The sequence below is a fragment of the Mesoplodon densirostris genome, chromosome 1 (genome assembly GCF_025265405.1).
Source record: "Mesoplodon densirostris isolate mMesDen1 chromosome 1, mMesDen1 primary haplotype, whole genome shotgun sequence".
NCBI lineage: Eukaryota > Metazoa > Chordata > Mammalia > Artiodactyla > Ziphiidae > Mesoplodon > Mesoplodon densirostris.
The window spans coordinates 12,228,020-12,299,754 of NC_082661.1; the positions used below are offsets into that span (position 1 = coordinate 12,228,020).

The window sequence follows — 71,735 nt, forward strand, 5'->3', positions numbered from 1 at the left end:
CTACAGGCACCTCCAGTGGGTAGAGGCCAGGGATGCTGCTCAACATCCTACAACACAGGACAGTCCCCTCAGCAGAGCATTAGCTGCCCCCCAATGACAATAGCACTCAGGTTGAGAAATCTTGCAAGAATATAAACTTGCCAATCAAAAACAGAGCTGATTGGAAGCTGAACTTCCATCTTTGTGAGGGTTTCTCTATTTTCACCCCACTCCTTGCTGTAGCCCTTTGGAAGTCTCAGCTGAAAGCCCAAGGTGATTACTTGGGCTCCTCCTCCTTGGGCTCCAATTTTTGTCCCCTTAGCATAAGATGCTAGAAACTTCTCTGCCTCTTGAGAATGGGAAAATATCTCAAAACGAACTTCTCTGTTAACCCTTTTCTCTAGGATCTTGGCCCTCAAATCCTCACCATCTTGGTAGCTCACCTTCAAACACATGTCTTCGATGTTTTGTTCAGCCTTTCTAGCTGTTCTCGATAGGAGGGTTGATCTGCCGATCTGCCATTATGGAACCACCGCTGTCCACAGAGGGAGGAAGTTGCTTCTGACTCTCTTCTCAAGTCTTTCAAAGGCAGGCTTTAGGCCTTACCGTGATGCTGAGTTTCTTCTCTGCCCATACCTTGCCCATGTTGCCTGGAGAGGGGCATCTCTAGTCCCAGTGGCAGGAATGATGATGGGTGCTCTGATTTCCCATAATTACTGCCACCATCAAGAGCAACGGGAGAGGGCTGTGGGGTGGTGGGGTTTCTTATTAGTCAGCTAAGAAGTAAACATGACTCATCATTAATTTTTCCATTCTCAGACAAGGATAAAATAGCTCTGTCTTGTACGAGGAAATTTTATTTTGACCCTGCTCTTTATGAAAGAATAAGCCTGGCATTAAGTGCTAAGACCATTTGCATTTTCCCCCCCAAAGTCAGGCTTACATTGCTAGGAAACCAACCAAGATATGAGTGGGCCATATCATCTCATCTCAATGGGTGTGGTCAGTTTCCATTACTGGAATAGAATTCTAATCAGATTGTGAATTGGATTATTTCTGATTCACAAATCTCCCCAATTTTAGAAAATGGGGGTGTCTCATTTATTCATGGAATGAAAGCATGAATGAATGCATGGCTGTGTTCTAATCTTAGACCAGCACCACATCCTGTACTTGCTTTTTTTACTTGGTTTTCAAGGAAAGCCTTGGTCTCTGTTAGTGTATCACTTGTATTATAAGAAATTAAAAAAATAATGAAAGAAGGAATTCATTCTGAAATGCAGCCCACAGTCACAAGAATGACTTCCTGAGAAAGCAGGAAAGGATTTCTTCGGGCTGGGGTAAAAATGGAAAGCACAGTCATGAGTCGCCCCCTACCGCTCAATGGAGTGAAATCTCTGACCTCAGATTTTAATTATTTGTGGCGTTGAGTCCTCTGTTAGCAATCATGGAACTGAAGCTGTATTTCGTGAGTCCAAGGGGAAGCGGCTTGCTAATACACACAGTGAGTTACTGGGGGTGCTGGGATGAAGAGCCAGGATCTCAGGACCCCAGGGACTAATTTAATAGCCACCCAAGCCAGCAGCTGCCAGCTTTAGTCTGTGCTCATAAATTAACTCCCCTAGAGATTTCCAACTTTCAAATAGCTTTTGGTAAAGCCTTAGATCTAAAGAAATATTTCGAGCTTCACATTCCAATGTATCACAAATAAAATCACATTTATAATAAAATAAACCGTCTCAGCCATACCTTTTGTACTAATTGATAATGTTATTCTTGGGACCCCCTCCTTCTCTCCCTCCCTCCCTTCCTCTTTTTCCTCCTCCCTCCTTCCCCCACCTCCTATTTCCTCTTTTCTCTTATCATTCGAAGAATCTTAATCCTTAAAACCTTTCATGAAATGAATGAAATGTTACTTTATTTTTAAACTATGTATTTTATAAAATCTTGATCGTTAGGGTGAACTATACTGAACAAAATGGAAGAGTTACCATATTTTTAGTATTTCTGAACCCTCAGGGTTTAAAAATATATTGGGGATAATGATCATTTTGTCTCTTTTTGTCTGAAAGAACTTTGTGACCCAATAATTCACCAAAATTATCTAAAATTTTTAAAAAATATAACTGGGCACCTATTGGGAGAAATTTATAAATTATGCCATAATTATGATTGTGTGTAGGAAGGCAGACCCAGAGTCATCTTAGAACTTTCATTATTCAGGCAAGAGTCTCCATGTAGATTCTTTTAGTTATGAAGATTTTGTGCAAGTAGGCACTCATTGCCATGAGTGGAAGGTGACGTAAACTTTTTTAAAAGGGTTGATGAAGCCCGTTTCTCCCTTAATACCTCTTGATAAGTAAATCCGGTTGCCAGGGAGAAAGAATATAAACTTGCCTAACAGTTAAGGAGTTTTGCAGGGGCAAAATCTCCAGATCCTAGGCCTTTCTCTCTGAGATTCAAAGACAGGAAAACCTGTTGGGATAGATGAAAGGTTGCTGACAGAAAAGCATACCAAAGGCCCCAAGGGAAATTCTGTGAGAGAAATCTGAACTGGAGACCAGGGGTGTGGGGTGTGAAGGTGGGGAGATTGTTGGGGGGCGGCAAGGAGCTTAGCTAAGGTTCACAGGAGGACATACCTGGAGGCCCAAAGGTGGAAGTCCATGGGTAAAAATTGGTTGACTGGGACTTCCCTGGTGGCGCAGTGGTTGAGAGTCTGCCTGCCGATGCAGGGGACACGGGCTCGTGCCCCGGTCCAGGAGGATACCACATGCCGCAGAGCAGCTGGGCCTGTGAGCCATGGCCGCTGAGCCTGCGCGTCCGGAGACTGTGCTCCGCAACGGGAGAGGCCACAACAGTGAGAGGCCCAAGCAAAAAAAAAAAAAAAAATTTGTTGACTGTTTCAGCTGCGTTCTGTTGAAGTTGGCTAAGACGATTGTTCAGGTGAAGGTGTTCAGAAGAGCCTTGTTATAGTGATAAACACCTGTTCTGCATCACACCTGGGAAGAAAGGTGAACTGTGAACCCCTCTCAGCAGCCATATTCTTTGTGTTAAGTAAACTGTTTAATCTGCTTATGCTAACAGGTGTGTGAGTTTGCGATCCAATGAGCTGGAAAGGTCCGTGTCCATTACTCCTAGGCCTCAAGCTTGCGCTGAATCTTCATGGGGACCACATGCTGGTTCCCGCACAGGGTATGGCTGAGGAGAAAGTTCTGGATCCAAATGTTGGCTGTATCAGTGTGATCCAAGAGAGCCTTGAACTTGGAGACTGGAATGTGGCCCCAAGGTGGTGGCCTTAGGGATCCAGGCCAGGTCTCTGCAAAAGGAGCAAGTGTCCACCCAACAAGGAAGGGCCTGCTTTCAATGGCAACACCGGGGTGACTTTGAGGCACTAGCTGGTGAAAAAAGCTCACCTCCTGTTCTCTCTCTTTCTGTACCTGCAGCAGGATGGAGCCCACTGACCTGAGTGCCTCCTGAGGTTCTTGGATAACTCAGGGAGGAAAGGAGAGGCCTTGTGATGAAGACACGGGGCTTTTGCCCATGAGGGCACGCAGGTGCTCCAGCAACTAATTGGAAAAATTAGAGACCTGACTGTATGTGGACCCCAAACCATTGCTTGAAGCAGATAAAACTAGTTACAAGGTCTCCTAATTTGCCTTGTTTAGAGTCCCAAGAAAAGCAATACCATTTTGTTTCTGTAGCCAGCTGCCCTCTGTATGTGGTCCTGAGATGAAGCTGGTCACATCCTCAAGCACTCTGCCTTTAGGGAATTGCATCATTCAAACGTCTTCTCCTCCCCACAGACTGTGCTAAAGGTATGGGCATTCTGCAGCCTTGCTTTGAACATGTTACACTGCTTCATCACCCTGGCCCTAGCTGAGTTGACCAAGGCTGAATATCCAACCCAAGACAGACAATCTGTGGACTAGTCAGTGAACTATATCTCCCGGTGCTAAGAAATGAGCTGTCAGCCAAATCTATACTCAAACATTTTAACTAAGATATGTGTGGAGAAATTGGAACCTTCCTACACTGCTGGTGGGAATGTAGAAATAGTGCAGCCACTTTGGAAACCAGTCTGGCAGTTCCTCAAAAAGTTACACATAAGAGTTACCATGTGACCCAGCAAGTATATTCACTTGGGTATATACTCAAGTGAGATGAAAACATATGTCCACACAAAAATTTACACACACATTTTCATAGCAGCATTATTCATAATAGCCAAAAAGTGGAAACAACCCAAATACTCATAAACTGAGGAATGGATAAATAAAGTGTGGTGTATCCACACAGTAGATGTTTTTCAGCACTAAAAGGAAGTGAAGTCCTGATTCATGCTACAATGTGGATGACCTTGAAAACGTTACATTAAGTGAAAGAAGCCAGTCACAAAAGATCAAATATTGAATGCTTCCGTTTATATGAAATTTCCAGAACAGGTAAATCTGTAGAGACAGAAAGTAGATTAATGGTTACCAAGGGCTGGGTGTGGGGAGAGGGTTACGAGGAAATGGGGAGTAAATGCTAATGGGTGTGGAGTTTTGTTTAGGGAGTGATGAAAATGTTCTAATGTTGTTGTATGTTTTTTTACATTAATTAACTTATTTATTTATTTTTGGCTGCATTGGGTCTTCGTTGCTGCGCACACGCTTTCTGTAGTTGCCATGAGCGGGGCTACTCTTCATTGTGGTGCGCGGGCTTCTTATTGCAGTGGCTTCTCTTATTGTGGAGCACAGGCTCTAGGCGTGCAGGCTCAGTAGTTGTGGCGCACAGGCTTAGCTGCTCCACGGCATGTGGGATCTTCCTGGACCAGGGCTTGAACCCGTGTCCCCCGCATTGGCAGGCGGATTCTTAACCACTGCACCACCAGGGAAGTCCCAAATGTTCTAATGTTGACTGTGGTTATGGTTGCACAACTCTGTGAATATACTAAAAAAACTGAATTGTACCTTTTAATGGGTCAATTGCATGGTATATGAATTATATCTCAATAGGGCTGAAGTTAAAAGAAAAAGACATGTAGATAATGAAACAGTGAACAGTGGGAGAGGAAGCTAAACGGTTCAGATATGAAGAAAGACCATGTGGCCATGAGGAGCCTACGTAAACTGAAGTTCTGGGTGTAGAGAAGCTATATCTCCAGGAGGGATGGAAGGAGGAGGAAGGTGATAAAGTCTCCTAAAGCTGTGTGATTTCACTGCTTTTCACATTATTCCCACACTGGCGTGGTCATTTGAAGCTAAGCAGTTCCAAGAATTTATAGGTCATAAAGAGCCACATTGTAGGTATTCCTCCTGGAGCTTGTCCACTGTGAATTTCCATGTGACTGATTCGCGACCGAGGCCTTTTTGTTGGAAGTTTGTCTATTCTGTCACACCCTTCCTGTATCAATGGGAGGATGCTAGGAAGGCACGTGGGCATGGGGGGTTTTGTGAGGCTGGGCATGTATGTCTTTAAGGATCTAGGTCACGAGCTGGCCCTCACACATGCTCTGTCTGGCTCAACACCCCACCACCTAGGATTGACTTTTCTTACATTTTGTTTAGAAATGTATTAAGGGGCATCCTTTTTGTGTCTCAGTTTTGGAATTGGACTGTCCCCTTAAACATTACCCTTCCATATACATAATGTTGAGGGGCCCTGAAGGGTGACTGCCATTGTTAGATACCAACTGCCAGGGGCATTAAGGGTCAGTGTGCTCTTACAGCCCCCATTTCTATATTCCTGTGTGTAGATTCCAAATCTGTGAGCAGATTCCAGCTCCCAGGAACCACTCTGTTTCCTGGTCTCTTTGCTGAGGCCATTCTTCCCAAAGGTTCCATCTCATGGCAATTGGAATGGCCAGTAGTTGCCAACTTGAGTGCTTCCCTGATGGCATAATGTGCCCTGATTCTTATGTCCTAATCGTTGTTGGGTAGAGAAGAGAAGAGCAATTTCAGGAAGAGCTGGCAGCTTAGTCCAATGGCAGACCCTGGGCCACTCTGGATCCCAGCCTTCCTTCAGCTCCTGATCTTCTCAAGGCCTGGCCTGGGTGTTTCCTGGGTTCTGGGGATCAAAGATCTTTGCAGTAAACCCTGTTGCTTGAGATCTTATGCGGGGAGGGGGTCTCTGTTCCCTGTTCCTTGCAACTGTAAAATCCCTGCCTGGAACGCACTGTAAAATGACATAATCCAGGCCTGAGCAGGGGCTTGCAGAGGTGGATGGTGATAGCAGGGAGAGAAGAAACCGAGGTGTGTGTGATTACGCCTCCCCTGGACACTGCCCAGATACCATCTTGAGGTTGGAGACCAGAAGGACCTGTGGAACGGTTCCTTGGCCCCTTCTCCTTGCCACTGGGTGGTGTGTAGGGAAGGATGGTGGAAACAATGTTCTCAGTTGGACCAATTGTTGTCCCCAGGATTAGATGTGTTAAGGCATGTAGAGTGAGGTGCTCTTATTGTCACCATTTAACTGAGGGAGAAACCAAGGCTCAGAAAGGTTAACGAACCTGTCCTAAGGTCACAGAGCTATTGAGTGATGAGGCTGGGATTGGGACTCAGCCTATCTGACGCCAGCACCGACTCCCAACCGCTGCCCTTAAACTGTGTGTGAAGAGTACAGGCCAGGAAAAGAGGAGGGACTTGAATGTGCTTGCACGAGGGGGCCAGGAGACAGCCCCTGACTCCTTTGGCACAGAGCGGTTGGGGCTGGAGACCTCGCAGGCAGGCCAGCTCTGAAGCAGACACCACAGGGCACTGCTGGCCGTCTTGAGGGCAGGATGAAAGCCGTGGATGCGGTGGGGAATAAAGCAGGATTTCAACAAGATGGAGAGAGGGGGAGCAGGGAGCTGAGCAGGGAGCTGTGGTTATGGTTGCACAACTCTGTGAATATACTAAAAAACACGGAATTGTACATTTTAATGGGTCTGTCACTTCTCCCGGTCACATGGTCCACCCCAGGCGGGGCACAGTGGTCCGAGAACCTGGGCCACAGGCCTTGCTCTCTCAACTCCCAGGGGCAGAGGGAAGGACGGAGGGACCGAGAGAGAATTATGTATTTATAGCACAGTTGGACTTGAGCCTTGCTAATTGGCAGCAGAAGGCCAAATCTGGCATGCAGATGGGTTTTGTTGGGCCTGCTGGGGGTTTTTAACATTTTAAAATATTTAAAAATTGAGAGACTTCACAGAAACAGATTTCTGGCCTTGCTTGAAAATTGGAAAGCTCTTACAACACTGGACCCATGTCCTCACGTGGCAACGAAGGGCTGGGACGGAGGAGGGTGGTGTCTGCCCCCAGCCACGCCCTCTGGGATGGCTGGCTCTGCTGCTCCTCCAGCTGGTGGCCTCCGTGAGCATCTGGGATTGCGCCCCATGGAAGGCTTGTGCTGTGACAGCGCTGATGGTGCCGAAGGAACCCTGGAGTTTAGATTCTAGGTTCCTGGAGGGTATCAAGTGACTGCTCACTTTCCTGTGTGCCCTGAAGGCAACTGTGCATAGACATTTGGTGCTCAGGAGAAAGTAGGTACCAGAAACACTGACCCAGAGGTGACTGGGGTCTGGGAAGTAGAAGCCAGTGACCCAGTGAGAATGTAAACAGTATGTATCATCAGTCAGGGTTCTCCAGAAAAGGTGTGTGTAGGTGTGTGTGTGTGTGTGTGTGTGTGTGTGTGTGTGTGTGTGTGTGTGTGTGTGTGTGTGTGTGTGTGTGTGTGTGTGTGTGTGTGTGTTTAAAAGAGATTTTAAGGAATTGGCGATTGTGGGGACAGGCAAGTGGGGAACCTGTGGGTCAGGTCCCCAGGCTGGAGACTCGGGCGGCAGCTGACCCTGCAGTCTTGAGGCAGGATGTCTTCTTTTCCAAGAAATCTGTTAGTGCTCTTAAGGCCTTCGACTGATTTTATGAGGCCCACCCACCTTAATGAGGGTAGTGGTCTCCTTCACTTCTACAGAATACCTGCACAGCAACACCTAGACTAGTGTCTGCTTAACAGCCGGGTACTATCACCAAGCCACGCCGACACAGAAAACTAAGTGTCATACAGTGATAGGAGCCGTGGGATGAGGATGGGAGCCTGGGAGACCTCACTGTAAGAGTGGGCAGGGGAGGGGGCGAGTCCAGGCCGCTCTGCCGGGACTGCAGCCCAGGCCACAGGCGCGGGCAGGGGGCGGACTGCAGCAGGAAGAGCAGAGCCTGGGAGGCCAGGTGGTGACTTCAGCTGCTCTTTCCAGGTATTTAATAATAAGGGGGGGGGGCTTCCCTGGTGGCACAGTGGTTGAGAGTCCACCTGCCGATGCAGGGGACATGGGTTCGTGCCCTGGTCTGGGAAGATCCCACATGCCGCGGAGCAGCTGGGCCCGTGAGCCGGGGCCGCTGAGCCTGTGCTCTGCAATGGGAGAGGCCACAACAGTGAGAAGCCCGCGTAACGCAAAAAAAAAAATATAATAATAATAATAAGGGGAGTAAACTGGGGATTGAGGGGGAAATCCCTCTTTTGGGTTTGCACTTTGTAGGCTCAGGAGAAGGAAGGAGCCAGGTGGACAGGAACAGGGAGGGGCTGATGGTGGGATTTCTCTTTGGATCAGAGGAGACCTGCTTCCTCAGCAACAGGGCTGTGGACAAGCCAGGGCATCAGGGTGGAGCGCTGGCTAGGGCAGGAAAGGACAGGAAAGGGAGTGTTCTAGAAAAAGGCCCCATCTGCCTGGAATTCTTTTTCCCTTGCCTTCCCCACCTCCTTGTACCTCCTTAAGACTGCCTTTTTAGCCACACAAATTATTGCCATGAAAATAATTATAAAAATTAAAGCAATACAAAAAACAAAAAAAAAAGACTGCCTTCCAGAGGCTCCGGGAACTCTGCCCCCCACTGCCCTGGGTGCCCGAATATGGGGACCTGAGCACATGACCCGTGGCTGCCTTCCCCCACTGCCCACAGAGAGCGGACGGCACCAGCTCTGGCCTCTCCTGCTCTCTCCGCTGCTCCTGGACCCTCCTCGCCCTGCTCAGGACTCTCCCCCCGGACTGAAGCAGCCCCTCCTGGTCTCCACTGGTTCCTAGTGGGCAGCGCTGGACAACAGGCAGCTTGAGTATCAGGAAAGTAGGGACACGCCCAACCTCACATACACACAGCTGGAGGAATTTTTTGATTTTTAAAAAAGCAACAGGAGTATAGACAGGGCAAACTCAGATCATCCTTACTCTTCTTTTGAGGCTTACGGTTGTTTTTCTTTTGAATGACACTGTGCGGAGGCACCACGATTTTTTCCACGCTTAGGGCCTCCAAGGGCTTAATCCAGCCCCGCCTCGCACCCCTCCGCATGCAAACATTTCAGTGCTCAAAGGATGTAGGGACACAGCCGAGAAACAGGGGTGCAGCCCAGGAAGGGCACAAAGACACAAAGGGCATGTGTGCCCTGCTGGGGCTTCTTTTGTGCCACCTGGAAGTTCAAAACATGCTGGAACACAGAAAGAAAGGTATTTGCCTGGGTGACTCAGACATGTTCCAGCATTTTCCCACAGGCTCCTGCACGTCCCAAAATAACTGCAACCTTGGATCCTGTCCCTTGGCATATGATTACGTTTGTATAACGTTACAGAGCTGCGGCCACCCTCACACGGGCACTGCAGGAATGCCCAGCCCACGACGGAGCTCCGTGCTACATGGCTGGAGAAAAAGGAAGCACAGAGACCACAACAGGAAGAAGTGCCAACTTGCTGGAATCACCCAGACCACCAACCAGAGCCTGGGTCAATGCCTACCTTTCACAGATGGGGAGAAAAAGGCCCAGAGAGGGAATCAATTTGCCTAAACTTACATTCTGGGGATTACAAGAGAAAGCTGGTGGGAGAGCTGGCTCTAAACTCTCCTCAACTAATATTGATGTTTATTTCTGAGTAAACGTCAATTTAGCCTTGGAATCCTAAGACCTTAAGTCAAAGGAACTTTAAGGGACCTTGGCCATCCAGGGTGCCCATGTGCCAGGTCTGGACAACAATGTGGGAATAAGGTGTCAGCATGGACCTGCCCTCAGGGGACTTACAGTCTTGCTTAGGAAGTGACTAAAGATATGAAAACAGCTGGAAGACAACTGTCCCCTGGCAAACAGACTGAAGGCTGTTGGGAATCTTAGGAAATGGAAGTTTGATAAGAAGGGTACTGTCTGAGCCAGGAAGGTCTCACAGACAGGTAGGCCTCAAGGGTGGGCGCAGACTTGGGTGGGAATGGCTGGAGGGGAGCAGAGGTAAGGTGAGAGGGGGAGGGGAGCTCCAGGAACCTCTGGAAACCAAACCCTGGGGTCTGGGCGCCCAGCGTTGAGTCTGCAGGTGACTCTAGTATAGACACCATTACTTAATAGTTCCAAGTTGGGAATTCCCTCGCAGGCTCACTGCCGAGGGGGAACTAAGATTTTGTGAGACGCGTGGCGCAGCCGAAAAAAAAAATAGTTCTAAGTGACTTGTTTTATCTGAGAGACAGGAATAACCTCATAGGATTTGGACGCAATGTGTTAAAAAAAAGAACCGATGTTCTGACCAAGGAAGAGGTGAGAGGTTATTCTCAAATCTCTGTGGTACCTCACGTGGAGTCCTTTTCTTCTCGGTGCTAAAGAAGATGGTGAGACCAGCATGCACTTCAATGTCTCCTGGGCCTGGATTCAATCCTGCCCCTGCTCCTGGCTCGGCCAGCCCAAGTCACTTCCTTCGCCCATTACACAAGGACGTTAATTACAGCTAATGTGCCAGCAGGCACTCCTTTCACTGCTTCCCGTGTCTGATTTCACTTAATCATTACCGCTCCCCTGGCCCCATTTTACAATCGAAGAAACCAGGAAAGAAAAGGCTATGTAACTTGCCCACCGTCCCAGAGCTTTTCCGTGAAGCTCTGATTTGTACCCAGGAGTTCTGAATCAAGCCTGTGTTCTTAAGTATAATGTTCTCTCTTTTTTTAATGTTCTCTTAAAGAGCACTGGGATGATTAAATAAGCCGAACTCCCCTGACACTAGGAGCCACTCAGTGGATATATGTCCCCTGTCTCCTACAGGGGAAGACAGGCACGTTAACAAGAGCCTTGCAGCTAGCACTATGCCCAGCCGGTTGCCGCCATGCAAGGCCCAGGAACCACCAACACAGGTTGGGTAACTCCTGCCTGATATCCACGTACCATCTAATTTGGATGATTGAAAACATTCTAACTACGTTAAAGGGCTACCTGTTGATGGTCTTCAGTGATAAAACATCAACCTAATTCAGTAACCACTTAAGAAGCCTTCACGTTGAGATCCGTTGAGAGTAGATGCCCAGGTCACCAAAAAGATGGTCACATTCTTTATCTTTGATTCATTTAAGAAATAGTCCAGTAAGCTTTTTTCCTATTTACAAATTTGCGTTTCTAGAATCGGTGGTGGTGTTAGCAGTCAGCTTTTACTCCTCAAATGAGTTCACCCTGTAAAGATGTTGGCGGATTCCCATGGGAATGACCTCAACCTTTCTCATGAAGCTGAGAGCAGCAAGCACACCGGCGTGTATTTTTGTGCAGCATCATCAGGCACCAATATTAAACTCAATACAGTCATGAGGAATTCAGCTCAGGGGCTCTTAAGCCAGAGGGCTCCCTTGGAGTTCCAAGATTTCAGACCCATCTTCCTCTTCCTTCTCAATTTCAGGTTTATTCGGCAAAGGACTTAAGAAAACAAGATCTTGCATATCTCCACATTCTGGGCGGTGGTCCTTCCCAAGCTCTTAAAAACCCTGAGCCCAGAACAATCTTCTTCCCCCCAGTGGCTTCGCAGTGCATCTGATCCCTAACCCCAGTGACTTCGAGGAACCCAACCTAAGATAAACCTGGTCTCGGACTGGCGTGGTGACTCAGAGGAGTGTCAGATAAAGATGACCCCAAGTCTCTCATAGAACGTGTGCCCAACCCCCAGTGAGCTGGACTCCAGGGAACGCTTGGGCCAGCCTCAGACAATACTGGGAACTATGCACTTTTTTTTTTTTTTTTTTTTTTTGCGGTACGCGGGCCTCGCACTGCTGTGGCCTCTCCTGTTGTGGAGCACAGGCTCCGGACGTGCAGGCTCAGCGGCCACGGCTCACGGGCCCAGCCGCTCCGTGGCATGTGGGATACTCCCGGACCGGGGCACAAACCTGTGTCCCCTGCATCGGCAGGCAGACTCTCAACCACTGCGCCACCAGGGAAGCCCAGAACTGTGCACTTTTGAACCCACTCAGCCCTTTAGTGAGGCCTGCGGATGGCCTGGGGCCAGGTGGGCAGAGATGCACCTCTGCTGGCGCAATCTGAAGAGGTGTGATGGGCACGTTCCCATCACCTGCGTTCACAGCTCTGAGTCTTCCCAGGTTGCAGCTGCAACCTGAGAATGAAACATGACCGAGACTCATTTTCTCATGGGTCGGGCCGGTAGAGCTGTCACAGGTCCCAGGGCAGGCCTGTCAACGTGTCTGTTTATTCTTCCTGAAGCCAGTGAAAGGCCATCTCGGTGCTGTCACTCTTCAAAATCTAGAAACCACGGAAGACATTCTGAGTTACATTATGACTTTATTTTCCTTTTTTTAAATGCAGCATTAAAGTCATCCAACATACACGTATTCCTACGGCTCCTTACACATTTTATTCTATCTAAAGTTAAGTATTTTAGCTATGAGATGACAAGGATCATCCCATTAAAATGGCAACACTTCTGAAAAATGGGTTTCATGTTTACTGATGAGAAATGGCCTCCCCATCTACCCTGCAAAAACTCCTTCAGTCCAGAGCTGTAGAAAGACAGTTCACATCCATGACTAACATGTGGGACCCATACAGAGAGGGCTCCAAAACAACAAGCTATGGGGTTAAACTTCTGTAACAAGCAACTTCTTTATTTGTACAGAATACGAATACAGAAGAAAAGCATCATTCTCCTTTTAGCCCTTTTATTAGTGTGTTTTGCCTCCACCCAAGTTACTGCGTACCAAGCGGCTATGAAGAGTAAAAACCAACTGATTTTAAGTGCCTGAGATGCATGCAACTTAAAATTCTCTAGAGCACACAATCAGTTCCCAGTCTCCGGGGCTGATTTTTTATTTAGTGGAGACTATGGTGCTGCTGGGTTAGCAGCTGTGTCTGTCGTGCTGCTGGGGTTTGGAGCTGCTGCTTCTTTGGCTTCCGGCTGCTGGGTTTCAGTATTGGGATCTTCTCCATTTCCAGCACTTTTCTTGCTCTTGTCTGCTGTCGCGGCACCCATCTCCATGATTTCCTGAAGTGGCTGATCGGTTTCAAGGGAGCAGGGCTGGAGTTCATAAACCTGGACTTGACCTGGGACATCTATTGCTTTCTGTTCAAGTTTTTCCAGGATGGTCTGAACCTTTCTGACGCCATCTCTCCTGGCCTGGCGGACATCAGCTCGTCCTTCTGGGTCTACCGAATCCAGGGCCAGTAGCTCTTTGGTCAAATACTCTTCTATCATCAGGTACTTTTTGTCCGTCTTCTTGCCTTCAAAGTTGTCCACAGCCTGCTCCAGCCCTTGCACCTTCTCCAAGATGGCTTCTACTTTCAGCACACCTGGATGTTTTGGGGGTACCTCAGCTTCTTCTGGTTTTGGAGGTGTGGCTTCTGCAGGGGCAGGGCTGGGGGCTGCTCTCTCTTCTGCAGCCACGTTCTTGGGGGGAGAGGGAACGGCAGAAGGGGCCGGGCTGGGAGGACAAGGCACCGGAGCAGAGGGAACCTTTACTTCCACTTTCTCAGAGGGAGGCGGGGGCTTCTGCGAAACAGGTTGAGAATCCACCTCTTTGCGGATCACTTGAATCGGGATGTGTCCAGGAGGGAGATCTGGTCCAGCTGGGCCTGGCTTGCTTTCTGCTTTGTTTTCAGGTTGGGGAATAGGCGAAGGTTCTCGATGGGTCATGGGTTGCTGAGAAGAGGCAAGGACACAGAGATAGTTTTAATAACTGGCTGAGAGTCACAGGCAGTCGTTTGTAGCTAGTACTGACTAGAAGAAAACAGAAGTGACTTTTTTGAAGTTTAATAGTATAAGAGGGATTTTCAAAGTCAGCCAAACCTGTTACAAAATTAAAATATGATATTCATCATGTATGTGACCAAACCATTGTTATGCTCCCATTCGTTAACCTTGGTCTCTTGGTCTGTCATCTCTCACTGAATTTTTCTGGAGATGGTATTCTTACGGCAATGAAAAGAAAACCAATATAATTTTTAAAAATGAAAATACCATAAACTCATGCTGACAGCTGAGTTACTTTACCTCAAAGCAAAGTCCTGGGTGACTCAGACTTTCAGGTGATGGAGCCAAGGAGTAATAATGGCCACTTGCCCCCCTTCATCACCCTGTGTGACAGTCTCCACTCAGGGTGTGGCCTTCCCATCTCCTGTTTCAGAAAAGTTATAATCATCTTTTTTTTTTTAAAAAAAAAAACCTATGACAGCCTTGTGGTTTCTGCCCAGACTGATGTATCTTTTGAGAATAAGCAAGATGCTGAAAATGGGTAACACAGTAAGAATTCTGCCTGGACACATTTGTGCCAGAGCTAACATTCAGCAGTGCAGAATCTCTGCACTGACTACATTGGCTACAGAGGCTGAGATACTCTTTAATATGACTATAAGCTATAGCAATATTTAAAAAAATTAACTATGCTTGAAACAGAAACATCTTGGTTCACCTAGCATTTAAGTGAACATCTAAAACCCCCTTAAAAATCTCACACACTGATTTTATCAACTGGGAAATAGGAGTTGGACTACATTATTTCTAAAGTACTCCATATTAAAAACACTAAATCCCACTATAATGTTCAGTTAGGTCAAATCTCTGCAAGCCTCTAAAACGGAATTTCCAAACAAGGTATAAAAGGGAGGCCACTACAAACAAATAAGATTAAGTGGAAATAGTATTAAATATTGTTTCACCAATTATAGAAAATATTGATAATATGGGAAAGATATGAGAGGAAACATCTCCAGCTTTGCAAATGGGCACTTCTTTCCCATTTGAAAGGATTACTGAGTCTGAGTAAGGATCTGATGGACGCTTGGCTATTTGAACACCAGTAGCCTCCTTTTCCATCAAATCTCTTCTGCCAACCAGAAATGCTTAACTTTGGCCCTTAGCACTCATGAACCAGCCACACGCCTCTTCCTGGGTTTTAAAACAATGGCTGAGTAAGCGACTTTGGAAACACTTAAGAGGGGGCGCCCTATGGCTTGTACTCTTCAAAAATGTCAAGGTCATGAAAGCAAAGAAAGACTGAGAAATTGTTTTCCAGATTAAAGGAGACTAAAGGAAAACAACATCTGCATGCAGTGCTCATGATCCTAGATTAGATCCTGGAACAGGAGGAAATTGCTATAAAGGAGATCTGAAAGTGGACTGTGTATGTGACAACGTTTTGAGGACGTTACACTTCCTGCATGTGATAATTCTACTGTGGGTGTGAATGAGAAGGTCGCTCTCTTAGGAAAATATCTGCTGACATCTTTAGGGGTACTGGGCATGATATTTACAATTAAACCTCAAACAAAAAATATAGATAATAATATATGGAGAAATGAAAAAATTATAAAGCAAATGTAGCAAAATGTTAATAGTGAATATGGGTAAATCTTTGCTTTCATGACCTTCACATATACTGGACTTCTCTTCTGTAAGGTTGAAATCATTTCCAAATAAAAAAGCAAAAAAACAAACAAAAAAAAACAATAAAAGGAGGTGTTCTGTTTGAGGGCCCGCAACAGTGTCACCATCTGTAGTAAGAAGATGCCCTGCATTTGTTTACAGGGCACTTTCCTTTTAAAAACTGTGACCAAGGGACTTCCCTGGTGGCGTAGTGGTTACGAATCCGCCTGCCAATGCAGAGGACGTGGGTTTGAGCCCTGGTTCGGGAAGATCCCACATGCCACGGAGCAACGAAGCCCGTGAGCTACAACTACTGAGCCTGCAATCTAGAGCCTGCGAGCCACAACTACTGAGCCCACACACCACAGCTACTGAAACCCGTGGGCCTAGAGCCCGTGCTCCGCAACAAGAGAAGCCACCGCAGTGAGAAGCCTGCACACCGCACGGAAGAGTAGCTCCCACTCGCCGCAACTAGAGAAAGCCCGTGCGCAGCAAGGAAGACCCAACACAGCCAAAAACAAACAAACAAACAAACAAATAAATGCAAAGGCACTTCCACAATGTTGAAAAAATAAATAAATATTTAAAAAACAATGTTGAAAAAATAAATAAATATTTGAAAAACAGTAAAAAATAAAAACCGTGGCTGAGAATTCACTCAGCAGCTGAGCGGCCCCGGCTGCCGAGTGTTCTTCAGCTAAAACTAAAAGACTTCCTCCCCCGGGAACCAGTGCCTGCACGTCTCTACTGAAGGATAAGCGGGCCCTGCCTGTAACTTTCACCAGGCAGGAAGGAAGGCTTCCCATCCGCCCAGCCAGCCGGGCATCGGCCAGGGAACGTGGTCCTCTACCGCAAAGGAGGAGAAAGGAGTTAAGACATGCTCCCTGTGGCCAAGGTCAGAGCAGAGCTGAAGGGAGCGGATGAACACTTTTGAAATAAATGCACAGGATAATCAGATGTTGAACTGTAAGGGACTCATACTAGGCACCGTGGGAAAGATGAGGAGGCTTCATGGAAGTGGCAAGACTGGCTTGTCCCTTGGAGGACGGGGACAGCTTGGATTGTGAAGGCATGTCAGGAAGTGGGTCCAGCACAAGCAAAGGCACAAAAGAGGAGACAAGAGAGTGAAGGGCCTGCAGAGTGCAGGAAGGGGTGTGAGTGAGGCCGCAGACGACGCCGAGGGTGGGGTGTGGAGGGGCCGCAGGGCACTGCAAGGGTATGGTGGGCACTGAGACACCTGGGCCCCGCCACACAGGTGTGTGACGCTGTGTTCTGCCCGCTGTTGCCCACGGTGGTGGCTGGAGTTCTGCCCCTGAGGCAGCTGCAGGGAAAAATGAGCAAAAGCTGTAGAAAGCACCGGAGGTTCACAGCCCTCGCCTGCATTTCTGCTGATGACCAGCCGTTTTCAGGATCTTGCTCTCCCCCAGTTATGTGCGTAAAGCAGGAAGGGCTGGTGGGGCGGGGTGGGGGGACCCAGGGCACCTGCACAGAGCTCCTCAGGCCCTGGAGAGATGCTGCCCCAGCTAGTCTGCCGACACCGACTCCCATACCTGAGGCCTGTCGACCACGGTTTGCACGCGGAGGGACGGCGGGGAGTGCACCGGCGCGCTGCTTCTGGCTGGAGAGCCCTCCCGGCTGGACGCACCCCGGGCGGGTGACCGGAACGGGGATGCTGCCCACATGGTCCGGGGCTCCCAGTCATCTCCCTGGATCTTGTGGTACACAGGCTGGTGGGTCTGGTATTCGCCCTGCTGAGCTGGGTAGTGGGTCTTCTGGGCTTGGTGGAAGGAGGGCTGAGCTGCCGGCCGGGTGACATTCTGCTCATGTATCACAGGGATGGAGATGTAGCCCCGGGGGAGCTGGTGACTGCCCAGGCTGCTCCTGCCAGAGGAGGAGGGCAGGCTGGCGGAGGAGGACGAGGATGAGCAGTCGGAGGCAGCCGGAGACTGGGATCGCTGCAAGATGCAAAGGGTAGATGCACAGCCCCGTGAGCCACCCGCTGTCCAGCCCTCCGACTCTGTCCCCATTGTGCGCCTGCTCTGGGCAGCAGGTTTAATATGACCTCCCGTCTGTAAGCCTTTCCATTTTCAAAATGTAGTGTTAAGACTGGGAGCTCAGGAGTCAAGAGGCCTGGGCTCAAATTCTTAACAGCTCAGTAGCTTTAGGAGCCGCGTTTAACCCCCAGCCCAGTAACTGGGCTGACTTGACTATTCGGTAAAATAATCTGTGCATGTGTCCCAGCCCCAGTGCCACACACAGGAAGCGCTCGCTACATTTTATTTATTGTTGTCACTTCATTTCCTCTTTCCGTAACTCTTTTCCTGCTTATCCACAGAGAACTCAGCTGGGCACTGGGAACTGTGTCCCCTGTGTGGACCGAGGCAGGCCAGGTCCCTTTCCCTTCCCGACCACCTACTTTCTATTCTAGAAAATCAGAAGGGTGTTTCCCCATCTGGCTTCTAAGGGCCCTGCTAGCTTAAATTTGTTCAGGTTTCTCTGACTGATGTGTCACTTTTGATTTTTACGACAAAAACATTACAAATTCAGGTACCGCTTCTCCGAGGAAGGGAAAAGAGCCTCCTGGTGTCCCACATTAACTATGATTTTTCACCCCCGGAGCAAGCATTTGTGCTCAAGAGCAGTGCAGGAGACACGACGGGATGGTGCGCAGACAGGAAAACCAAGAGGGCTTAACGGCTCAGGGTTCCTACTGGGGTCCACTGGCCTTCAAATCTCAGCTAAGAACTGGATTAAGAACTATTCTTTAGACATTAGTGCAGGAAGTGTCGGCTTCAGGCTTAAAACCTGAAAAGCAGCTGCCTTCCTGACTCCTGCTTTTACATTTCCTTTTAAACTGTGGACACCGTAAGGGCAGGTATGCGGTCTCATTTTCACGTCAGTACAGCTCCAAGCAGTTAATACTTACCTGTGAACACTGAACTGAATGAAGTAACACAGAGTATCTCTGCATTTCTGATATAGAAAGCTCGGTGGGTGTACGGGGCATCACATGAGGAGCCAGAAGGCCAGGCTTCCAGTCCCAGCGATGCCACTTCCAACTTTACGATTTTGGACCAAGCTGTTTACCCTTCTGAGCCCCAATTCCTTAACTACCAAATAAACCATGATCCCTGCCCACCTGAAAAACCAACCTGTGAAACGCTGGGGGGACGCAGGGCTGTCTTGCAAGCGATCTTTGCTGGGTGACCTCTGACGCTGCAGGCCAGGCCCAGATGCCCCGCATCTCACCAGGCGTTGCCCTGGGCACCGCATCAGGGTCTGGGGCAGCCTAGGAAGCACAAAACCCGGCACCCCCGGGTCGCACCCCACAGGCCCGCGAGCCAAGCCTCTCCTTACCTCAGGTCCATGGGAGGCTGGGGGCTGGGCTGCTGCTACCGCTACCGCCTGTCCACACTGTTTATCTGGCTGGGTGGCTTCCACCACTCCCCGCAGAGGTGACTGGGGCCTCTGTGGGGCCGCCGGGGCTACCTCGGTTTGGAAGCGCTGCGTCCCAGGCTGGGGGTAGGCGAAGACAGGATGTGGCTGCCGGCTCTGGGCACCTTCGTGGAGGACGGGGATGGGAATGTAGCCTGGCCGGAGCCGGGGGTACACGGTGTGGCCTTCTCTCGTGGGCAGCGGCCTGGAGCCCTCCCTCGAAGGCCCGTTTGCAGAGGATGCGATTTCCTAAAATAAAGAGAAACACAGACCTGTTAGAAACTGGGAAGGAGACAGCCCTGAAGAGGAGCAAGCATGGCACCGAGCACTCCGACCTTCCAGAGTGACCCTGGGTCCCACAGTGCCAGCCAGGGCAGCTGAGCACAGAATGTGTGGGCACCTCCCCTGACCCCCCACTTCTTCCAGATGCCCCATCCCCTACTGAAGCCGCTGTATGTGCAGCAGTTTAAGAATCAGAAGCATCCAGAGGAAGCAGGGGAGCTAAGGTATCTGTTGAGCACAAGAGAAGTCCCAGTTTCCCAAACTGGTAAGACAGGTTTCTTTTCTGGGTGACACAGCAGCAGTGCACATAGGTAAGTCACTGACCGCCTCCCAGATCTTCAGACCCAGATCAGAAGGCGTGAGGAGCGTTCAATTCCAACTCCCTAAGCCACAGCCAGCTTCTCTGCTTTCTAAAAGGTCCTCATGTCTCCTAGCGATACAGACTCGTGCTGGACCCCAACGCAGGCCACAGCTTGGAAATCTGCCGAGAAGGGGCGGCAGCGGGAGGCTGCCTCCTCAGGAATATTTTCAGAACAAGCTGCGAGAAAGGGAGATACACAAGGAATGCAGAAGCAGCACAGGATGAGAGAACAAAACCCGGGGATTAATTGTGCTGGTCTTGTGATGCCAACAAAGCTTGCTTGGCCAGGAGTGGCTGGGTCTCTCTTATGTCCTCTCACGAAGTTCTCCCTTCAGCGGCCTGGCTATTTTGGGACCCTTGAGAAGGCCAAGTTCCAGATGTACCACAGAGAAAGATCTTGTTTCAGACAACAAGGCTGGCCCGTCACTCACCGGGCAATGTCACTTCTCACCAAGCAGAGGCTGGGCAACTGAAACCAGGGACCCCCACGGCTTCCGGTCCTGACGATCTCCTGAGCACTAGAGGGTCCTCTTACGGAGGAGGGGGCTAAGGATTTGTGCCACTGACACACACCGAGTGGGTGAACTATTACGAAGGAGCGTGATCCTTCCTCACGAGGCATCCCTCTGAGCTGCAAAGGAACGCCAAGAGCTGAGGCTCTAGGAGCTTCAGGGTGTAATTCCCAGTGGGGCAAAACTGGTCACAAGTAGGGAGAGCGGAGGGCTGACCCTGGAACTTAGCCCTTTCGGACCCATGAACTGCTTGCCTCCTGCCGAGCCCCGCCCCGGAGGGCCTCCAGCACGAAGGAGAGGCAAGGGTGTTGCCATGTCCTTGGGGACGCCAGCAGACAGGCACTCTCAGATTAGAATACCCACGTGCTCAGGGCAGCGGCATTATCTTAGCCTGCTTAACTCAGGGCACCCAAGAGCAGGGAGTGGGTCCAGGCCTCACATTCAGAACCAAATTCCTGCCATGAGAGGGACACCAAAAGGAAGGCAGCACCAGGGACCGAAGAAACACCGTGCCGCTCGGAGCTGACTCACAACAGGCCGTCCGGGCATTTTCTCCACGCACTGGGCACCTTCCTTCCAGCCTGGAGCAGGGGCCTGGACGAGTGCCGGGGCATCGTCTCTGCGGGCTTCCTCCTGGCCACGCACAAAAGCAGAGCTGAGCGGTCAGCAGCCCTCATCCGCTGACCGGCCCCTGGTCAACATCCTCCTCCCGAGTTGCTTGGTACCATGGGATTACCAAGGCAGCGAGGCATGATCCCTGCCCACTGGGAGCTGCATGAAACAAACAGGAAGCAAAACTACCTGGAAGGCACAGGAGGCCCTGCGGATGGGGGGCCGCCTGGGCTTTTCGAGTAGGAGGGGGCTTTCCTAGAGAGGATGCAAGTCCATTCTCACCTCTGTTGGTAACAGTTCTCTCATCTGGGGTAGTTCTCTGAACCTCGGTGAGCCTTCATCCCCTTTTCTAGACAATGTGCTAGCAACACCCACTTCCCAGGGCTGTCGTGAGGTTTTATGAGAGCACGTCAAGAGGGACACCCACCCCAAAAAAGAGGGATGCCGGGAAGGCTAAAAGGCATGTGAATCCCCCGCTCAACAGGCCCATGATTATGCTCCTCAGACCCTGAAGTGTCAGAGGAATCAAAGCTGAAGGACGAAGTTAACTGGTGGTGACCGGAGTAGAACGGTGACTGCACCTGGAGAAAACGGAGTCGTCTGGGAAGGACGGGATCCCCCCCCCCCCACTTCGGAGGGGATGGAAACGTTCTCCGTCTTTCTCTGGGTGGTGGTAAACGGGTGTACGTCCGTGTCGAAGTCTCTCACACCGTCCACTTCCCTGGGACCCCAACACTGCCCCTCCCTTGCCACATTCCGCCCACACTGTCCAGACCGAACAGGTGAGGGCTGCCACCCCCAGCATCGCCACGCCGGCTGCTGGCTGGGCCTCCACCTCAGACCCTCCCGGGGCCTGGGAACCGTACAGAGGCCTGGCTGAGGCTTGACGGCTCCTGGGGGAAGCCCCCGGATCCAGAAGGTACTGGAGCGGGCCTGCCACGAGTTGTGCTTTTTATGCATCTCCCTGAGCATATTTTGTGCCTCAACTGAAAGAGAAAAGGGAAGAAAAAGGAAGGAAGAAGGGAAGGCGGGCAGGAGAGCAGTTCCGCCTGCCCCAGGGGCTGCGACAGTGGAGCCCATACCTGACCTGGTCTTGGGAGCAGTGCCACGTCCGGGTCCGTGGAAGGAGCGTGTGGTCACCGCAGGCAGGGCTGGGGGTGTCAGGGGCCCAAGCTGGAAGGCCGGGTGGCTACGGGAGGCCTGGAGGCCACTTTCCTACAGTCCTGAGGTCTGCACTCCTGGTTCCGTGTGAATTAACGACCCATTTATGCCATGTGATAAAAACCCACACATCTCTCATGATGGCCTCTGAAAGAAGGCGGGCTCCCGTGCCACTCTGGTGGGGGCTTTGTTTGGAAAACACTGCTTTAGGCAAGTTAAAAAGACCACCTCACTTGTACAGAGTAGAAAACTAACACTTCTACGTGAATAATTTAAACCGAAAATGAAACGCCCACCCATATAACAAAGTCTGCACCCGATGCTGACACCACCTCTGTTTCTACTCTCCTCCCATCAGAGCCCTGTCAACAGCAAATGCTTCAGTTTTACTAACCAAAAAGCACCGCCCCAAAGAGTTAAATTGCCCTTCCTATCTTCTGTGGTGTTTTCATCACAGTCTAGTAAAAAAAAAAAAAAAAAAAAAAAAAAAAAGACGTAATTTTTTTCAAAGGAAAAAGTTTGTTTTTTTTTTGTTTTTGGCCACGCCGCGCGGCATGTAGGATCAAACCCGCGCCCCCTGCATTGGAAGGGTGGAGTCTTAACCGCTGGACAGCCAGGGAAGTCCAAGAAAAAAGTCTTTTAAATGTTTAATGTTTATAATTCTCCTAGAATACGACTAGAACACGTCTCCTCAGTCCCACAAGAAGTGTTCTCGAGTTCAAGCCCAAGCCTACTGGTTATACCAACCAGCATCTTTCATAGAAGAAAGGCACTACCTGCCCCACCCTGACTTCGCTGGGGACTGGGGACTCCGTCTCCTGGGGGTTGCACTTCTGTGTGACCCCGTGATAGGGACGGGGTGCCATCGCGGTCACCAAGTAGATGATGGCCGGCCCTGCCTCCTCATCACCGCCTGCCTTAGCTCCCTAAGGAGCAGTGACGGCTCTACAGGAAGCGTTTTCCAAATCAGCTCAGCTCATTATCCTTACCTGTGGGCAGAGCCATCAGGAATACATACACATGAAATCCAATTAGGAGACAAGAGCCTGACTTCCACTGCTTATCTCACTGCATTGATTTATAAAATGAACTGGTTCACTTCTGCTTTGTGCATTGCATTAAAATCCTCTGCAGGTGCCAAACAACTCCATGAGAAGGCCGGGATAAAAAGGAGGGAAAACTACCTCAGGTGAGCCAAAGTCTGCCCTATCGAGTACAAGGTATATTACTAGACAAGCCTGGGGCCAGGTTCTGAGCTTGGATGAGCCCGTGGCTCACACAGGTCTTGTTTGCTTAAGAGCACAACTAAACTTCACTACTGAGTTTTAGTAACAATGTGGGTGCTTAGGGGACAGCTAGGAGACTTGGAAAGAGGCTGCGCTTGGTCCTAAAGCCGACACTGCCCTGAAATATGTGCGCTACGCAAGCAGCTCACATCCCCTCCCTGGGCCTTAGTTTCCCCAGCTGTGAAATGAAGGGGAGGCCCAGATGTTCTGTAAAGCAGTGGTTCTCAGACTCTAGGGGGCGTCCGGGGCGCCCAGGAAATGCAAAAAAGTGCAGACGCTACGCTCAAACCCCAACAAAGTCTGACTCAGAAGGTGTGTGGGCAAGTCCAGCCCCCATGGCACTGGGAGCACTGACCTAAAGGAGGTTCCTTGCAGCCCTGACGTTCTCTGTGTCCTCTGATTCCAAGATCTCTTCTAGCTCTAAACACCTACATAAAGCTCAAAAACAAGGAAAAGCTGATGTGGCGGAAATCTAAAAATGACCACTCTTGACTGTACCCAGTTAAATCACATTAGAACTCTCTGGAATTCAAGGTGCTCCAAAGTTTCATGAACCAAGTGAAGAGGAGGAAGCTGCTGACCTTGCACCTTAAAAGCAGGGCGGAACCATAAACCCTGAAAACGGCGCCCCTGTGAGCCCCGACCCCAGCTCCACGGTACGGTGCTCTTTCAAACGGGGGCTCAACACCTACAAACCACAGTCTGAATGAAGGGGAACAGCGACAAAGGCAACTCTGAGGGCTGCCCTGCAGCACCTCCGCCTCCACAGCCTGGAGTCCTAAGTAGGACACCGATTCTATCAACTGAGTTTTTAGGCCAGAAGAGTCTCACGCCTGCCAGGCAGTGACTTTTACTAAAGACACTTCAGAACTCCTAAAACAGAAAAAAAGATGGCGGGAAATAAGAATCCTGGGACTCCCCATTTAGCGAGGATGTGGATCAAAAGAAAGTGGCTTGGCTTGCCTCTTTCAGGCAGGAAGCAAAACAAAAGAAAAACTTCCTTCTAAAGCGCACAGACCTGCGCTTCAACATTCTACCAAAACTTCGTTTGGTATTACAGGCCACAGACATGAAATAAGGTATCATTGCCAATGTGATATATAAAGACATATCTATATCCCCACAGCCGAACTCAAAGTTCCCACTGGGATGTGGTAAAGGGTCTCTTCTACTGCCCCAGCCCTGTTTGGGGCACGTAATGGACTTCGGGCAAATTCTGCCTAATAAGTAAAGTCCACATCCACCAAGGTCTGTTTACAGCACTCCTAGTGAGACAAGAGTCTGAGCTGTAAGCAATCTAGTCCCAGGTGCTTGGAGGTTTTAACTGATATGCCCTGTTATTAAAGTATGTATACTTATCTACAAAGAGTTACAGATGTAGAAAATAAACTTATGGTACCAGGAGGTAAGGGGTGGGGGAGGAATAAATTGGAAGATTGGGATTGACACATACCCACTACTATATATAAAATACACAGCTAATAAGGACCTACTGTATAGCACAGGGAACTCTACTCAATACTCTGTAATGGCCTATTTGGGAAAAGAATCTAAAAAAGAGTGGATATATGTGTACGTATAACAGATTCACGTTGCTGTACACCTGAAACTAACACAACACTGTAAATCAACTATACCCCAATAAAAAAAAAAAAGTATGTACAGTTGATCCTGGGATTACTGAGATGGGTGTCCCTATGTGCTTCTGCTAGGGAAAAGCACATTTTTAAGATGTGCTTAAAACAAGAGAGATGAGTCCGTTTTCAAGTTGCCATTCGGGACTCCAATCCTGCTCTGCTGCTCGCCAGGTGTGTGCCCTCGGACAGGACTCCTTGGTACTAAGACTCAGTTCCCCCAGCTATAAAAATCCCCATGCGTTCCAGGGCTTTTTGCAAGATTTAAGTGAGATAAGGCACGAGAAAGTCTTTGTAAACTCTGAGCTGTCCCGTGCCCTATACAACTACGTTCCTCCATTCCACAAATAGTTACTGATGGACCCAGCTTTTCCCAAGCAACAGTTGGTTGGGCCTATTTACAGAGTTGTGAATTTGGGTTTAATTCTTCAGTGATCTCACCAAGTTGGTAATGAGCCTGTTAGAGTCTGAAGCCCCTTTATCTGAGAGTCTTAAGAGCACTAATTAGCAGGGATGGCACTTTCTCTGCTAAGAAGTGTATCTAAAGTTTCACAACCTGGAAGCAAACACAGCTAAAAACAACTCTAGGGGCCTGAGCGCTAAACTCCCCTCTCCCTTCAACAGGCCCCAGGCGCTGAAGGGGTCTGCCTTGCAGACAAACTCACCTGAGAATCAACACGCAACCTGCAGTGACTGTGGTTCCTGCACACATGCCCCTGAGACCCAGGGGAAAGAGCCAAGCCAGGCTGGGGCAGGAGGCGTCTGGGAGTAGAACATCTGCTGGTGTCCCCCTAATACTCTCAGTGTGTCCCCCCAGGGCGTATAAGCAGTCTCCAGGCCACAGCTGGGTATGTCCCCTGCTGGGGAGAGCGCTCGGGGCTCAGAGGCCCCCATGGGCCCCCTGGACCCCTCCTCAAGGATACCATGGAGCAGATGTGGCCCAAGGTCACATGGGAAGTGACTGCAGAACCAGGAAGAGAATCCCGGTCACTGGAGTTCAGCTCCTGAGCTCAATGGCTTCAGGGAAATTAAAGACTAACTACTTCCTCTTCAGGGAAAAAAAAAAAAAAAAAAAGGGTAGGGATCAATCTAAAGGCATAAATCACAAACGGAAAAGTACCTGAAATTTCCATATTAGGAAGTGAAATCTTGTCTGAATTTAGATAAAGAGACCGCTTCATCCCCATGGACACATTTCCATGGGTTTCTCAAGGTTCTTTCTCAGACTCAGGTAGAACACTGTTCAGTCACCGGGCTCCTCCGTCTGTGAGATGTCAACCATGCAAAGCATCTGTTGGTATCAGGGTGCTGGGCTTCACTGGACATGTATTTTGTACAAAACACAAGTTTCGCAAAAGAAAAAAATCTCCGATTCGTCAACCACAGCTCCGGCAAGGGGAGACTCTGACAGATGGTGGTAGTCTCGGGGGGACTGCTGGGAGGACCCCTCCCCCACCCTAAGCAGCTTCTCAAAGCACTCCTTCCCCAGCAACCACCCTCCCCCAAAAGGGTGGTGGCAATTAGAAACCCCCTGCCTCTCTCCTTCCACCCACGGTGACATTTCCCCCGCTTAGGGCAGGGTCCAGTACGCCTGTGCAGAGGGCCGGCCCCTCGTTTAACGTGGCTCCGTTTCCCCCCAACACCACTGGGCACGTGGTCGGTCCTCAGGCCTGTGCAGAGACTTGGAGGGAGAGCCCTGCCTCAAGCAGTCGGGATTACGGGTAAACACAGCGCCCCCTGCAGAACACAGGATACACAGTTCCCCTGGCCCATCTTGGGCAGGGTATCTGGGGTGAGTCCACAGACGGATGAAGCTGTGGGCTGCAGGTCTGGCTGAGGCTCCAGAAGGCCAACAGCCTTCATCTGCCCTCACGCTGAGTTACTGCCCAGCACCTACCACACCCACGAGGGACACAGGAACCCCCCGGGAAGGGTGCTGAGGGTGTCTGGACACTGGTGGAAGGAGAGTCAGCTAAAGTGGTCCAGGGGCGATAAGAAGAGGCCTTGCCTTGGGAAACGAGACTTCATACCCATCTAGGAACCAAGAGACCCACGTCCAGCCAGCACTGTCCAATCTGTGGGAAAGCCAAGCGCCTGTGAATCCCCTCCGACTTCTTGGCGAAGACTGGGACTGTCGCCACAGACTGCACATATGCCTCAGGTCAGGCCCTGGCTCATCACTTTCCCGATCCTCATGACCCTGCTGGACAGGTACTGGTGTATGCCCGTTTCTCAGAAGGAGAGACTGAGGCTCGGGGAAGGTGAGTGATTTACCTGAGATCACCAGAACCCAGGTCTGTCAGACGCCAAGGCCGGGGATACGTTAACCCTTTCACTATTCCTGCCACCCCTGTACACTGTGTGATAATGATTGGCTAATGTCTCCAAACCCTTCACCTTCTTGGGGTAAAACGCAGCAGGAGGGAAAGCATTTCATTTCGCCCGGTTGGAGCTGGGCTGAGGCGCAGACCTGGAACATTCAGTTCGAGTGTGGTCTCGGTCAGGGAGCCAGGGCTTGATGCTGAGTCACTGCAGCGACAGCGGGGCTCACCTCTGAGTCACACAGACCCAAGACTCCACACAAGCCCAGCATGGGGCCTCTGCAGGGAGAGAACCCAGGTCTAGCCCAGCAGGAGCGCTGGTCCCGCTCTGACACTCAGGGTCCATGGAATAATCTGGAAGATTCACAAGTGATGTGGCTGCCTTCTCTGCCACACACGTCCTCTCCTTTCTTCCTGCCGTTTCCATTTCTGAACTATTCATTCTTTCTTTCTTTGTCCAAGAAGAATTTTTTAAATAACTGAAAAGAACAACAATTCTTCTTTAAGTTAAATTAAATTAAATTTTCAAGAAACTGAGGAAGTTACTTCAAAATAGGAAATGTTTGTTCTTCAAAAGGATGCTAAGGCATTTTCAGGGGAAAGTCCCGCCTCAATCACTAGGGACACAGCTCTGTGCAGGGAGCTCTTGGGAGGCGCACTGTTTACAGGCTCCTAATGTAGGCAGCAGGCAATCTACAATCCCGGGCGCTTCAGAATTGACAGTGAATAACAGGCTTCGCTCTGCAGCGTCTGATCTTACTGCCAGCCTCATGGACAAAAAAACTGGAGAGAGACTCCTTCCGTGGCGCCGGAGCTGCTCTCTGCCGCTGTGGCTTAGAGGCATCTGGCTGTTGCCAGCAACCGGCCTCCCCGGCAGGCCTGCTCCAAGACGCTGTGTCACTGGCGGGGACAAAAAAGAGCTTCTCCAGAGCCGTAAGGATGAATTTAGGGAATCAATACCAAAGTCCCCGGTGGAGAAAAGGCCATTCAGAAATTCAATAAAAAGGAACCGGCTCCCGGGAGACATTTGGGAGCAGGAGACACCGCCGCTTAGGAACCAACAGAAGGCTTCCCGCGACACGCTCTTCAGGAAGGGACGCTTTCCCTCAACCAGCCTGTCCACTCCGGAGCCCAGGCCCATGTTTTACTCTTCTCCACGCAGAATCCTTCACACGCTGAGCCTGTAGACCCTGCCGGGCTCTGAGAGGCAGAAAGGGGAAAGAGACGCAGACTGTGCCTCTGGGACTCCCAGTCCACAGGGACGTGACCCCAAGGCAAAGCAGAAAAGTGCCGCCTTTCGGAAGAAAGATTCGAATTGAAGTAATGTGGAGTCCAGAGCAGGGATAGCCTACTTCACCGGAGAGACCGAATAAATGCTTTGTGGAAAATGGCACCGAAGGAGGCAGAACTGTCCTCTGTGTGGCCTTTAAAACCATGACTTGCAGAGAGCAGGTGCTCAAAAATGTCGGAAGAGATGAATGAGTGAAGACTGGGGTCCATCTTCTAGGTTCAGACCCAGGCTCAGGAAACGAGCCAACATTTCTGATCGGCTGTGAAGAGATGGACTCAAGGCTGTTTATGCTCCTGGCGAGCTCGGAGCATAAAGGACTGAGTATAAAGAAGCAGCCAGGTCCACTAGCGGCAAGCCTGTCTGTCACCTGGGGTGGGGGTGGGGGTGGTGGTAAACCTCTGGCCACAACAGTCTTTCTGTTTCGTCATAGCTGAGAGGCCAGGCACATCCTCTCTCTCCAAGTCTGTTTCCTCATGCATAAGGTGAGCCTGACAGCCTCCACCTTAGTGAGCTGCTTTGAGGACTTAAAGAGAGAAGGTTTGGAAAAGCACCCACCTGCGTCTGGCACGTATCTATAAATATGCTGACAGACAAAAAAATAGTTCATCCCTTCCTAAAGAAATTCTCTCTGCTTAAGCTTTTACAAGCTGCCTGGCTTGCTGAAAAGCTGCCAAGGCCCCCAAAGAAATTGTCATAGAAATATGTGAAGAGTTTAAGAACACCAGATATCTCACGCAGCTGCACAACGCCAAACAAGGGCTAGTTCCACATCTGCAAAAGGAGGGGATCTGGAGCCTAGGTTCACAAGTCCAGCTGTGAGTCTGAGGGCTGAGGCACAAAAGGGTGTGTAGACTTGATTCACGAGCAATGGGGAGCCGGGAGGGGCTGGAGGATTCCTCAGTCAGGTATGAGAGAGGTTTCCTCAGTGTCCATCAGCACTAGAGGGTCCTTGGAGGTTCCTAATAAGCAAGGCCTTTGTCATCTGCTCCCAGTTTTTCTATACAAGGTGTCTTAAATATGTAAGAGCAACATGAAAACAGCAAAACTATGAAGGAGAAAGAGGAGCTTTGGATTACGCATGGTTTCTTAATTTTTATGAAAAATACCAGATCATTTTAAAATGTCAATAGGAAGTTAACAGACATGCAGAGTGGTTTATATAAGGCAACTGTGTGTCATTCCAGAAACGAGGACAGTGCTAATCAAGCCTCATGGGTGGTATGAAGCCTTCTGACTCACAGGCAGCCCAACAGCAACAAACAACCAAGCCTTCCCGGCCCTGGCTAACGTCAAACGCTGCCACGGTTCCCAGGCACTGACTCTACCCTTGTAAAGGGTAAATATACTCCACAAAACAGGGGACAAGCTTTGCTCAGTTCTTGCATAAGCCAAACACAGACTGCTATTTAGAAGGGAAAATGAAGGTCCTGGATGAGCTGGACTCATAAGGCATCTGGCCATGTTCTTTATCCACCCCCAGCAAATCACTATTCATCAGTCATAAAGAAATTTGCTCCAGAGTAACTGCAACTGGCTGGAAATACAAAGGAGAGAATGGCCACTCATTTCCTGACTGTGTCCCGATTCTAAGAGGCACAAGAGCTTGCAGTCAATCTGCAAAGAACAAGGTGATCTCATCTTTAAGAAAATTCAGGAAGCTCCGCCGAACGTGAAGGGGAAGAAATGGGGCTCTACTTCAGTCGACACTCAAAACATTTCCGATTTCCTCTGAAAGGATGTTCCTACCTGTCTCGCACAGAGCCTGAGGATAATCTGTCAAATTACTGTGGTGAGATTCTGCCGGCAGCGGAAGACAAGAGGGAGAGACTCTGGCTTGCTTCTTTCTGGGGTCCAGGAGGGTCTCGGGACCACCTCCCCACGCCCGGCACTGGCACCCCACCAGGCTCCAGCCCTCCCCACGCCACCCCTATCTTCGTTCCCAGAAGCCACGCACCGGGCGAGTTTCACCACGAAGGAAGGGAGGCTCCGGTGACGGCTCTGCAGGTTAGATGTTGAGCAGGCCCCTTGAGGATGCCAAGGCCTACGCAGGCGCACGTGAAGTCACAGCTCCCCCGCCCCCCTAAGAAGTGGGATCATTGTCCTTCGGTGGCTCCCAAATGCCAGACTGACGGAATCAAGAACCAAGAGGGAAGCTTTTTTGACATACAGATTTCTGGGCCCTGCCCTGAGCAACTCAGATTGAAAAAGGGGGTACCCAGCTGGCAACGTGTGTTCTTAAAAGGCTTCCCTGGAGACTGCCAGGCTTGGGAATCCGTGCCGGGGACCTCCAAGACCGGCAGAGCTAGAACAGCCCTGCTCCTCCAGGGAGGAGGGTCTCACTCTGGTCGCAGGAAGGTTTGTGAGGGAGCAGCACAGCGCACGCTCCGAAATATCTGGCCTCTGTTTATTTAGCAAGAGAGCCTGGAGGAGTGGCTGCACAGAAACTGTACATCCCCTGACTCCAAAGTGGACGTCAAGCTCTCTGCCAGAGACGGGGCCTGGACTGGTATGAAACTGCCAGGAGATTAGTGGGAAGCCCACGTGTGCAGAAAATCGATATCCGGGAAGACTGCAGGTTCAGTTGCTCAGAGTGGAGCTGGATTAAGCCCAAAGCCTTTGCCTCTAGCTGTCCTGCCTCTGCAATGAAGGGCAAGACACTTGCTTTCAGTTGCCGCCTCTGTAAAAATGGGATGAAAAGTCACTCTAACCACCTCAGGGGAATGAGAGAGGATCAATCGTAAGACAACAGAGGATAAGACTAAACCAAAGTTCTGATCTTTTTCTTCTTTCGACGAAAGCCATTTCTGTAGCTACATGGTTAAACTGTAAACACCCAGAAGCTGTCTTCTCCAGAAGAGGGCTTTCTCTGTTTTTCATGTTCAATGAATAGCTCTTTATTGATTGACAGCATCTCCTCTTGAAAGTAAGGATGCTCAGGGGGTCCTCTTAGCTCAGTTCCTCTAAAATCACCCTTTGTTTTCTGCCTGAGCCCTTTTCTCCTTCCACATTAAGAAACCAAATTTCGAATATAAAGTAACAGCGAAGGATTTTCCATTGTATTTACTCTGGAGTAAGGTGTCATTCATATAAGTGAAAGTGAATTAGTCACATAGATGTTCTGTGTATATCAAAGCACAGTCTTGAAAGCAATGAAGCCCAGAGCTAATGAACTGAATGTTAGTTTTCTCCCTATGTTTTGGTACCATGCTGAGAAATCTCAAGTAATTAATTTGGTAAAGAGAGCTCTTTTCTTGAGTTGATCACATCCAGCCATCACCATCTAAGTAGTCACAGAACGGAAGTCAGCCACCCAATACTTGATGGTTGGGAGGACACAAAAATTACCAAGTATTCCAGCCTGCACGCTTCATAGTTTCATAAAAATTTAAGACACTTCTACCTTCCTCTGAACAGATACACTGCCTCTTATCGACTTTTCAGTGTAGTTCTCTCTTTGCTCTTGGTACTAGCTGAGTGGCCTTTGGAAACACACTTGAACTCTCTGGGTTGTTTTTTGTTTTTTTGTGGGCTTTTTTATAAATTTATTTATTACGTGGGCTCCGTAGTTGTGGCTCACGGGCTCTAGAGCCCAGGTTCAGCAGTTGTGGCGCACGGGCTTAGCTGCTCCAAGGCATGTGGGATCTTCCCAGACCAGGGCTCAAACCTGTGTCCCCTGCATTGGCAGGCGGATTCTTAACCACTCTGCTACCAGGGAAGCCCCTCTCTGGGTTTCTTTCTCAGAAGAATAGAGGCTGGGGTAAAAGGTCTTTAAGGACCTTTCAACTTTAAAATTCTGACTGTTAAATTTTCAAATCAACTTTTCCAGCATCAGACTTCTGGTTTAGTAGCTCGTATTTTCTACTTGTCGAGAACAATAATAGTAACTCAACCTGGTTTTTTCCCCTTTGAGAAAGTTTATAAAACCAAGCCTAACCCATCCACTGTACAGATGCACAAAGATCTCAACGTGCTGGGTGAGTTTCATGTTGAAAACAAAGTGCCAGCAAGGTGGGACTTAACACTGCACTCACAGTGGGTATGTTCACACTTGATCTTCGCTCACCACCAAGGATGCCAGCGGATTCTGACCGTCCCTGTCTCTATAGGAAGGAAGCCTCAAAATGATACTTTTGTTTTTTGTGGTTTTTTGCCTACAGTAAAGGTCTACATCCTTGCAGGCTGCAGTAACAGAGCTGGTTTGAAATGAGCATCAGTTTCACTCAATAATGGGCTGAACAGACAAGCAAAAAAGTATATATGGTTATGCCCATCCCAGCTAATTATAGCCTCTAGGTACTAATTTTCAGAAATAAATATACAATTTAAATTTCTTATAAATGTAAGCTGCTGAATCTACAATGTCTCACTGTTGGGCACCAGTCTTATAAATATTTTTAAGAAAAAACTGCATAAAAATGAAGGTGGATAACACAGATCTTTCTTCTAAAATAATGATTTATAAAGCATTTTTAATTTTGTGAATTTTTAAATCTTCAAAATAACTTATCAGCTCTTTATGACTTTTATTTTTATTTTGCCCAGACAACGTAACACTACCCTTTAAGTATTTTTCTTTTTGCCAAGCTTAATATTTTGAAAAAGCTCAAATTTATAGAAAATTACAAGAGTAGTACGATTAGTTATAATTTTTTAAGTTAACAGACTCATTCCAAGTTTCTATTTTCAAATTTTCATGCTTCTAAGGATTAAGTAGTATATATCCCTGTATATATGTAAATGAGGCATCCTTCTAATACAAAAGTATTACTACACAGTTATTTGTGTATTAGAAACAAATCCTAGGTATTTTAGTAACATAACAAGGAAGGGAATGTATTGCCATTTAAAAAAAAGTCTCTTTCTTGCCAGTGTGAGGCAATGTCTAAGGCAATAGCCAACTAGGAGACAGTCCCACATCTTTAGTTTAGAAACTGCCTGGAAGAACAGCATCTTGTTTTTAACAAGTCATACTAGAATATATTCTTAGTGAAAACAGTTTCAACCAATAACACAATTTTAATTTCAAATACAGAATGGGAAAAAAAAAAAGGAATGAATTTACATCCAGCCTCCTGAGTCACTCTGTGCCTGAGATGGGAGGGTGAAGTCAAGACACCTTCAATCGAATTCAGGAACTTTAGGGGGTAAAATTCCTAACAGACCCTAAAAGACCGCCACCCCAGCTTGCCAATGGCCCCCCGGCGTCCGCCAAAGTACGGTCAGCAGGGTGAAACCAGGATCTCGGCCCTGGAAGCCGGGCGGAGGCCGCGGCGGGGCCTGGCCTGGGCCTCCGATGCTGACCAGGCCGGCCTCCCCTCGTCTCCTGGCCCACGGCCCCTCGCATCGAGCCGGTGGACCGAACCCGGCACCACCGCGCGGGTCCCACTTCCCGCCCGACCCCCGGAAACCAAACGCGGCCCAGGGAGGACAGTCCTCTCCCGGACCTCCCCCTCGCCCCGACGCCGGCCAAGGGAGGGGGCTCGTGGGGGGGCAGCAGGCCGACCCCCATGAGAGCTGGTATCCTTCTGGGGGGCCCGTGCGTCCCAGGTGGCCTTCACTGACCTCCGGGGCACCGGCTCAGGCGGGCTACGGCCGGCGGGCACCTGGCGCCTCGCGTCCCCGCAGCCCGGCCCAGTCCAGCCGCCCCCTACGGCCCTGTCCCGACCGCTGGCCGTCGAGGGGGGGCCGCTGACCCGGCGGCCTGCGGCGCGGGCCCTGCTCACCTTGGGGACCTCGGGGGGCACGCGCGGGTCGTTCCACGTCGTGGTACGGCTATTGTGGTCCACGAAGAAGGGCCAGCCGGTCTGCGGGTCGATCTTGATTTCCCAGCCAGGGGGCAGGGGGTCGCGGTCGCCGGCGCCGCTGCCGGACGCCATCTGCACCATGGGCGAGTGGGTGGCAGCGCTCATGCTGGGTCGGGGTTGGCCCGGAGGGGCGGCCGCCGGGGTGCCGGATCAAGGGGTGCCGGGTCACGGGGTCGCGGGGTGCCGGACCTCCAGGTGCAGAGTCGCTCGCTGGCCGCGGCCGGAGCTAGAGTCGTGCGCGCCGCCGACGTGTCCGGGAAGCCGGCGCCGGGCACCTTTATGAATTAAAGGAGGGGGTGACGTGGCCGGAGAGGGCTGGAAGCGTCTGGAAATAGCCTCCTCGCTGCCAAAGGGGAAGGAGGAGATAAAGGGAGGTAGCAACTGGCCGGCTAGAAACTTCTGGTCCCATCCAGATAAGTTGGCGGCGGCGCCGCTTGGATGTGGAGCTCCGCCCTGAGTCATCAGCTATAATCGTGGCGGGGCGGGGCGTGGGCGTGGGCAGGGCGTGGGCGGGGCCTCGGCCAGGCCGCCCCTCCTCCAACCCTCCACCTCCTCCCCAGCCCCAGCTTCCCCGGCGGGGGCCCCCCGGCCGAGATGGCCTTGGGGTGGGCCCGGTGCATCCGCGGAGTGCGCGTGTCGCCGGCCGGCAGGACTAGCGAGCCCCAGGGACATCGTCTGTGTGTCCTGGGCCGGTTTCGGTTTTCAGACTCGTTCCCTCTTCTTCGAGCCGCGTGGGTGTTCCCGGGACTGGCTCCTTCGTATAAAAACAAAGTCATCGTTAGCCTTTAAAGTCGCTGGATTTAAACTCGAGTCTCTCCCACCTCCCCTTTGCATCCCCATATACTGATACTCCAGGATATTGGCCCTCAGTTAGGTTTTAATCACTTTTTTCCGTAGGCTTAAGGGCCGTCCGGAAGGAGCTCTGGAATGTTGATCCGACACCATCACCAAGCCAGGGAGAAAATGGAAGTACAAATGGAAACTCACCTGCCTTTCGAAACCTAAAGAAAGATTGCATCAGCGCATGGTTTTATGCTCCTGAACCTCAAATCTGAAATGTAGAAACTATCATTGCATTGAATAACTTTAAAGAAAAAAAAAATATTCTTTTGGGTTTGGGTCTTTTTTATGGTGGAAGTTGGTTCTTGCTATCTTAATTTGACCTTCATTTGGAAAGTAGAGGAAAATTCAAATCAGGAAAAAATTTTGTTTGGTTAATTCAGTGGTGGGTTGCACTTGTAACCTCAGCCAAGCACCTCAATTCCTCTGGGAGAGAGAGTGCGCCCCCAGAGGCAGAATGTTTGGGGGGGGGGTGTCCCATTTTAGATCCTTAGGCATGCAGACTCATTCCCTTAGCCAGAAACATTTTGAGAAGTTGCCTTGGACTAATATTGGGCCCAACTTTCCAACTCAAATGCAGAGAATACTCTGGAACCCTCAGAGACAACACCTTTTGTGTCTTCCCGCCCTCAAATTACTCCTTTTGGAGCAAATGCTAGAGAGGCCTGCCAGGCACTTCCAATGGAATGTTTCTCACTTACATAGGTCTACTTACCAGCTTTAAAGTACAAAAACTCAGTTCTGTGAAAACACAGAGATGATTAAGCCCCAGGGACTGACTTGGGTCACCAAACACACGAGAATGAGGTATAAACCCAAATGCCAGTGCAGTAATTTATCATAAGAAGTATGACTATTGAAGGAGCTGGACCCTCAAGTGCACTAGTCAGTGGCTCTCTTATTCTTCCTTATTTCTGAAACCCTGTGCACAAGGCTGGGCCCAGAGTTCATATTCAATAAATATTGATGTTTATTGAAGATTGATTCCAAAGTGATTTTTTTTTTTTTTTTTTTTGCGGTATGCGGGCCTCTCACTGTTGTGGCCTCCCCCGTTGCGGAGCACAGGCTCCGGACGCGCAGGCTCAGCGGCCATGGCTCACGGGCCCAGCCGCTCCGCGGCATATGGGATCCTCCCAGACCGGGGCACGAACCCGTATCCCCTGCATCGGTAGGCGGACTCTCAACCACTTGCGCCACCAGGGAGGCCCTCCAAAGTGAATTTTTATCTCTGTCTTCTTCCTTTGCTCAATTTGTTTTCCACTACAACTACGTTTAAACACTGAGAGTATTCTTTGCTGGTGTTTTGTTTATTTGTTTGTTTGTTAGATTTGCTAGACAGAAGCAGGGAGGAAGCAGGTTCCTCTGGGATTAGCATAGCTGCTTCTGAGAGTTATATTCCACGGGAGCTTCAAGTGGGTTTGTCTAAAATGGAGCCATAAGTCTTGGAGAACTGCCTGGAAGAAGCTCCTTTGAGCCATGCTGAATAATGAGGGGCATATCTGTCCTTGGTGACTTTTTTTCTTCTAGGTCTTAGGACACGCCTTCCCCAGGGACTATAGACTGAATGTTTGTGTCCCTCCAAAATTCATATGTTGAAACATAATCCCCAGTGTGATGCTATTTGGAGGCGGGTCCTTTCAGAGGTGATTAGGTCATGAGGATGGAGCCTTTATGAATGGGTTTAGTGCTGTTGTAAAAAACACCCCAGAGATCTCTCTCACTGCTTGCTTCCACCATGTGAAGGCCCAGTGAGAATACAGCTGTTCCTCTGGCTCCTACCAGATACCGAATCAGCTGGTGCCTTGATCTTGGAATTCCCAGCCTCCAGAACTGTAAGAAATAAATTTCTGTTGTATATAAGCCACCCAGTCTGTGTTATTCTGTTATGGCAGCCTGAATGGACTAAGACACCAGGCCTTCTGGAATTCACTTGCCCATATCAGAAGCTTAAACATGACCCTGAATTTCCCTTTCTCTATTCCTTGACTTTGGGTACCCTTCTCTTTCTTCAGTGTCACCACCCTGGTAAAGGTCATCCTTATCTCTCATCTGGACCCTGGAAACAGCTTCTAATGTTGTCCATGTTCAATCCATTGACCAAATGGTGGCCAGAGTGATTTTTTTCAAGCACAAATGGGCCATGTCCTTTCTCTGGTTAGTATGCTTTAATAGCTCCCCATGGCCCTCTTTATATCCAAGTCCAACACTCCTTGGCCTGGTGTATATCAGACCCCTCTTCCCCTCTTCCTGGCGCCCACTCCGTGCTGGCCCTGCTGGACTGCATCATGCGCACACTGCTTCCTCAACCTTCTTCCCCGCCCCCGACGCCTCCCACTCCCTTTGCCTGGCTGACTCCTTCCTCTCCACCTCCAGGTATCACCTTGGGTATCACTTTCCTTCGCCTTCCTAGTCTGGGTCATGTGTCCCTTCTGGATGCTCCCATACAAATCCTGTGACACCCTATCAAGTGCACTGCATTACAATTGCTTGCTTGATGGTCTGATTTGCTATGGATTGAGTTTCTTAAGGGCAGGAGCAGCATCTTGATCAACACTGAGTCCCCAGCCTGTAGCACAGTGCCTGGCAAATAACAGCTATAACAACAACAACAATTGTAATGGCGACCGCTTATTAAGCATTTACTGCGTGCCAGTTACTGTGTTACGAGCTTGATGTGGATAATCTCATTTAATCTTTGTGATGGAGCCTGTGATCCCCTTTCAGGCATGAAGGACCTAGATGCTGGGAACACTGCAGGAAACCCAATCTCAGGTGTCCTTTGGGGATTGGCTCAGCTGAAGAAAACTGCCTTGCACATGGTCACACCTCCTTCTAGGGGCAGCCTGGATCCAGTGACTGATCAACAGAGGGGCATCACTGCCCTGTCCTTTGGGTCCAATTCGGGGTAGGGGCTAACGCGCTTTCCCAGCTCCAGAGCGCCCTCTGGGTTTGGCTGCTGCTTTCTTGGGACTGCATCCCAGCTCTGCTGTTCCCTCTGCCCAGGACCCCTTCCTGCTCTCCCTCTTACCCCTGTTGCTCTTAAGAGAATCCCTTCATAAAATCCTGCTGGCTAACTTCTGTCTCACAATCTGCTTCCCGAGGAACCAAACCTGGAACAATCCTCTCAGCAGCCTCATGGGTAAGTGTTGCTAAGATTCTCCCTTTACAGATGAAGTAATTAAGGTTTAGTAACTTGCTCAGTGACACAAAGCTCATGGATTTAAGTTCAGGCAATTGATTCTAGAGCCTACGCTTTTAGCCAGGCACTCAATAAATACAATAAGTGAATCAATGGCTTAGTCCCACTAGTCAGCAAGGAAAACAAAATTTAAAGCTACTATTGAGAAACAAAGCTTTGTGCACATAATTTTCTCAATGCCGAGGAAACAAGGGCAGCAGCAAACGTCTGGGGACGATCACAGTCTGTCCTGCCAATGGTGTGGACGGGCCTGGCTGACTCATAACACAGGTCACAGAGAGGGGACTCAAGCCCAGCCATAAAGGAGAGTTCTAAATGAAAATGTCACCTGAAAGATCTCAGTGTCTGGATGATTTAATCCATTTCTAATGGAACACGTGCGCTGGCACAGAAGGACAGCCAGCTCTCCTCAATCTGTGCAAAATGCTGATCAGCCCAAGTTGCTTCTGTTTGCTTTGAGATGCGATCAGAGAACAACACGTGCATCCAGGGCCACCTGGATGGAAGCTCTGGCCTCTTCTGAATGTCTTGATGGTCAGGTTCATTGGGAGGGGCCACAGGCAGTAGGTGGTAGAGCAGAGAGATGAATAGGAGATGTCTGGTCTGGTTATGCTGTGTAGACCTCAGTGATGAGCTCTAGATATACACCCTGTGGAGGGGGAGGGGAAAATCAATATGGCTTAGCTCAGAGTTTCAGATTTCAGCACTAACTATGCATCTGTTTGTTATTAAAAGTTATAGGCTGTGCCTGCTCCAGCCCGGCCGCCCTGTGCTCTCTGACCTCCTGTGGCAGGTACATCCTGTTCCAGGCACATCCTGTTCCAGGCATCTGGGCCTTTAATCATAAACTACTCTGCTTTGCTATTTAACGGTCTATGTTCTTCCCTGAAAGGATGGCAGGAGCCGTGGAAATGGGGACGCTAGTGTTAAAAGCTAATTTTATTTTAAAGATTTTTTTTTTGATGTGGACCATTTTTAAAGTCCTTATTGAATTTGTTACAATATTGCTTCTATTTTATGTTTTGGTTTTTTGACCGCGAGGCAAGTGGGCCCTTAGCTCCCTGACCAGGGATCAAACCCGCATCCGCTGCATTGGAAAGCGAAGTCTTAACCACTGGACCACCAGGGAAGTCCCAAAAGCTAATTTTTAAAAAATATCAGGCACAGTGCTAAGCACACCAGGACCTGATCTTATTTATTTCACGCAGCAGTTCTAAGATGCATTAAGCCCATTGCACAGAGGAGGAAACGGGTTTAGAGATATTGAGTAACTTGCCCAAGTTCACATGGCTGATCAGCAGGTAGAATAAGGATCTGAAATTAAATCTGTCTGATTCCGTGGCCTGTGCTTAATTACAAGGTTAAACACGCCTTTGCCTTGTGCTGCTTCTCCATCCTCCCATCCTCAGTGAGTCCCAGCTGAGCAGCTGTGCTAGGTTGGATAGTGTTCCCCCCAAATTCATATCTACCCAGAACCTCAGAATGTGACCTTACTTTGCAGATGTATTCAAGTTAAGATGAGGTCATACTTGATTAAGGAGGACCCTCATCCGATGACAGGTGTCCTTATAAGAGGAGGAAGATGTGGCCACACACACAGACACACACACACACAGGGAAAACGCCATGTGATGCAGAGATTGGAGTGATGCACCGACAAGCCAAGGCTTGCCAGCAAACACCAGAAGCTGGGAGAGGCAAGGAAGGATCCTCCCCAGAGACAATAAATTTCTGTTGTTTTAAGCTACCCAGTTTGTAATACTTTGTTAAGGCAGCCCTAGGAAACCAATACAGCAGCTGTACTATCAGTCTTTATTGTCCAACCCAAATGTTGCTTCTGTAATCCATAATAAGAACCACACTTTGGAGCATGATTGACAAATTGTTTCATTTGTCCCTCATCACGCACAGCCATGCAGGGAGGTAGACTTTCTTGATTCCTCATCTCCCCACCAGGCAGAAATCAACCTGTAACCGAAAGTGGGGTCCGGCTGCTCACTACTCAAAAGCCAATAAAGAAGCCAGGTTGGTGGAAAGGAAAGTTTGCTTTATTTTGGATGCCGGCAACCAGGGGGGAGGGCGGACGCCTGTCCAAAGGCCGACTCCCCCCTCCCCCGACAACCAGTGGACAAGAGCTTCTACAGACAGAGGGAGGGGGCTGCATGCAGAAACAGCACAGCCAGCTCTGACAGTCATCTTGAAATTTGGTCATCGGTGGTCTGATCAGCGTCATCTTGATTGTTTTAGGTACAGTTAATCTTCAGTTCCAGGGCCGGTTTGTTTCCATTTCTTTGAGGCCAATTCTCAGAACTGTGGCAGCTTATGCTGTGGCTACAGTCTGGTCACCATGTAGTTCACTTCTTCCACCTGGTGAGGGTTTCAGTACCTATAAGACTGCTCGCAGGATGTGGCTCAGAATGTTATCTGTAGCCCTTAAGGAGGAACTAAAGGTCCTTGACTATGCTTAATGACTAAACTATTATTATTTGGTCTCCTTTGACTGTTTTCCTCTGTTTCTGCATTTTTTCACTTCTCTGATTAAACTTATTCTTTGGCTAAAGTTTTTCCGCAGACAAAAGGCAGGCGGAGGACATGGGGGACAAGGACCATAGGGTCCTGTTCCGTTTCAATGCCCTCTTTTCTTTGATACTCCTCAGTCTTCAAGAGGGACGGGTACAGAACAAGAGGGGAAGAAAGTTTTGGGTAGAGAGTTAGTCATCAACTTGGCAGAGGACCTCGGGTTTAGTTGCATTTCTGTTTCAATTTTCCCCAACTGTTTGAGGGAATGGGGCGACGACCGCTCTTGGCTACTTCTTGCTGAAGTGGGGCGTAGTCCTGTCTAATTTGGGGAATGGACAGAATTGGAAATAATCTCGAGCTCCATGCTTAGCATCCATATTTTGTATTATGAGAACATTACCTCTCTCCTTGATTCCTTTTCATAGTACCTGGACAAACACGTGAAAATCTGTAGACATTTTACAGTGAAGATAATAATCAAGATGCATCTATGTATTATTCTCTGAATGTATTTTTTCTTAATGGTTAAAGCAGATGTACAATGTATGTTTAATAGGCCATAAACAGGCTGTTTTGGTTTGCCTGAAGTTCAAATTAAATCATGTATAAGCCAGAATGACTTCCCCATACCTCAATATGTGAAAATTTCCTCCATCATTTCCCCCTTTTAATTGTAACTCTTTCCATAGAAAGCACTGATACGCAATATGCTTTTCCAGAGTGGCTCAGTTGCCTGCTCTGGATCCATTCATGTCCCTCGGTGCTAGGCCTCTTTTTGTTTGTATATTTGCCTAGTTGTCCACGTTGAGGGAAAACTAATCAGATATCATGAACAGACTCAGAGGTATGTTAATCGGGAAATGCTTTATAGACCATACACTTTACCATTTATATCCAATTCTCACACAAACATTGTACATGTGCTTTAAGCAGTAAACTTGGAGCCAGCAGTGATACACACCATGAGTAGTTATGCTCTGTGACAACTTCACTGGACAATTTTTTCCATCCTGAACATCAGGGTCAAAAGTATGGTTAGAAACAAAAAAATAGCATTCGGTCAGAATTTTTTTTTAAATTTCTTACTCAGTTCAACAGTATGATCTGAAAGTTATCAAATGTTTTCCATATAATTAAACATACCAAATAATCCTAATTGGTTTAGAAAAAAAAATTTCTTAACACAGAGAGAAAACCAAATTTAGTCTTGTACCAATTTACTGTTAATAAAAAATTCATTTACCTAATTAAATTCAGTCTAATCTTAATCCTGACAACATACAAAATTCTTTTCTCAAAGTTCTTTTTTCACAAACCTGTTATCACTTTTTGGATCCATACAAATTTGTCCTTTTTTTTTCCCCACCCAACCAACTGTAGGACAAAATTTTTATCATCCTTTTTCCTCAACAAAAATATCTCCATGGGCTTCCCTGGAGGCACAGTGGTTGAGAGTCCGCCTGCCGATGCAGGGGACACGGGATCTTGCCCCGGTCCAGGAAGATCCCACATGCCGCGGAGCGGCTGGGCCCGTGAGCCATGGCCCTCAGCCTGCGCGTCCGGAGCCTGTGCTCTGCAACGGGAGAGGCCACAACAGTGAGAGGCCCGCGTACCGCAAAAAAAAAAACCAAAAAACAAAAAACTCCATTCTTTATACGTTTTCTTCACTGACAACACATATCCTACTTGCTTTATACACTGAAACGTTTCCCTTATCATTTTTACATATTACAGTTTTAACCCTTAAAAACCTTAACAAAGCCAAGAAACAGGGAATTGAACTATTTGTTATATCAGTATTTTCTGATTGGCAAACTTAAGAACATATTCCATAACCTCTAAAAGCATACATTTTGAGCTTCCGTGGTGGTGCAGTGGTTAAGAAACCACCTGCCAATGCAGGGGACATGGGTCTGAGCCCTGGTCCAGGAAGATCCCACATGCCGTGGAGCAACTAAGCCTGTGTGCCACAACTACTAAGCCCACGTGCCACAATTACTGAAGCCCACGTGCCTAGAGCCTGTGCTCCACAACAAGAGAAGCCACTGCAATGAGAAGCCCACGCACCACAACGAAGAGTAGCCCCTGCTCGCCACAACTAAAGAAAAGCCCGCGTGCAGCAATGAAGACCCAACACAACCAAAAATAAATAAATAAATAAATAAATAAATAAACAAAAAAAGAGCATACATTTTTTCATAGCGCAATTTCTCTTTAATGTGGTACAAGACGTGTGTTTAAGAAACCCAAACATCTTTAGTTTCCCTCTTGGTCTGCAAGAAGACAAAAAGTAGGTAAATTTAGATTTGTTTGATATGTAACTGCTAATTTTTTTTTAAAGCCAGTTAAATAGAGCTCTTTACAAATTAACCACAGACAGACACATATTGAGACATACGTACAACCAGACAGAGATCTCATTGTTTTACCTTTTTACATTTCATGAATTAGGCATTGCAATTAAACTTATTAGTTTATGAATAACAGTCAGAATAACAGTCAAATTTAAAAACTCAATTTTAAAAGGTTTCTTTTTCTTCCCCCCTTTTTTTGGCTTGAAGTTTTACTAATTAACCCAAGGCTGAAGCCCCAGGCAAAGTGGCCTGTGTTTGTATTTCAAGGACACGATAAGAGTTAACCTCAAGCTTTTTCCTAGGCATATTTTTGTTCTCTCAGGGTCAGAATTCTGAAAACAGCATTTTATCAAGCTAGCTTTCTCTAACTGCATATACAAAAAGAATCAGTTTTGAAATTTCAAAGAGTTTTTATGTTGATCGGTTTTCTCAGGAGTCTAAAGAACACTGTTGCCATACATTGGTTTTAAAAAAATCATCTTTCTTTTTCTTTAGTCATAATTTTATAGCTAAAATTGTTTTAATGAATTGAACCTGAATTTCCCATTTTACACAAGACCACAAAGATACCGATCACACAGATGGAATACACACACCCCAAAAGACAGATCTATCACAAATCCTCTTCAGAGGATGACCTGTATGGAGGCCCAAACAAACACTTCCCCAACACAAATGGTCCTCAATGGTAGATAGATGTCAGAACCAATTGGAATTGTCTTCCCTGAAAAGTACTAAACTCTTAACTCATTTGGATATTTTTTTTTTTTTTTTTTTTTTTTTTTGTGGTACGCGGGCTTCTCACTGCTGTGGCCTCTCCCGTTGCAGAGCACAGGCTCCGGATGCGCAGGCTCAGCGGCCATGGCGCACGGGCACAGCCGCTCCGCGGCATGTGGGATCTTCCCGGACCGGGGCACGAACCCGTGTCCCCTGCATCGGTAGGCGGACTCTCAACCACTGCGCCACCTGGGAAGCCCTGGATATGTTTTTAAATGAGGTTTTTTTCCTTTCACCTATCAAAGTCCTCCAAATCTTTCAGTGATGTCACCCTGACTAATCATCAATGAATTGATAGTTTATCAAGCCAAAAATCAATGAATAGTAATAGAAATGGAGGAAGGGAGTGAAAAATGACTAGTTACCTATTTATTCATTCACGCCAGCAAACATTTGAGGGCCAGTCTCTAGGACTATAATGATGGATGAAATGTCAGCTCAGCCCCTTTTGTGGAGGTGAGAACCCCATGAACAGTTAAACCATAGCACAAAATGGTAAATGTTATTGCAGAGAATAAGATGTTCTCAGAGGTCAAAAGACAGAGAAATCAACCCAGACTGGTGGACATTTATGTTGGGGAAAAAAAATTTAATCATTAATATGCATGCATGATACAGAACTCAAAATGTACCGAAGGATACTGTATTCATTTGCCAGGGCTGCTGTAACAAAGTACCACAGACTAGTTGGTTTAAAACAATGCAAATGCATTGTCTCATAGTTTTGGAAGCTAGAAGTCCAAGATCAAGGTGTCTGCAGGGGTGGTACCTTCTAAGAACCGCAAGGGAAAAAAATCTGTTCCCATGTCTCTCTCCTGGCTTCTAGTGGTTTTCTGAGAATCACTTCAGTCTCTGCCTTCATCTTCACCATGTTCTCCCTGTGTACCTGTCTGTTTCCAAATTTCCCCTTTGTATAAGGATACATGGCTCATTGGATTAGGGGCCCACACTACTCCTGTAATGACTTCATGTTAACTAATTACCTCTGCAATGACCCTATTACCAAATAAGGTCTCATTTTGAGATACTGAGGGTAAGGACTTCAACAAATGAATTTTGTGGGTCACAATTCAACCCATAACAGTACTCGGAAAAAAATAAATCTCCTTTCCTCTAATGTTCCCAAGCCTCCCAGGTCCCTGCTCCCAGGTGCCCGCAACCAGTAATCCCAGGTTACTGGGTATTCTGCCATGCATTTCTTGGCATGTATGTGCATTCTTCCCATACACAAATACTAGCACATCACGTGCACTGGCATCCTCTTTACTCTTTTCACTTAATACCCTGTGAACTTTTCCATATCAGTCCACACAGACCTTCTTTATTCCCTTAAGTGGCAATACAATAGTCTATAATTTATTTAACTGGTCCTCTCTTAATAAACATTTAGATAGTTCCCAGCCTTCTGCTTTTACAAACAATGCCACAATGTATATTCTCTGGCACACATCATTTTGCATGAATGTACAAGTACATCTATTAATACCTGGAGGTGAAAGTGCTTGGTCATTGAACCAGTGCATTTTAAAAATTTGAGATGTTTTACCAAATTGCTCTCCAAAGAGGTCAGAAAAGGTCAGCCTTGCACGAGCCGTGTTCACAGTGCCTGATTCCCCATAATCTTACCAGACTGTGTACCTAACTTCCTGATCTTTGCCAATCTGATATATTCGCTTTGTATTTTTAATTTGCATTTCTATTATTATGAGCATAATTGAGCATCTTTTCATCTGTTTAAGAGACATTTGGTATTCCCTTTCTTTGAAAAGCCTGTAGCTATCCTTTGCCCATTTTTCTGCTGAAACTGAGGAGGAATGAAAAGGATTTTTACAGAAGCAGAAAGATGGAATTTTAAAGGGGCATCAGATAATTGTGGGGCACATGAAGATGAGGACTGGCCCTGAAGGATGGCTTGAAGAACTACCACCTCTCCAGCTGTTTGAGATTTCTTCCTTCTCCAGCCTAAGAAAGAGTCTGCTCAGGAGCCAAGGGGAAGCCTGGAAACTAGATTCTAGGTTTAGAATTGCACATTTAAGCTTGGTCTGGGAGTTGTCTGAGAAAGCACTGGGCCCCTCCTTTGAGCCTGGTTTATCTCCAGGGGGCTGATCAAAGTTGGTGGGGGCCGGGAGGGGGCATAAGAGGTGGGAGCTTGTTGCTTGGATTCGGAACAGGTTTAAGAGAAAGGTGAGGCTTGAAACAGGTACATAAGTCCGAAAAAGACAGTCAGAGACCAGGTTCAGAAATTCCTCCCTAGGCCACAGCATGCTTTTGTGTTGTTCTTTTGTTCTTTCTTCACCGGCTAGGGCTGTGCTGAGTTCAAACTCAAACGAACAACAAGTTCTGTCTCAATCTGTCATTATCTTGGAAGGTGTAACTGAGTATGTCTGAAGAGCTGTTTTCAGAACAGAGAAAGGATCCGGGTTATGCTTCTGGTTTCTCTGCAGCCGCGTGTTTTGCACTCTGGGGATTAAGCAGATGTTGGTCACACATCCCCTATTGTTTCCAGAAGGTGCATAGGGTTGCTTCCAGAGGGTCTATCAAGTCTTGCTGTTCTATTCTTCCATTGTTTGGGGATTTATGGAACACCTCCTGACAATAATCCCTGAGCTTGGCCCTGTGGGAAGATACAGACATGCAAGAGCTGACCTGTGGGGCTTCCCTGGTGGCGCAGTGGTTGAGAGTCCGCTTGCCAATGCAGGGGACACGGGTTCGTGCCCCGGTCCAGGAAGATCCCACATGCTGTGGAGTGGCTGGGCCCGTGAGCCATGGCCGCTGAGCCTGTGCGTCCGGAGCCTGTGCTCTGCAACAGGAGAGGCCACAACAGTGAGAGACCCGTGTACCGCTGAAAAAAAAAAAAAAGAGCCGACCTGTGCCTTCCAGGATGGTAGACTCTAGTTAGGGAAATAAGGCTACTGTGATGGTTGATTGTATGTGTCAACTTGGCTGGGCCATGGTGCCCAGATACTTGGTCAAACATTATTTTGGATGTTTATGTAAAGATATATTTTGGATGAGATGAAGTTTTAAAAATAGTGGACTTTGAGTTAAGCAGATTGCCCTCCATAATGTGAGTGGATCTCATCTAATCCTCGAAGGCCTTAATCAGAACAAAAACTGATGTCCTCTGAGCAAAAGGGAGTTCTGCCAGCAGACTGCCTTTGGACTTGGACTAAAACTCTTTCCTGGGTGCCCCGCCTGCTGGCCTATCCTGAAGCTTTTGGACTTGCCCTTCCGCAATTGTGTGAATCAATTCCTTAAAATAAATATTTCCTTCTCTCTCCATCTCTCCTCTGCCTTGTGATAGATAGATAGATAGATAGAATCTGTTGTTTCTCTTTCTCTGGAGAACCCTGACTAATACAACTACTAGTGAGTTGTGTGACCCTCAAGGCAGTACCTGACTTAGCACAAGCTGAGAGAGATGCTGAGGGGAGGGAGGAAGGTGGGCCTCAGCCGTCAGGGAGGCCTTGAGTAGGAACTGGAGAGTTGAGCAGGATTCTGAAGAAAGGACAAGTTTGAATAGGTGGAAGAGGGAGGAAGGGCCTTTTGGGAGGGGAAAGAGCAAGAGGAAAGCTGGGCCTAAGTAGGGGAATGATCCCGGAGACACAGGTGCTCCTGGCTCCAGGTACCTTCCACACTGCAGTTGTCAGAGTTGCAACTGGACCTTGTTAGTAGAAGTATGTGTTTAATGTCTGACTCCCTCTTAGGCCATAACCTGGTGTTTTTTAAGCATACATATTCCCCATGCCTACCTAAATTGTTACCACAAGTTGATGCTGAATAAATTTATTCATGGAGTGAATGTATTCACTTTGTCCTTGTATTGAATTATAATCTATGGAAGAATGAATTCCCAACCTTGTTCCAAAAGGGGTCAAGAAATTGGTGATGATGGTTAAGAGAATTACTTTTTCCCAATAGGGAAATAATTTTATTACTTTCTTTTCAAAAAAGATACTCATAAACAATTCAGACAATGCAGAAAAATAGAAAATAGAACATCTGTAGTCCTGCTGCCCAGAGATGAGGTGGAAATGAAATAACATTAAATCATTGTTAACTGCCGAAATAATGCCATTTGCAGCAACATGGATGGACTTGGAGATTGTCATACTGAGTGAAGTAAGTCAGACAGAGGAAGACAAATATCATATGCTATTGCTTATATGTGGAATATAAAAAATGGTACAAATGGACTTACAGAGAAATAGAATCACAGATGCAGAAAACAAACTTATGGTTACCAGGGGTGAAAGGGGGGGAGGGATAAATTGGGAGATTAGGATTGACGTATACACACTACTAGATATAAAATAAATAACTAATAAGGACCTACTTTATAGCACAGGGAACTCTACTCAATACTCTGTAATGGCCTATATGGGAAAAGAATCTAAAAAAGAGGGGATATATGTATGTGTATAACTGATTCACTTTGCTGTACACCTGAAACTGACACAACATTGTAAATCAACTATACACCAAGAAATTTTTTTTAAATCATGGTTAACTGTAGAATGTGATACGTTATTACTGCCACGTTGTCAGATCTCTCCTTGCTCTTGAACCAGGACCGTCATATTTATTAAGCACCTACTGCTGTGTGTTAGGGACTGAAATACAAAGGTAAAGTAGAGAGACAGAGGGTTTCCTTGCCTTCCTTGAGCAGATTCGAGAGAGTCTCACAGAATCAAAGCTTTTCCCAACTTGGGTGTTTCTGTACCACCTCTTGGCCGCTGGACACATGGTCTTTAGTTGTTGCTGTGCTTGAAATACACATTTTCCTTTCCCCTTCCGAGGCTGTTGAGAACAAATCTCTCAGGGCATTTCTCTGGACCCATTCCCATTTTATACAAAATAGGTTGTTAAATTTGAAGGGCCCTTTTCATTTTTTCTGTGGATCCCTCTGGCAACTCAGCTTCTTTAGTTTTATGATTTTGGGGGTTATTGTTTGTGTTTAAAGATCACATTCTTCACCCTGACAGGCCAAACTGGTTTAGTTTTTATCACTCTTCACTCACAAAAAGAAGCATTATTCTCAGTAAATAGAGAGGAATAATTAGCAGCATTTCCATTGTTTATGTTTGGATTTTTTAGTGTTATTTTTTAAGTACATAAATAATATACAAGATATACCATTGTTTGAAAATGTGTTTTAAATTTTAAACTCAAGTATAAATGAAACATTTCATCCAGTGTCTTAATCTGTTCTTTCTCTGCATTCTTTAGGGTTGTTTTCACACAGTGGAGGCTAGAGCTTAACCCACTTGTACCTGGGAAAAATCTATTATGATTTTCCAAAATGTCTCTGTTTCCCAGATTAATTTTATTCATTTTACCCACCCAGCTATCCTGTACTGTTGATCGGCCACAAGTTTTCAAGACCTACTTGGGAACTGGAGCAGGCAGTGTTTGCCTTTGTGGCATCTACGACATGGTGAGGCAGCCTGCACCCTCTGGGACAGGCCTGGTAGCACCCTAGGAGTCCATACAGCATTCCTTGCCCACAGCGCTAGGCTAGTAAATGTGCATTTGAAAGTTGGGAAAAGCATATGCTAGTTATTAACAGCTCACTGTCCGTGCCAATAGCAGGCAGGTCCCAAAGACAAGGGAGGCCAAGCTGTGCTCACTCTGGACTCAGTTACCAACCTCATGTGGGAGAGGAGGCCAGCAGTTAGGTTTCTTTCTCTTTTTCTTTCTTGTTCGTGTAAAAAGCAGAACTAGATTTTGTGATTAGAATTTAAAGATTTTTATTGTTTTCTCTGTAATTACGCAAGCAATTTATATACACCCTGTAAAAGTTGGAAAATACAGAAGTCACAGAAGAAAATGAAGGTCTCACACATGGATGGGAACTTTTTTTTTTCCTTAATATTTATTTAGGCCGCACTGGGTCTTAGTTGCAGCACGCAGGATCTTCTTCACCGCAGCGTGCGGGATCTAGTTCCCTGACCAGGTATGGAACCCGGGCCCCCTGCATTGGGAGCACAGTCTTACCCACTGGACCACCAGGGAAGTCCCTGGTTGGGAACTTTTAAGGAGACGGGATTAAGATTGAGATGGGGAGGAACGTGCTCACAATTCGGAGTGAGCTCTTGGTCACTGGCAGTGTTAACAAGGAAGGGGACTGAATGACCAGCCTCTAAAGGGCCTTCCTGCTCTGATTCTGTGACAGGAAAACCTGTCCTCAGCCTGCTGGGTTTTAAACAGTGTGTCCTTTTTCCCCACCGCTGCCCCAGAGAGCAAAAGAAGGCAAAGTGAATCAAGGCTCTGCAGAGTGGCACCTGCAGAAGAGGGTTAGTTCCCTGGGAATGCCACATCTGTCCGTTCATTCATTCACAACTCTGTAAATATTTATTGAGTGGTTACTATGGACAGGGCACCACACCAAGCTCGGGGGATTTTCCGTGAACAACACAAACTCTAGACCATGGGCATGAAAGTTGTACGGATAAGAATTTAGTCACAGTTGTTAACACCAAGAAGGAACAGCCATCCTAGCCAGAAAGTTGGGAAGGCATCTTTGAGGAAGTCACACATCAACTGGCCCTTGTTGGATGAATAGGAGTTAGCTGGACAGAGGAGCCGTTCTTCAGTATGTGTGAAGGTCTGTGTTAACCAGCAAGGCCTCTCTAGGGTGTGGGATCTTATCTCAAGGGCAATGGGAGTCATTTGCAGAATTTTAAGCCATGAGTGACATGATCAGATTTGTGTTTTTAGGAAATCATTTAGCTGCCATGTGGAGAATGCCTCGTAGGAAAGCAAGATTGGAGGTCATGGGACTACTTAAGAGGCCAACATGAACATCTAAGTGAGAGATGGTATGGCTGGGACTAGAATGGGGATAATATTAATGAAGATTAGGTTTTATTGAATGTATAACTAAGTGCCAGGCACCTGCATGATTTCATTGAATCCTCACAAACACCTATAAAGTAGGTATCATTATTTTTGTTGTTTTATAGAGAATGCCGAGGCTCAGAGAGTTTAAGAAATTTGCTCAAGGTCACACAGTTGGTGAATGGAGAGTCAGGATTTCAACCTGGGCACTCTGGGTCCAAAGCCTGTAGGCTTAATTACCATATGTACCATATGTACTAGAAAGAAATAGATAAGATTCAAAGTATACTTAGGAGTAAGAAATAACAGAACTTGGTGATTGATTGGATGGTTTCTTCCATGAATCCAACCAGATGATTGGTGCCATTTATTATGACTGGGACAGCTAACTCAAAACAAAAAAAAAATTATAGGTACAGCTTAATGGGAGAAAAGTTGCAGATCAATTAATTTATACTAGGGTAATAATGACAGCATATACTTATATGGAGCTATATGCCATATGTTCATAATCTTTCATGAGGATTAATTCATTCTGTTTGAATGTTTGTGTCCCCCCCAAAAAAAATTCTTATGTTGAAATCTTAACCCCCACAGATGATGGCAGTAGTAGGTGGGGTCTTTGGGAGGTGCTTAAGTCATGAGGGTGGAGCTCTCATGAATGGGATCAGTGCCTTATGAAAGAGATTCCAGAGAGATCCCTGACCATCTTCCACCACGTGAGGACAAAGTGAGAAGGCACCAGCTGTGAACAATGGAGAGGGCTTCCCCCAGAACGGATCATACTGGCTCCTTCATGTTGGACTCCAGCCTCCAGAACTGTGAGAAATAAATTTGTTCATGTAAGCTACCCAGTCTGTTATTTTGTTAGAGCAGCCCAAACAGACTAAGACCATTCTTATTTCACAGATGAGAAACAGAGGTGCCGAGACCTCAAGTCACTTACCCAAGGTCACAGAGTAGAAAGTGTCAGAGCCAGGACATCAGCCCAGGCAGGCTGGCTGCCGAGGCAGGCTCTTAACCATGGGCCATGCGGCTTCCAGGAGCTTCTGCAGCATAATGGTTCCCCTATGCAGGACCAGGCTTCATCAAAGCAACCACAGAGTGAAAGCCCAGACGTAAAATTGGCCCGTGGACATTTAAATAATAAAACCTGCGACTAGCATCTTTGGACTTTGCTCACTTACATAGGAAATGTGAGTCTGCTGTAAGCTGCTTATGGGTAGGGCCTGAACTGCTAAAAAGGGTTATTTTCCAAATATTATTTTCTGAATTGGTTGGGAGGTTTTTTGGTAGGAGGATGACAAGTTATTTGATGAGGAGTCCACAGGGAGACTTTTTGCAAGCTTCTGACGACATCTTTTCATTATGCAGATGTGGCCTTCTTGGTGCTGAAAAAACTTTGCTTAATTTGGATGCCTGTGGAATTATATTTGGCTGCTATTAAAGGAAACCAGTGGAGGGGCAGTCATTAGTTCCTCACAAGAACGGATGTCTCTGCGTAATGGAGACTACAGCTTTCCTCAAATCATACACAACCCCCTGTGATCTAGAACCTGAAGGAGATGGATGCGCATGTGTTTAAACAAGCCTTCGAAGGAAGCCTCAGCCCCTGGAGCCACCCACAGGAGTCCTCATTCCTGTTTCAGAACCTTCGAGAACTTCCCACCACTCTCGGGGAACAACCCAAACTCTTCACTGAGCCGCCAAACCCACCGCAGGGTCGCCCCAGCCGACCTTGCCAGCTTTCCTCCCCTCCACCCCACCTGCCGGTCCCACTACAGAGTCTCACCTCCCCACAAAATATCCTATACGGGTTCCTTCCTGACAGAAATGCCCTTCTCCCTTCTCTTCATCTGGATCCTATCCATCTCATCCTTCAAGACCCTGGCAGAAGGGTCTTCTTAGAAAACTTTCCCCACCTGACCCAGGTACTACTAGTATACTTTATTATACACAAATTATAATTATTTGGTTATGGGCGTCTTCCTCGTTAAACAGAGAGGCCAAGGATCAACTTATTAGTATTTATTTTTCTTCTTTCTCCCCATCTGTGGCCCATCTGTCCAGCACAGTGCCTGGTGAGCAATAGCCATACTGGGCAGACTATGCTTCTTGAGCTCTGACCCCACCTCCTCCCAATCTCATCTTAGCAAGACTATCCTGATCACGGACTAAACTCTATGCTAAAGTGTCTATGTTTTGGACCATGTGAACCTTAACTCCCCTAAATGTCTGGGCTAGGAGTGGGTCCCCAGAAGCCAACTCAATGTCTGGTATGTGACCTGCAATGACCTGGGGAAAAAAGATGAACCGAACCTGCAAGCTTTGCTTTTAGGAACGTGAAGTAAGAAACATAGAACTAACTGGCAGAAGACAGAGGTGTGACTGAGTCACATGAAGGGCAGAGAACAAGAGTGAAGACTTAAGGATGTCTGCTACCTAAGTGTCCAGAGCTGTCTTGGCTCCAGGATACCCTCTAGCTCTTGTCTCAGGGAGGCCTGGCTGTGGCCACTGTTCTTGATTTCTGAGCTCCAGTTTCCCTTCGTGGTAGCCAGCCTCCAAGATGGCCCCATGACCATCCCCTCCTGGTACTTGCCTTTGTATAGTCCCCTCCCACATTGAATAAGGCTGACTCATGTGACCAATAGGATATTGCAAAAGAGAGGGTGTGTGACTTCCAAGATAGAACATAAAAGACATTGATGATTCTGCCTTAGTCTCCTGAATCACTCCCTCTGGGGGAAGCCAGTCACCATGTTGAGAAGACACTCAAGCAGCTTTGTGGAGAGGTCCTTATGGAGAGGAGCTGAGGCCTCCCACCAGCAACCAGCACCAACTTGTGAGTGAGTCACCTGGGAAGTGTATCCTCCTGCCCCAGTCAAGCCCTTGGCAGACATTTTGACTGCGTGCAACACTGAGCTGAAACCTCCAGCTGAGCTGCTCCCAAATTTCTGACCCACAGACACTGTGTGAGATAATAAGTGTTTGCTGTTGTTTTAAGCCACAAAAAGTGGTAATATGTTATACAGTGATAGACAACTAATACCGCTTTTTGTTTCTTACAATAAAAATTCCTTGTAGGGACTTCCCTGGTGGTCCAGTGGTTAAGAACCTGAGTTCCAATACAGGGGACGCAGGTTGGATCCCTGGTTGGGGAACTAAGATCCCACATGCCGTGGGGCAACTAAGCCCATGTGCCACAACTAGAGAGCCCAAGTGCCACAACTACTGAGGCCACGTGTTCTGGAGCCCATGCGCCACAACTAGAGAGAAGCCCACGCGCTGCAACAAAAGATCCCGCGTGCCGCAACTAAGACCCGACACAGCGAAAAAATAGATAAATAATTTTTAAAAATCCCTTGTATTGGCTTGTGTGTAAATACTCACTATTTACTCACTGCTACCTTGTGTGGTTGGTAGGTTCTCATCCACATTCTAGGGACATTTTATGCCCTAGGATTAGCATCTGCTCCACTGAAAGCCTAGAAGAGATATAATACATCTCTCTGTATTGTTTATACCAATGACATGTTACTTAGGTTTGGTGTGTTAGTTTTCAAAGAGCATTTTATATACATCTCATCTGATCCTCTTAGCAACTGACATGGGTGTGTAATTCTGTTGAATACATTTCAGATATAACTACCACTATAGATTAACTTTACATTGAAAACTTTTGCATTACTACATGGATAAAGCACTTTTTGCGATTCTTTCACATACATTCAGGATCTATAGGTTTGTTAATTCAACAAATATTTACTGACTTCCTACTATGTGTAAGGAGTTAGAAAACATATAGAAAGGAATCAGAAATTAATCTTGCCTTCAGGGAATTTACAGTCTAGCAGGAGCATTAAAACATGTATATAAATAACTAAAATACCATGTAGAAACTTCTAAAGCCCTAACACCTGGAACTAAGCACTGGCCTTCTCCTGAGTATCACACTAAAAGCTTTAAATGGATAATCTTCCCTACTTGGATGTGATATCTATGGGGGCGGGGTGTGGGGGGGGGGATTTGTCCTTAACTCTAACACCCGTGACAGTATTTGGCACAGAGTAAATATTTCTTTAGTGAATGTCACTGAGTCCTCACAACCTTATGAAAAAGGCAGAGTAGCAGAATGGTTAGTGCATAGGTTGTAGAATCAGTCTCCAGAATTTGGATCACTCCTACTTGCAGGGGAGTGATCTTGGAGAAGTTACTGACCCTCTCCACTACTCAGTTTCCGGACAGGAAGAGTGAGGATAATCATAGGTATCTGGTTATATTACCTAATCATATTGTCTCACGGAGTTATCCTGAGGCTCACGTGAGACAATTCATGTAAAATACTTGGAACAGTGCCTGACACATGATAAGCTCTAAAATGTTAACTCCTGTTACTGTCACTGCCATGATCCCCATTTTACAGACAAAGAAATGGAGGCTTGGAGATGTTTAGCAAGCAGGGGTACATGCTTTTAACTGTATCACTCTAATAATTCCATAAAAGGTGGTAAAGGAAGGTAGTCTGAGATTAGTGTCAGAACATTTTCTTGTAAAGATAAAGGAGAGTGAGTTCACATCTCAAGACGATGATCAAATTAGCAGCGCACCTCTTCTGAAAACACCTGTTCTAAACCAAGGTCAACTGGATTCTGGCCAGAAGTTACTTTTACTACTTCCCCTCTCAGACAGTTGGTTATTTCTGGCAGAGAAGCCCCCCTGGGGATCCCGTGGCTGGAGAAGCCATTTTTGCACGACTCACCAGGCAGTTCATAGCACAGCTTAGAAACACCAAGGGAGAGCAGGACTACTAATCATGCTGTCTGCTGATGTAAACTCTATCTGGATACAGCAACATTTTAAAATAACCTCAAATACAATTACCACCCTGAGGAGAGGGGCTGGTTGAACGACTAGAGAAATATCATTCAGATGGTTCATTAGCTCATTACAGCACTCCACAAACCGTGTATGCAAGGCAGCGGCTCTGGGGCTGGGTCACAGGGCTGAGCTCAGGGGCCGGAGGGAGGCTCAGCCCTCTCTTCTGGTGCCAGCACCAGGAGGCGGCGTTCCTGATTGACAAAGAGGGACTCTTCCCTCCTTGCTGTCTCCCTAGCACTGGTGGGAAGGTGGTAGGGGAGGCCCAGAGTTACTTCCACGCCAGGCCATGGGGCTTCAAAAGGTCTATTCCTCTCCATGGCTGCTCCCTGCACTCGTAACCCAAGACAGACGCTCGCAGAGCTTGGACGGGGCAAGCAGGTGGCGGGCCACTCATTTAGTTAATGAATCTGTTGTCTCTGCTGTCTTGAGCTCTGTGTGGAAGAATCCTGGGGAGAAAAGGGCACCTGCTGCCCTACCACCTGGGGAGCACCTGCCAATCTTTCAGTCAGAACAACCTGAATTCTCACTACACGGCACAGGGGTAGCCACGCAGAAGCAGGGCCGGTTGCGTTGCTACCATAGATGGGGGATGAAAAACTTGTTTAAAGTTGTGAAAAGCGTTTGCAAAGCATGTAGGACACCTACTGCTTCGGACAGGCCACTCTTTTGAACCTTGATTTCCCTGGCTGTAATGGAGTTACTATTAGCATCTACCTCCAAGAGTTATTGGATCAAATGATGTAAGGGATGTAGAGTTTTCCGCATGATGCTTGGCAAGAAGCCAGGGCTCAGTCAATTTTTCTTGTTGTCATTTGATCCCATGCACCCTCTTACTTACTTAAGGAGAGCAGATTCAGACCTCTACTCTTTCCCCTAGGCGCACTCCTCCTTCAGCATTCAGACTCTCTTGATGTTTGGCCAGCCTTGTGATGGTGCTAAAGACTGACTACTCACAACTCTTTTTCTGAATTTTTAAAATCAGTGTCAGTTACACACTATCTCCTGAACAGCAAAGGCCCCCCAGCAGCCCCAGGTTAGAATTGGCAGGACCCCACTCCCACCCCCTGCCAGCTTTGTTTTGAAAAAACATTCCTTAAGAGGAATATAATTGAGCCTAGCTGGCTATACTACTCTATTTTTCTATTTTCCTCCAAAGTGAAGGCCAGACATTTCTGGCGCCAAAGACAGGATTAACATTGCTCAGCCTCGTAAACGCACCCATTTGGATTCAGCACAGGTAGCATTAGCACCCCAACCGTTTCCGGTAATCAGCTTGAATGATCCAGGCCACAGGCTTGGAAATTGAATTCTAGAAGTGATTTTTCCATCGTGGAAGCTGTTTTAACTGTGGCTTCTGCAGAGGAACCTCAGATAAGCCGCAAACTTACAACCCCTGCACTTAGGTAACGTTTCTACACAATGGGAACCTGTGGCAGCACAATGAGGAGGCCACTGGGAGGCTCAGAACACAACTGCTGGACAGAGCCGCCTACCTGCTCTGAGCACCCGCGCGCGCCAGACATCAGGTGACCCTGAGCAACCTCAGGGGACCTGAACCTGGGCTCCATCCTTAAATACCTGCAGTCCAAAGAGGAAGGTGTGTTTCACTGTAGGAGGCTGGCATGGCGGTAAACCCTGGTGCTGTGAAAGCATTAGCTCAGCTTGGGGGTTGAGGGTGTGACATCCGAGCTGAATCTCCAAGATTAAGTAACAGTCAGCCACGCGAAGAGAGGGCATTTCAGGCAGAGGGAAGAGCAAGCTAGGACCCAGAGGTATGAAACTTGGTGTGTGAGCGTGGCTGTGTGTGTGTGTATGCACACACGTGTGTGTGCCTGTGCCTCCAGGCAGCCCCGTGTTCAAGTGGGAGTGCTGGGAGACTAGCTTTGCCCATCACCATCATTTTTAGCCTCAGAAAATCCTTCAGGAACTGCCCCGGTATCTTATCTCCAAGACACCAGATTTCTAGAGCATGAGATTCAGAGCACAATGAACCCTTCCAAGTTCTGCAGAGGCCAAGCAGTTGCATCTCCAAGCTGGATCTCTGGAGTGCCATGGGGCCTGAGTAATTAAAATTAAGGTCCATGGGTGGCAGAGTGGCCAGTCCACGGAGGCTGAGGCACCAGAGCCCAGGCGAAAATTCCAGGACACAACAATCAGTCCAGGAAGATCTCGGCTGTAGACCACAGGACCAAGATTCAGGGCAGTTTCAGAGGTCGTTAGGCAGGTGGCCACAGGGCAATCTGGTAGCAGATGGCCACTTTGCTCAATGTTCCTCCAGCGAAGAAGACTTGAGGGCAGACAGAGCCTGGCTCAAGAGGCAGGAGCCTTGCACTTGTTCACTTTTTGTATCCTACACAATTTGGGTGAAGGATGCTTAGTAAGGGGGGGCTGAACCTATGAAATTCGTGACACCTGTCCACCATCAGGTCACCCACGGGAAGCCCACAGTGGAAGTTCACAGGGAATCAGACAGACCTGAGTTCAAGTCTGAATCTTGCAGTTTGCTGTGGGCCTTAAGTTATTGAGTTGCACAAAGTGCCAGATTCCTTGCTGTTAGAATGGGGGTAAGGAGGCTCATGGGTAATTGTGGGTGTCAAACGAATTGTTAATGTAAGGCCTGGCATCACGATGAGTGTTGAATGGTAAGGGGTTTTATCCAGGTACCACTGGATAAAAGGTTGCAGTCAGTGGGTAATCTTAAATTATGTAGGCTACTGGGGGACAGTGTTACCCTTCAGTTTTTTTTTTTTTGAGTATTTTATTTATTTATTTGTTTGTTTGTTTGTTTATTGGCTGCGTTGGGTCTTCATTGCTGTGCGCGGGCTTTCTCTAGTTGCGGAGAGCGGGGGCTACTCTTTGTTGTGCTGCATGCGGTCTTCTCATTGCGGTGGCTTTCCCTGTTGCAGGGCACGGGCTCTAGGCACGCAGGCTTCAGTAGTTGTGGCTCACGGGCTCTGGAGCTCAGGATCAGTAGTTGTAGCGCATGGGCTTAGTTGCTCTGAGGCATGTGGGATCTTCCCGGACAAGGGCTCGAACCCATGTCCCCTGCATTGGCAGGCGGATCCTTAACCACTGCGCCACCAGGGAAGCCCCTACTCTTCAGTTCTGAGGCCTCCTTAATGTCGCCCTAGTGGCAGTGGGGTCAGCTCGTCCATAATCACACGCTTAGGAAACCAGAGTCGGGGGCTCCTGAAGCACCTCACACCGGCCTCTCCTCCTTCCTGCTTCCACTGAGCTCTGCTATGACTCCAGGGGCTCCCGATCACCTTCTCCATGCAAGGCTGCCGGAAGAAAGTGCATCCAGCGAGAAGTGATGCAACCTGGATTTTCATTCACTGTCATAATAGAACCTGTTGGGACTGAATATTTCTACTGCCCCTCTCAGTTTCAAAATCCAAGAGGGAAAGATTTTATGAGAGAAGTAATGTAGATTCAAAGTTTAAAAAAAAAAGTCTAGGACACTGAAACTGAGTTACGTTACTTCTCCTGGCCTCAGTTTCCTAATCTGTAATTGAGAGATAATAGTACTATCTTCCTCTTAGGATTATTGTGGAGGTTAAATGAAGGCATTGAAAAATGCTTGGTGCAATGCCCAGCGGAGAGCAAGCACCTCACATATGTTAATGATAGTCATCATAGGCATTGTACTTCCAGAGATGATGTAGGGTCTCTTTCCAGAAATACTCCATGCTTACAACAAAATTTATCTACATACACATGCTCACAGAGAGATGTTATACTTAACGCTCTGCAACTTGCTGTTTTCACTTAACAATAGCTTGGGCATGTTTCCATATTAATGCATATTGATTTCCCACATTCTTTTTAAACAACTGGGCAGTATTTCACTGAATAGGTACCATAATTTATATGACGAAAGGATAGCACTTAAAATACATAATGAAAAACTTGTCCAGAGGTTCTATATTTGAACATACATGCAAAAAACCATTGGAATAATTCAAACATCCTTTACAACATTTACAAATCTTATAGACTTGACCGGCCCTGTGTACCAACAGTGGTGCAGAGAGACAAACTGGAACCTCAGATCAAGAGCAATGTGGACCGGACTGGACGTGCCTAATGGGGCCTGTTAAAAACAGTGTAAGTTACTACACTTATTTCAGATTAATCTGGAACAGAATCAACATTAAAGGAAGTGTAATAGCTGTTTGTTCAAGCTTTTAACTATAATGTCAAAGGACCAGTGGTTTTACTGTTATTTTTCCATTTGGCTTCCTGGCACCTGGAATTCAATCAGTGTCCCACTGTTCAGAGGTATTTTGAATTGTGCCAAGTCTTAATTGAAGTGGAAGTGCCTGAAACCAGAGTTAATACTGTGAGCAATGCGGAGGCGAATTTAGGGAGGTAAACAGTTGCTAGCTCTGCATTTCAACTCTTTTTGGCTCCTGGGGTCCACTTAAATTCTGATAGTAGACTGGATGCTCAAGAGCTGGACTGAGCCAGAGCTGCAGCTCTGGTGATTCTGCTGAGCTTTGGGTTCCCTTGGAATATAAGAAAAGAGTTCTGCTACAGGGTCCAGGACCCAGGGCAGTCCTCACCTGGCACATGAAGCCTACTGAATGCACCAGGCACTGTGCTGGGTGCTAGAGATGCAATGGACAACAGAACGAGAGAGGGTCCCTGTACTGTAGGGTTCTAGTTGGGGAGACAGACGTAAACAAGAAAACAAAATGGATAGAGCTTAGGGTTAGCACCCAGAAGGAAATAAAGTGATGAAATAGAGAGTAACTGGGAGAGTCCACTTTCCATAGGACGTTAGGGAGGGGACATGTGAACTGAGACTTGATAGATGAGAAGGGCCTGGTTCCGGGGAGAACTGAGAGAGACCTTTCTAGGCGAAAGGATGAACAAGGTCCAAGGTCCTGGGGGTGGGGAAGGGCTCGGTATGTTTGGTGAACTGAGAAAGCCCAGGTGGCTGGACCATAGTGACAAAGAGGAGAAGAAACTCTGCCAATGGGGCCTAGATCTTGCAGGGTCGTATAAACCATAGCAAGGAGCTTGGATTTTATTCTCAGTGCCATGGGAAGCCGTAGAAGATGTTAAGCAAAACAGTGATGTAGTCTGATTCCTATTTTTTCACAAAGACCACGTGACTGCTATGTGGAGAATTCATTGAAGGGAAGGAACGCCATGGAGAAGGTGGTGCCCATATTCCAGGCAAGAGTGGTGGAGACAGTTGTTACAGCAGCAGATGCACAGCTAAGTTATAAATTCCTCCAACAGGTCAGAACCCCTGCAGGCTCCAGGATACAAAGATCCTCCAGGGTTTCCAATCAACCCACTCATCAGTCCTCTGCTGAGCACTTGCCTGGCACAGACACAGATGTCTGGTGCAATAGGGGTTATAGGAAACGCTAAGACAGACACCTGTCTCATGGGTAGACCAAACATCCCCACCTGACGAACTGAATCATAAGATGCCAGGCCTCAGGCACTGGTGACTGTGGGCACAAAAGTCAGGGGCAGCAGGGGCGATTTCATTAGCTGCACAGACATCTGCCTTTGGGACCCTTGGCAAAGCTGCGAACTCTATAATGTCTCTGCCGTCTTCATTTCCCCAGCCAGGAATACAGACCCACCTCATCTCCCACACTGACCCTCTACTCAGACCCCACCTGCCAGCTTTCGCGGTCCCAACACGCATCTACTTTTTATTTTTTTATTTTTAAAATTGTTTTGGCTGCACCACGTGGCATGGGAGATCCTAGCTCCCCGACCAGGGATCGAACCCGCACCCCCTGCATTGGAAACGCAGAGCTGTAACCACTGGACTGCCAGGGAAAGTCCCCCCATCTGCTTTTTAAAGCGGTGCTGTAACCCAGGTGAATTTTTCATTTTTGGTCTGGGTGGGAGAGAGGTTTAAGTCTCCACCTGGGGACTTTTGCCAGAACCGCTCTGCTGCAGGTGAGCAGAAAGGCCACATTACAGGCTTGGGACTAAACTAGTGCTGAGTAAGTTCAGAGAAGGCAAACCTCAGGACAAGACATCCGGCGGGGGGGGAAGCGGGGGCGCAGCTGAGCTTTGACAGCTTTTAGAAGCTGGATTAGAGGATGCCTGGCAGGGAGCTACTGTTAAATGAGGCGTGACTTTTCCTCTGGTTGCTTTTACAATCGTCTCTTTGTCTTCGGTGTTCGGCAATTGCACTATATTGTGTTGGGTGTGGATTTCTTTTTTTTTTTTTTTTTTTTTTTACCATACCTGATATATACTGTAATTCTTATTGCTATGAACTGAAATGTCCCCACCCCCCCTCCCCCACAAAGTACATGTGTTGAAGTCCTAAGCCCCAGTACTTTAGAATGTGACTGTGTTTGGAGATAGGGTCTTTAAAGAAGTAATTAAGCTAAATGAGGTCATTAGGGCCCTGAGCACATAGGCTCTGATGTCCTTATGAGAGAGGACATTAGGATGTAGATACACACAGAGGAAAGACCACGTAAAAACACAGGGAGAAGACAGCCACCTGCAAACCACAGAGAGAGGTTCAGGAGAAACCAATGCTGCCAATACCTTGATCTCAGACTTCTAGCCTCCAGAATTGGGAGAAGAAAATTTTCTGTTGTTTAAGCCACCCAGTTTGTGGTACTTTGTTAGGGCAGCCCTAGATGCCAAGAGACTTCTCACTTCCAATAATAGAAGCCAGCAAAGAGTAGACTATACCTTCAAAACATTGGGAGAAAATAAACTAAAGAATGAAGGTGAAATAAGAGAATAAGCTTTTTGATTACTTTATGACTCTTAACTGGGAACAAAAGGATATGACTTCAAATCAAATATTGGGAGAGTACGAGGGTTGGTGAAAAAGAGTTTACTAGAAAATTTTGGAATCACTGTAGTACTAATTGTTTCAGGGAAGAATCATCAATAAGTGCTAAAACCACTGCTGGAAAAATGTTGGGGAAAAGGATATTTACATCAACTCGAATGATTACTTCACAGATTACTTATTAATTACAAACAGTAATTTCCTTTCCAAAGGAAAAATCTGGTGGACATCTTCACCAGTTATCTTCTTCACATCTTCTTTAATATGATCAGTAATGGGACAAATCAACACCATGTAGCTTCTAATGGGATGTACTGAGGACACAGCATCACCTATAAGGTGTTCCTACCAAAAATATTTAGCCTGAATATAATTATGAGAAAACAATAAGACAAATCCAAATCGAGGGCCTGAACCTTTAAAGAGTGTCAATGTAATTAAAGAAGAAATGCAACTGTGATATATTAGTATTTGAAAGAAGGGAATGGAAAAAGATTCAGTCTAGTTTAAGTTAACCCTTAACTTAAAGGAGTAGAGATTAGATGAGAGCCTCGAGGGGGAGCATATAGATAGAAACCTGGGGGTGGGTTATGTACTAATTCTTAGGTTGGGTGGTGGGTTCCTGAGAATTCACTTTATTATCCTTGACACTGTCATATGTTACATATATTCTTTAGTATGTGTTACATATTACATCATGTTTTAAAATGGCATTTAGCTAGGGGAAGTCCGGAATGCCCAAATTCTACCTTTGGCCTATCAGCTCTATCTAGACCTAGTTCCAAAACAGGAGGGAATGGCAGGCAACTGGGAGGCCAAGGGGTCATTGATTGTTTGCTCTAAACCCCAATGCAGGGAGAGGAGGTAAGCTGGGCTGGGCCGGTATTCCCCCTCTTGCCCGGGTGGGTGGGGCTGTGAGGCCTGCTTACAGGTTCTGAGGTCTAGTATTTCCTACCCCAGAACTCAGACTTGAGTCTCAGATTTTGCCACCGTGATGAGAGGAAAAGTTGGCTTCACACAGACCCTTCATCATCAGGGAGAAATGTAGCCAGAGGGCAAGAGCGAAGGAGCCAAGTGCAGAGCTGGTGCAGGTCGGGAAAAGAAGGGGGGAGGGATGAGAGGCAGTTTGGTCACATGTCCTTGGGGAGGGAGCAGGCCTGCCCTTTCCTACTCCTGCTATCATTTTACCGGAAGAGACTGAGGAAAGAGCCACACTGTACCCGAGGTCCCTTTAACTCAGTAAATCTGTCCACTGGCAAGTGTGGCCCATATTGAGTTCCAGAGAACCTCCTCTTGACCTCAGGGTGGAATCAGGCGTAGGCCGGGAGGAGGAGAGGAAGGGACCCTGGATTCCTTCTCCTGGAGGACAATCCACTCCAAACAAGTGGCTCTGGTTTAATATTTTATTTTATTTTATTTTATTTTTTATTTTTATTTTTTTTTGCGGTACGTGGGCCTCTCACTGTTGTGGCCTCTCCCATTGTGGAGCACAGGCTCCGGATGTGCAGGCTCAGCAGCCACGGCTCACAGGCTCAGCCGCTCCACGGCATGTGGGATCTTCCCGGACCAGGGCACGAACCCGTGTCCCCTGCACCGGCAGGTGGACTCTCAACCACTGCGCCACCAGGGAAGCCCTGGCTTAATATTTTAAAATTTAAATTGGCACAGTTCTTGAGGCTTAATAAATGTTACATTGCTTCCTTTCCCTTCTCCTCAAGGAGCCCACAGTTTCCTCTGCCCCAACTTTTGATGGTGAGAGGTATGTTACCCTTACTCCCCATTGGGTCAGCCAGTGGCTGGCTGCGTCCTTGGGGACAGAGCTCCCTCTGCTGGCTCACAAGCTGGAGACTTCTGGATGTTGAACAAAACCCTTCTTATGTGACATCAACTTCAAATAATTGTCATCATAACAATCTATAACAATTTGCTTACTATCTAGTACAATTATCTATTGCTATAGATTAATAATGTTACTAGGAAGTATAGCAAGGGCTCTGGAGTCAGCCTGGGACCCTTATTAGCAGTGACCTTTGGCATATTTCTTAATTTCTGAGCCTCAGTTTTCTCATCTGTACAATGGGTAGAATAATACTGTATCAGTCAGCAAAAGAAATTACACTAGTTGATTTAACAGAGAGAACATGGGGAAGTTGTTAAACATGTGTTGGAAGACTGAAAAAATAAAACAGGTTATTTTGAAGCTACAGACAGTAACCACAAGAGGCAGCTACCATTCCTTTGGTGGAGAGGAGAGGTCGGGGTTATTAGAACTGCTTCAGCCATCTATTGCTGCTCAACAAATTACCCCAAAGCTTAGAGGCTTCACATTATCTGGGTTGGCTGGACAGTTCTTCTGCAGGTCTCACCTGCTGCAGTCTTCTGCTGGAAAGTAGGTTGGGACATCCTGGTGGTTGGCCTCTCTCTCTGGCTCTGTCTTTCATCCTCAAGGAAACTAAACGGGGCTCCCTCATGTGATGGTGGCAGCAACAGTCCAAGAAAATGAGTCCCAAAGCATAAGTTCTGATCCAGGCTCTGCTTCGTGTTAGCTGATATCCCACTGGCCACAGCAGATCACCTGGCCGAGCCCAAGTTACGTTGGCGGGGACTCCATGAGGGCGTTGAGTTCAAGCGGCAGCATCCGTCAAGGGTCATCGGTGTAACACTTGATCACAGGAACCTACAAATTTAGAGGAGGGGGTTCCAGCTACTGCTGCTATCTCAGGACCTTGGAGGAGGGGTCTCACGGAGCTGGGGCACAGACAGCTGAAAAGTGGGCGCCACCCAGCAATGCCGGGAATGTGCAAAGAAGTTGGAAATTGGAACCATCTGCTGTTCCTGGCAAGCAAATAAGAAGGAACAAGTCCCTTCTGCCTTCCAAACTCCCCCTAGTGGCCCTTTTTTGGCCAGTTGACAAAGTAGAAATGTACCTTGCAGACTCCCAGCCCTGGCATGAATCACAGAGCACAGGGTAGACGGGTGAGAGCTGAAACGAAATCTCCCTTGCCGTGCAGGCGTGGTGAAGACTGGTATTGTTTGCACAGCCCAGATGAAATGTTGAATAAGGGATAACTATTTTTATGTTATTAACTCTTTTTTCATCTTTCTTAAGCACAATTGCACTGAACTCTCACTATACTAGGTACCATGCAATGAGATAAAATTCGGAGATAACTGAGGCTTTATTCTATCCCAATATCTTCTTACTGCTCTCTGGCCCTCATCCATAAAGGCAGTGACATTTATCATCTCAGGGGGGAGTGTGTCAGGGCTAGGCCTGTCACAGAAGTTCACAGAGCTTCTGAGTGGATTTTCAAACATTTAACCAAGACAGTGGTCTTGAAAGCTATACTTTTCAATTGCAAGAGCTAGGCTTATTGAGAGAGAAAAGGTTTCCTGAGGTTTCAGAAACCGAAAGCATAGAGAGGAAAGGAAGCCGTGAGGTCCCTGGAACAGTTTTTTGCTTTTTTTCCTGCCCTAAAGGAGATGATAGTGACAAACCAGCAGGACAGAAAGGATCAGAGGGGCTTAGCTGGATCTGTTACCTTGGGCCTGCAGGAGGGGCCCTATACTCTGGCCTCTCCAGGAGTTAGAAGGGTACACACAAATTGCTGTGGGAGTGCCAAGAAAGGAAAGATTTAGGTATTCTGTCTCAAAAAGCTGGGAACAGCCTCATCTCTGCAGGACACAGACAACACACTCAAACTGGGAAACTGAAAGGAAATGAATCAAGGATCTATTTTCAAAAGTGTGGGCAGGGTTTAGTAACAGCAACAAGGGGGCATTGGTACAGTACCCTGGTACTAATAACAGCTGGGAGCTGTCAACTACCACTTGAGGCTTTGACAGAGGAAGAAGGACCAGTTACTAGAAGCTGGTGAGCTGTATGTTGAGGGCCCATGGCCGAGGCGGGGGTGTGTCACAGCCAGCCCATTGTAGCGCAGCGACCCAGTAGGCAGGAAGTTGAGGGAATAAATACTGTCTTCTCTTTCCTCCTACGTGCTAATATGAGGGTTGCCAGATTACATGGGAAATACCTATGCTAAAGTATTGTTGTTTAACTGAAATTCAAATTTAACTGGGTGTCCTGTATTTTATCTGGCAAACCTAGCCAGTACTCCCCATTGGTTGAACCCAGGCAGAAGCCAGAGCCCAGGACAAGCTACTGATGCAGCCATAAGAGTCCCTTCGGGTTTTTTTTTTTTTTTTTTTTTGGCGATACGCGGGCCTCTCGCTGTTGTGGCCTCTCCCGTTGCAGAGCACAGGCTCCGGATGCGCAGGCTCAGCGGCCATGGCTCACAGGCCCAGCCGCTCCGTGGCATATGGGATCCTCCTACACCTACACCGGGGCACGAACCCATATCCCCTGCATCGGCAGGCGGACTCTCAACCACTGCGCCACCAGGGAAGCCCTCCCTTTGGGTTTTATTTGTAGGCGATAGGGATAATGGTAAATTTTCAGGAAAAGGTAATTATTATTACTAAATAATACTTTATTTAATATTCATAGCAACACCACTCATGATAGCATAAAGTGCACATTAATGAAAGAATGAATACACTGCAATGGTCACACAATGGAATGTAACACAGCAGAGAAAATGAACTAAAACCACATGCAACAACATGGATTTTTTGTTTTTAACAGTCTCAGTTTATTGGTGTTTGGGTTTTTTAATATAAATTTCTTAAATAACACTATTTCAATAAAAAAAGTATAATTTATGTAGGGTACATATCTCAGTTAAATTTAATGTACATGACATATTATTTTTTAAAATATTTTTATTAACTGCCTTGTGTGCCTCTTTAGTTTTTTGTTTGTTTGTTTGGCTACACTGCATGCAGGATCTTAGTTCCCTGACCAAGGATTGAACCTGTGCCTCCCTGCAGTGGAAGCACAGAATCTTAACCTGTGGATCGCCAGGGAAGTCCCGACATTATTTTTAAGATAATTACTATATTGCAGATTTAGTCTCAATTTCTATGTATCATTAATATATTTAAGTAGGCAGTTTTGTGTTACCATACAGTTTCTTCTCAGTAGAATAATTTTCTTTACATGATTGCCTCCTATTCATTTCTTAGAATATTTTTATGAAGGTTTAATTTATATGCAGTCAAGTAACTATCATAAAATCAAGCTATAAAACAGTTCCATCACACCCCAAAATCTCCCCAAACCCTTCTGCAGTCAACTCCTCTTCCAGCCCTCGACCTCTGGCAACCACTGATCTGTTTTCCATCCCTACAGTTTTGCCTTTTTCAGAATTTCATATAAATGGAGTCACATAGTACGTAGACTTTGGAACCTGATTTCTTTCATTTAGCATTATGCATTTGAGGTTCATTGCTGTTGTTGCATGCTTGCTGTTTCATTCCTTTTCACTGTTAAGTGTGATTCCATTGTATGAATGTTGTACCAGTTTATCTATTCAGAAGTTTAAGGATATGTAGGATATGTACCAGTCAGGGTTCGCCAGAGAAACAGATCCAGTAGGATATACATATATGTATATATGTACATATATGTATACATATACCTATACATATATACACATGCATATATACCTCTATACCTATCTACATCAGCCGTATCAATATCTGTATCTATGTCTATCTATCTATCTACTGAGACAAAAAATGTATTTTGAGGCCCATGTGATTGTAAGGCTAGTAAGTCCAAAATCTGAAGGGTAGGCCAGCAGGCTGCACACTCAGGCAGGACTTCCATGTTACATTTTCAAGGCAGAATTTCTTCTTCTCCAGGAAACCTCAGTGATTGCTCTTAAGACCTTCAACTGATTTGACAAGGCCCACCCACATTAATGAAGGTAATCTCCAGCACTTAAAGTCAACTGATTGTAAATGTTACTCACATCTACAAAACACCTCCACAGCAACATCTGGACTAATGTCTGGCCAAACAACTGGGCACTACAGTCTAGCCAAGTTGGCATGTAAAATTAATTGTCACAAGATACTTCCAGTTTTTGGTGAACATGAATAAAGCTGCTATAAACATTCTTGGTGTGGGTTTTGTATAAGTTTTCATTTCACTCGAGTAAATAACTTAGAGTGGGGCAGCTGGATCATACAGTAATTTTTATGTTTAATTTTATAGATAACTGCCAAACTGTTTTTCAAAGTGGTTAAGGGGGTTAGAACTTAAGGTAGAGTCTCTTAACTGATGACTGTGTCCACATTAGGGTCCTGATCGAACAGACTTGAGATCAGGGAGTTAAAGCACTACAGGAAGGAGCACGTTAAGGCCTCTGGAGGACGTAATGGATCCCAGTCCCCAACTGTAACCGACCACAGATTTGAGAACCCTTTACCTTTCATCAGATCAGAGGTTTGTGACTTTTTTGTGTGTGTGTGTGGTATGCGGGCCTCTCACCGTTGTGGCCTCTCCCGTTGCGGAGCACAGGCTCCGGACGCACAGGCTCAGCGGCCATGGCTCACGGGCCCAGCCGCTCCGCGGCATGTGGGATCTTCCCGGACCAGGGCACGAACCCGTGTCCTCTGCATCGGCAGGCGGACTCTGAACCACTGCACCACCAGGGAAGCCCGAGGTTTGTGATTTTTTGAAATTGCTTCTAAATGACTTTACATGCAGTAGAGGATGAGATTGCTATGGGCTAGGTTTTTCAGTGTGTCTGCGTTCCTCATTTATCTGATTTCAAATTTAGATCAGCCTTTCACTATATATGTTTTAGTTGCTTGATTTTACCAAAAGTAGGGCCTTTCATCATCTACAGGGCACTCTCAGGTCTGAAGCTTAGTATTGGGGAGGGGAGGGTTAGTTTTTCCACTGGTGCAACCATATTGATACTTTCTTTCCTTTTTAGATTAATTCTAATTTTTGTCAGATCTATATACATTGTTTAAAGGATCAGAATCTCTAAGGCTTGTTAGGAAAACCAGAAATTCTCTCCTGGAACCTCTCTCATTTCCTATTCCCAGAATCATCCATTTTCAACTCAACTGCATTTTTTTTTTTTTTTTTTTTTTTTTTGCGGTACGCGGGCCTCTCACTGTTGTGGCCTCTCCCGCTGCGGAGCACAGGCTCCGGACGCGCAGGCTCAGCGGCCATGGCTCACGGGCCCAGCCGCTCTGCGGCATGTGGGATCTTCCCAGACCGGGGCACGAACCCGTGTCCCCTGAATCAGCAGGTGGACTCTCAACCACTGCGCCACCAGGGAAGCCCTCAACTGCATTTTTAGTATTTACGTCCTTATCTTTCAATAGCTTGACTATATTGCCATTTCCCGGTTCCTTAATTTTAGGCATTATCTATTGACTTGCCCCTATAAAAGATATGAATTTATCTCTCTTTCACCCCTCATCTACCACACAAATGCATATTTTCTGTCCTCTCATCCTCCAATATGTACCATAATTTTTGTTAAATCAATATTCAGTGTCTTTATTATCATGACCATGTAAATGCTATGCACAGCTGAGCCAAATAATACAATATAATTATCAATACTTCTCCTTTCCTATATAATTTTCTTTTTAAGGAGTTGGTAAATGTCTTATTTCCTGTTCACTCGGGTTTCCATGTACTTATTAACTTATCCTCCAATTTTCCCCCAGTTGTTTGCTCTCCTTTCAATAAGATCAAGCAAATTAGGTATTCATTACATTTCATCTTCTTGAAGAAATCTCTCTCAGACTCTTTTTAAAAGATTGTGGTAAAATCTACATGACAAAACTTACCATCTTGGGCTTCCCTGGTAGCGCAGTGGTTGAGAGTCCACCTGCCAATGCAGGGGACATGGGTTCGAGCCCCGGTCCGGGAAGATCCCACATGCCGCGGAGTGGCTGGGCCCATGAGCCATGGCCACTGAGCCTGCGCGTCCGGAGCCTGTGTTCTGCAACGGGAGAGGCCACAACAGTGAGAGGCCCGCGTACCGCAAAAAAAAACAACAACAAAAATTTACCATCTTAACCATTTTTAAGTGTACTGTTCAGTGGCATTAAGTGCATTCATATTGTGCGACCATCAGCACCATCTATCACCAGAGGTTTTTCATCATCCCAAAAGGAAACTCTGCTCATCAAATACTAGCTCCCCATCCCTCCCTCCCCCAGTCCCCAGCTACCACCCTTCTACTTCCTTTCTCTCTGAATTTGACTATGCTAGGTACCTCATATAAGTGGAACCATACAATATTTGTCCTTTGTGACTGGCTTATTCCACTTAGCAGAATGTCTTCAAGGTTCATCCATGTTGTAGCATGTGTCAGAATTTCCTTCCTTTTTAAAGCTGAATAATATTCCATTGCATGTATATACCACATTTTGTTTATCCATCCATCAATGGACATTTGGGTTGCCTCCACCTTTTGCTATTGTGAATAATGCTACTATCCACATAGGTGTATTGTTTCTCTTTGAGATCCTGCTTTCAATTCCTTGTGGTATACATTCAAAAGTGGAATTGCTGGATCATATGGCTATTTCTATTTTTAATTTTGAGGAACTGCCATACTGTTTTCCACAGTGGCTGCACCATTTTACATTCCCATCGACAGTGCTCAAGGGTTCCAATTTCTCCACATCCTCACCAACACTTGTTATTTTTTGTTTTTGTTTTTTGGCATTTTCGATAGTAGCCATCCTAATGGGTTTTGGGTAGTAGCCTTTCCTTTTGATTGTCCCTTACCAATTTTTAAGGTATAGTTCCTCTTCCTCTGATTTCTCCTTATGTGTTAGTGTCCTCTCATATTCTCAGCCCTCCTACCTTCCATACCCTCCCCAGGTGACACTTTCTCTCACCTAAGACTTCAATTATACCTACAGATTAATTACTCCCATAGCCAGTCTTGGTCCCTACATGAGCTCTAGACTACCATATCCATTTGAATGTTGGGCAGCTTTAAGAACACGCGCAATCAGCAAGTGCAAAACCAAACTAACTTTCCCTAAAACCTGTTCTTCTTCCCGTATTTCCTGACTCAGCAAAAGACCCCACAACCTGGGCAGATGGTCAAGCCATTAACAAGGGACTTAACTTGGTTCTTCCTTTCTCCCACCTTACTGCCTCCCTGTTATCTTGTATCCATAACTTTGTCTTCTTCATTGCTACTGCCTAAATCCACTCAATTTATAACTCCTGTTCTCTTATCTGGACTATTGAAATTATGTCCCAGAAGCTCTCTCAACCTGAAACCTTTCATCTGTATGATAATCTACACAACTGCTTGAGTTATCCTGCTATAGTACAGGTCTGATATTACTCCTCTG

General features: G+C 47.1%; 1 protein-coding gene across 1 annotated transcript; it reads right to left on the reverse strand.

Annotated features, from left to right (window-relative positions):
- Positions 1 to 12,487: 12,487 nt before the first annotated feature.
- Positions 12,488 to 35,244, reverse strand: BAG3 (BAG cochaperone 3). Its single transcript, XM_060098838.1, has 5 exons — positions 35,168 to 35,244; positions 34,202 to 35,036; positions 18,941 to 19,267; positions 17,134 to 17,538; positions 12,488 to 13,861 (listed from the first exon to the last, which is right to left on the reverse strand). The coding sequence occupies exons 2-5, from the start codon at positions 34,385 to 34,387 to the stop codon at positions 13,046 to 13,048; spliced, it is 1,734 nt and encodes a 577-aa protein (XP_059954821.1). The 5' UTR covers positions 34,388 to 35,036; positions 35,168 to 35,244; the 3' UTR covers positions 12,488 to 13,045.
- Between the last annotated feature and the right edge of the window lie 36,491 nt (positions 35,245 to 71,735).

Excerpts from the sequence above, each read along its gene's own strand:
- BAG3 (XM_060098838.1), bottom strand. The coding sequence starts at position 34,387 with ATGAGCGCTGCCACCCACTCGCCCATGGTGCAGATGGCGTCCGGCAGC. Across the intron at positions 19,268-34,201 it reads TGCCCCCCGAGGTCCCCAAG|GAAATCGCATCCTCTGCAAA; the intron begins GTGAGCAGGGCC and ends TCTTTATTTTAG. Across the intron at positions 17,539-18,940 it reads CAGCCTCCCATGGACCTGAG|CGATCCCAGTCTCCGGCTGC; the intron begins GTAAGGAGAGGC and ends TGCATCTTGCAG.